Raw genomic sequence first — 72089 nt, 5'->3', positions numbered from 1 at the left:
TCAAGAAGCCACCTAAGGAGACATAAATCCTAAATACAATGTTCCGTCCTGGATGGAATCCAGGAACATAAACAGGGCATTAGGTATAACTAAGGAAATATTAAATTGTGGGTTTACTTAATAATCATGTATCAACATTGAATTATTAATTAATTATAACAAATGTTTGATATTAATGTAAGGCATTATAATAGTGGAAACTTTTTTTTTCTTTTTTTGGAGAGGTTTTTGCTATAGAGCACGTGTGCTTGCCAGAAATACAGAGAGAGACAAAGAGATAGAAGGAGAGAAATCACCCCCCAGGGGGCATGGCCATGCCACAATCCCTACTCCTCCATTCTCTCAGGATCTTGGGCACGCACGCACACACACCCGGTGTGAGTTTAAGCCACCGGGTCGGAAACTCGAACCGTGGTTGACTACGTGGGAGTCCAGCGACATAGCCATTATGCTAACTGCTGGTCCCAATAGTGGAAACTTTACGGCAGAGTATAAAAGAAACTTTACTATCCTAACTTTTTTTCTGTATCCTAAACTATATGTTAAGATTTAAAACTGTCCTAAGATAAAAAGGTTATTTAGCAGAAATGATTAAATAAGGCAATAGGAGAAGAACAATGTGTATTGGACTGTAAAACTTACATAGCACAGCTTATAAGTCACATGTGTGGAGCCCAGTTAGAACTTTCAGTTCCTCCTTAGTACAGTGTTAAGAGGGCATCCACCTCTAGTTCAAACTGGTGTTGCCTAGGATTTGCTAGGCATCTGTGTTTCTAAGCCGTGCCATACCTCAGCCTACACGGGATATATTGTTTTCTTGTGCCCATTGCCTATGATCTTTATCAGAAAATATAAAAATATAAGACTATGGTTTTTAGCTTTCTACTCTGGCCACCACATATGACTGTATACTTTGAACCTGCACAATGGTGTCTATTTAAGAGAACAAAAGGAGGTAAGAATTTGGGGTGGCATGGTGGTTAAGACACTGGATCCCACATGGCAGACTCTGCAGTTTGAGTCTTGAACCTGAAGGCTTGAAAAACACGGGGTACATGCATATGCATGCCCTAAATCCTTAGAAGAGAAGGAGGAGAAAAGATTGTGATGTGGACTTTCCCCTCAGGGGGTGATTTCTCAATTTCTCTCTCCCTCTCGCTCTCGTCTCTGTATCTCTCCTGTGAGTGCACACCCCTGTAGTAAAAGAAATCTAAGGGAGAAAAAAAGAGGAAGTGAAAATTTTGCCAAACTTTGCACTCAGTCTTGGTGCTACATCTTCCCAAGGAATGGGGTGCAAGTTGCAAATCGGCACGAAGGGCAGCGTGTTGGCTAGTGGTAGTTTTGAAGTATCTAAGAAACGGTCTGAGTCTGGGAAATGATGGTTCTGTACTTACTAAATAGCAATGATCTCTGCTTAGTGATGCAAATCAAATCTGTTCTCACACTAATCACTGTGTGCCACTCAATATTAATTTTTAAAAATATGTTAATTGTCAAGAGTTAAGATTAATAACAAAATGAACAACTCACTAACCAGCATAGGAAACAAAAATTTATCATCAGTTTTGAGAACCACTGTGTGCCACTTGCCAGTCGGATATCTTCCCTCTTTATAGAAGTCATTGTTGTCCTGAATGCCGTGGTTCTCATTCATTCGATTGTCTCCAGAGATATACTGATGTATACAGTATGTACATATGATCAATATATTGCTTTCTCTATTTGTGCATTATACATTTTTATCTTACTCTCTATATTATTTTGCAGTTAGGTTTTATTTTTATGTGATATTATGTTTCTGAGGTACCTCATTTTTAGTATGTGGAGCAGTGGATTCAGCTGTACTACTGTCATATTGCATTTTATAATTGTCCCATGAGTTTTTCATTCAATCTGCTGCCAATAAACATTTTCCCTGTGGTATTTTTCCCTTCCTAATCAAGGTTATTATAAAGTTTCTTCTCCATTTCTTGGTGTATATGTGCAAAATTTTCTATTAACCATGTACTCGTGAATGAAATTAAGATGTCCTATGCCAAACGTACTTTATTATTTTTGGAGAGGTTTTTGCTATAGGGCATGTGCGCTCGCCAGACAGACAGACAGAGACAGAGAGACAGAAAGTGAGAAATCACCCCCCCAGGGGGGATGGCCACGCCGCAATCCCTTCTCCTCCATTCTCCTCTCGGGATCTTGGGCACGCACGCACACACGCCCAGCGTGAGTTGAAGCCACCGGGTCCGGGACTCGAACTGCGGTCAACTACGTGGGAGTCCAGCGACATAGCCATTACGCTAACTGCTGGTCCCCCAAACGTACTTTTAACTTTATTAGATGATAACAAATTGTGTTCCAAAGCAGTTTTTAAAGAATATAAGAAACTCACCATTTTCATCAAGATTATTAAAATCGCACTTCCTAAATTTTGCCAGTAAAGTTTGTGTAAAATGGTGTCTCTTTATGACTTCCCTAATAACTAATGAGGCTAAGAATATTTTAGCTTAGATTATAGGACACCCAACAGTGAAATGCCTGTTCATAATTTTTATCTATTTTTCATCAGGGCTGTTGGTCTTTTTTTATATATATATATATATATACATGTATATAAATACAATAGACAAATATAAATTATAGATGCTAGTATCTTTTAATTATATGGATTAGAAATTTTTTCTTTAAATAGTCACTTGTTCTATTATCCTAATATTGTCTTTTGATTAATAGAGACATTATTGTTTTTAATGCAATATAATTTGTCAAAATTTTCCTTTATAGTTTGCTATGCTTGAGTTTTATTAAAAATATTTTCCTACCATATCATAAAACTACTGACTTACTTTTAAAAATTTACATAGTCTTCATATTTATATATAAATCTTTTATTGGACTAGAATTGTGTATTTTGTTATGATTCAATATAATCGGTTGTCCTAATACCATTTAGTAAGGGATTATTTTTCTCTGTATGTGTCATTTCTGTTAGAATTATGCTTCTGGGGTCACTATTGTGATCTAATGTTTCATATATCCATCTTTGTGCTAATATTATGTCTTAATTCACCTGTAAATAAGCCTAGATATTTAGTAGACAGGATCCTAACCTTGATACTTTTTGTCAAATGTGCCTTGACAATTCTTTTGCTTTTCTATCTATAAAATGTTAAGAATTAACATGATCAGGGAACCAGCAGTTAGCATAATGGCTATGTCGCTGGACTCCCATGTAGTCAACCGCGGTTCGCATCCCGGACCTGTTGGCTTAAAACTCACACTGGGTGTGTGTGCATACATGCCCAAGATCCCGAGAGGAGAATGGAGGAGAAGGGATTGCGGCATGACCATACCCTCTGGGGGGTGATTTCTCGCTTTCTGTCTCTAAGTCTCTCTCTGTCTGGTTGGTGAGCGCACACGCCCTATAGCGAAAACCTCTCCAAAAAAAATAAAAAATAATGAAAATTCAGTACTAAGCATTCCAAGGGTAGACGTCTGCCTTTGGTGGACATTACATGCTTGATTTGGTCTGTGTTCTTCTTTCTTATCTTTCTTCTCAGCAGTGCTTTTAAGCTCCAACAGACTGCAGTTCCTTATCTAGATTTGTGCTATCTGATGACATTCCTTTCTCTTCAACTATTTTTAGTCTCTTTTCATGGTTGGAGAATATCTAGAGTTGATTAAGTATCACTCTTTCTTATAGCTGTGACTAGAAGAAGGAAATAGCCTCCCATATTTCCACGTTCAGTTTATTTAAATTGTATGTCTTTGTTATCTATGATATATGGATGCATGCCAAGGTAGAGGCTAATCGGTGGACCTAAGCATATAAACTATATTTCATTTCAGGTGTTAAAATATACACAACCAATGAGAATGTTTTCAGTTATGAGTAGTTGACCAGATGTGTCAAAACATGTCAAAAATCTTCAAAAATCTAGAGGATGTTACGTGAGGTTGCTAAGGAAAAACACCTTCAAATTAAAACGGATAGTCATACAAGCAGCCTTTAACATCAAACTCTCCTGGAAACACATTCATTGCTAATTATGGTATACAGATTTTTTTCTGTGGCAAGAGAAAGATTAACAGAAAGAAGACCATGAAAATGTTGCTACTTAATAAAGGGCTTTATTTTTTAGGCTGCACTTAATGTATTGTATCACAAACTCATAGTACTAGAGAATATCATGAAGCCTGTTAAATATCTGGATCTTTTTTTAAAGACAGTCTTGCATCTGCTTTTACTATGTTACTAAAACCCCAGGAGGCTACAACCACCCACTAGGAGTATAGAGGAAACTACAAACCAATGATAGTATTCTAGCAATGTATAAAATATTAAATATGTGTAAATGTTTTTAAATAAAGAAAACAAAAAGAAAATTTTTCTTATTTTTCATGAATCATATTGAGATGTTTTTTCCAAGTTTGTGATGCAATGAAAGTTCTGTTTTGAAAATTAATGTTAGACTTCCATCTTCATCCTCCCGGTCTAAGGGATACTGAGGCTGGGACCCCCAGCCCCAGATCCAGATCTAGCTCTCCCAACTTCAGAGACCCTCTCTCTGTTAGTAAGAACTGCCCCCAGCTCTCCAGCAGAGCCCACTTCCATCTCCAGCCCCTGGACTAAGGGACATTGAGGCAGAGCTCCCCAGCCCCAGGTCCAGCTCCAGCTCCAGCTCTCCCAACCTGAGAGACCCTCTCTCTCTGTTAGCAAAGACAGGCTTTTTGTTTTCTCTTCTCTTCTCCTTTCTTTTGTTAATTTTCCATTCTTCCTTACCCCACAGGACTGCCCCTACCTCTCCAGCAGAGCCCACTTTCATCTCCAGCCCTTTGGTGAAAACACGCACGTGCGCACGCCACTCTACCACACAGTATGTGACTTTTTCTTTATTCTCTTTCATACTCTTTTTTTCTTCTGTCTTATATCATCATCTCCTGCTTATCTTTCACCCACCAAGAGGAGCTATACACGTCTAGAATCACAGTTTTTAAATACCCTGGTATTGTGAGGCTCCCTGAGATCCTCCATTATACTGAACCACCTGCAAAGAAAGACTGTTCTTCAGACTCCTGAATAGAAGACTCCTCCTGTGCAGACCACATTGCAAAATACAGCAGAAAAGAGACTTTGGCACATAGCAGTCCACAGCAAAAGGGAAGCACACTTGTTCCCAGTCAAAAAAAAAAAAAATTCTCCAAAAAGATATCTAAAAGTGAACACATCCTCCAATATCTAGAAGTAGAAGAAGAGCCTCAGGTCTGAATGAACCAGGAAATGTCTCCATAAAAAGAATACAATAACTTCCCCTCCATCTCTTGAAAAAACAGAAGATGCTACCAAAATGTCAGAGAAAGAATTTAGAACATTCATGGTGACAAAAGTCAATGGGTTGGAACAGAATAGAGACAACAAACTACAGGAGATTAGGAAGTCCTTTCATGATATGAAAGAAGTAATGGACACTTTAAGAAAGAATCACATGGAACTCTTAGAGAAGAAGTATATAATACAGGAAATCAGAAACTCTCTCGAAATCGAAAGGATTAAAAGTTGATTAGACCATGCTGAAGATTGAATCTCTGATGTCGAAGATAAAACCTCTGACCTAGGGGGAAAAAAAAAAAAAAACACCAAAAAGATAGAGAAGATAACAATGACAAAAAATAAATAAATAAAACAACATGAGGCTAATATACAAGAAGTACTAGACTCCAGTAAATGTCCAAACATCCAAATAATTAGTATCTCAGAAAGTGCAGAAACTAATAATAGCATGGGAAATCTATCTCATGAAATCCTGAAAGTTAATTTCCCAAGTCTAGAGAAGCACTCACACATCCAGATCCAAGAAATACAAAGGACTCCTAATAGAATCCACCTAAGAAGATCTTCCCCAAGGCACATCTTAGCCAGGCTGGCCAAGCCCACAGATAGACAAGATACCAAAATTGGCAAGAGAGGAAGGACAAGTGACAAAGGTCATCCCATCAGGCTAACTCCATACCTTCCAACAGAAACAATGCAAGCAAGAAAAGAATGGGAAGACATATTGAAAGTACTAAGAGAGAAACAATTTCAACTAGATTATTATATCCAGCAAGATTATCCTTCATATGGGAAAAAAAAAAAAGATTAAAATCTTCTCAGACAAACAAAAACCTGAAAGAATTTGCCAACACCAGATCAGCTCTTTAAGAAACTCTGAAGAGAGACCTGTGCCAGGATAACTAACAATGAATAGCCAGAAATAAGAGAATAAAAGACAATCAAGACACTGGTCAACTTAAAGGTAGGGACAAGTCTGGAAATACTGATAATAACATTGAATGTTAACGGATTAAATTCTCCCATCAAGAGACACAGACTGGCTGAATGGATGAAAAAAAAAAAAAAAAAAAGACAGAATCCCTCCATCTTTTGTCTACAAGAAACACATCTCATGGATAAAGACACACATAGACTAAAAATTAAGGGCTGGAAAAAGGTATTCCATGCAAATGACAACCAAAAAAAAGATGGAGTAGCGATACTAATTTCTAACAAGATAGGCTTTAAAACAAAAACTGTTCAAAGAGACAAGGAAGAGCACTATATTGTATTAAAAGGGTTAATTCATCAAGAAGATGTAACACTAATAAGTATCTATGCACCTAACACAGGAGCACCCAAATATGTAAAGGAATGACTGTTAGATCTAAAAGGAAGATCGACTGCAACACACTTATTGTTGGAGACCTCAACATCCCACTATCTCCTCTGGACAGATTATCTAGACAAAAAATAAGAGGTAAAGGATATAAATGATGTCATAAGTCAAATGAATTGAACAGACATCTATAGATCCTTCCACCCAAAAACCACGAGATACACTCTTTTCTCTTCCCTACATGGAACCTTCTCAAAGATTGACCACATGATAGGGCACAAAGCAAGCCTCTACAGATTCAAAGGCATAGAAACCATATTCAGCATCTTCTTGGACCATGATGGAATCAAACTTGATTTTAATTTCAAGAGAAATCCTCAGAAATACACAAATACTTGGAAATAACCTACTCCTGAATGATTTCACAACTACTGAAGAAATTAAGACTGAAATAAAATGATTCATGGAAGCCAATGGCAATGAGGACATGAGTTTCTATACTTTGGGGGGTACTGGGAAAGCAGTCATAAGAGGAAGGTTCACAGCAATTAGTGCACATAAGAAGAAGATGGAAGGAAAGCAAATGGATCACCTAACATCATGCCTCAGAGAATTGGAAAAGCAACAGCAAAAAAATCCAGAAAACTCTAGGAGAAAAGAAATAATAATGATCTGAGCAGAAATAAATAAAATAAAAACTAAATGACCTATACAAAAATAAATGAAAGTAAAAGCTGGTTCTTTGAAAAGAGAAGCAAAATTTATAGACCACTAGTGAGACTTATTAAGAAGATAAAAATGAACCAGGTAAAACAAATTTGCAATGAAGCTGGCAACATAACAAAAGACATAATAGAAATACAAAACATCATTAGAGGATACTATGAACAACTATACACCAACAAGCAAGAAAATCTGGATGAATGGACAAATTCTTGGACACATATAATCTTCCAAGATTGAGCCAGGAGGATGTAGAAAGTCTGAATAGGCCAAAAACAAGCCAGGAGTTTGAATCAGTAATAAATAATGTACCAACAAACAAAAGCCCTGGCCCTGGTGGCTTCACCTCTAAATTCTACAAACTTTTAAAGAAGTTAAAAGTTCTACTCAAGTTATTTCTAAAAATCCAAAAGGGTGATACTCTCCCAAATTCATTCTATGAATACTATATCACCCTTTTCCACAAAACAGATAAGGATAGGACAAGGAAGAAAAACTATAGACTAATATCTCTGATGAATATAGATGCAAAAATTCTCAGTAAAATACTAGCAAATTGAATCCAACAACATATAAAAAAGATTGTACATCACAACCAGGTAGGCTTTATTCCAGGGATGCAAAGTTGATTCAACATACATAAAACCATAAATGTAATACACCATATTAACAGAAAGAAAGACAAAAAAGCATATGACCATATCAACTGATGCAGAAAAAGCATTTGATAGGATACAACATTCCTTCATGATCAAGACTTTCAGAAAAATTGGCATAGAAGGGTCATTTCTCAACACAATAAAAGCTATCTATGAAAAACCCATAGCTAACATCATCCTGAATGGACAAAAGCTGAAAGCTTTTCCACTAAAAACTGGAACAACACAAGGATGCCCACTTTCTCCACTCCTTTTCAATATAGTACTTAAAGTCCCTGCCAATGCAATCAGAAATGAAAATAAACTACAAGGCACTGAAATAGGAAAATAAGAGGTGAAACTATCTCTATTTGCAGATGACGTGATGGTATACATAGAAAACCCGATAGTATCCTTGAAAAAATTCCTGGAAGTGATACATGAATACAGTAAACTTGCAGGATACAAAATCAACATACAGAAATCTAAAGCATTTTTATATATGAACAGCAGGCAGACTGAGATAGAACTGAAAAAAGTAATTCCATTTACCATAGCCACAAAATGTATAAGATATCTAGGAATAAATATAACCAAATAAGCTAAAGACCTCTACAAGGAAAACTATGAGAAGCTAAAAAAAGAAATTGAAAATGACACAAAAAAAGTGAAAGGGCATCTCATGTTCCTGAATTGGAAAAATTCATATAATCAAAATAGCAATTAATTACATATTAATTTACATATTGAATGCAATTCCAATCAAAGTGCCAGAGACATTCTTCACAGATCTAGAAAAGACAATCATAAAATTTGTCTGGAATCATAAAAGACCTCGTATTGCCAAAGCAATCCTGCATAAGAAGAGTAGAATGGGTGGCATTTCATTCTCAGAACCAAAAATATACTACAAAGTTGTGATGATCAAAACACCATGGTAGTGGCACAGAAATAGACAGGTGGACCAATGGAACAGAATAGAGTCCACAGAAATAAACTCCCAGACATACAGCCAACTGATTTTTGACGAAGGGTACCAGTCAATCCAATGGGGAAAGGGAAACCTCTTTAGCAAATGGTGCTGGAAAAACTGGGTATCCACCTGCAGAAAAATGAATCTGAACCCCTACCTCTCACCTTTGATAAAATCAACTCAGAGTGAACTAAAAATCTAAACCTAAGACCTCAAACTACAAAACTGCTGCTGGAAATCACTGGGGAAACTCTGGGAGACATTGGGGTAGGCAAAGACTTCTTAAGTAAGACCCCCAGGGCACAATCAATAATCCCATGGGATTCCAGAGACAACATGGGAGTCCAGCAACATAGCCATTACGTCAACTGCTGGTCCCACTTCATAAATTTTGAATTAGTACATAATCAGATAAATAAAACTTTAAGTTCTTGTCCCAGAGAACTTAATTATCATTGTGAAGTATTCTTGTTTATCTATAGTAATGTTTTTTGTCTTAAAAGAGTATGTTTTCTCAGATATTGATGTAACAAGACCTGCTTCTTTTGGCTAGTGTTCGTATGGTATGAAGTTTTCATCCTTTTACTTTCAAGTTGCTTTTATTTTTGATTCATAAACATGATATAAATGCTTTTTTAAATTATATTTACAAGGAGTTGAAAGAAATTACTTGGGGTAAAATAAATTTTACAAATTAATTTACATATTAATCAAATAATATTAAAAAATATTTAGATATATTATATTCCTAAAACATAATAAACTAGCTGCCACATTTATTTCTGCAACTCTGAATTTTATTTAGTATTCAGTTTTAATTTTGAGGAAAACAAATTTGCCTCATTAGCTCTATTTATAACTTTGGTAGTTCTTAAATGTTTGACTTAGTAAAACACTAATTTAGTAGATTTAAAAATTAGGTAAATGAGGGCGTGATGGCACCCGCCCTATGGCAAAAACCTATGGAGGCTGGAGGATTGTGGCATTGCATCCATCTCATCCTCTCTCTCTGTCTCTCTGGGCGAGCACACGATTTTAGAACCAGCAGTTAGCATAATGGCTATGTCGCTGGACTCCCACATAGTCGACCGCGGTTCGCGTCCTAGACCCAGTGGCTTAAAACTCACACCTGGCGCATGTGTGTGCGTGCCCAAGATCCCAATAGGAGAATGGAGGAGAAGGGATTGCGGCGTGACCATCTCCCTCAGGTATGATTTCTCGCTTTCTGTCTCTAATTCTCTCTCTGTCTGTCTGGCAAGTGCACGCACCCTATAGCAAAAATTTCTCCAAAAAGGAAAAAAATTTTTAAAAAGTTTGACTTCTGATCTATACAGGACATTAAATTCAGTACTGGGTCTATATAGCATAGAAGTGAGACTGACTTGTAAAGTTAATAAAGCAAAGATTCTGGAGTTAAGTTCTGTTTGCTCCACTTATTAATTATGTGCCATAAGACAAATTATGGGGCCCTCTAATGAACCAGCTTCCTCATCCATAAAATGAGGTAGGTAATAATGACACTTACCTTACAGGGTTGTTGCAGGGATTAAACAAGTTAATATGTAAAGTGTCTAGAATATTACCTGGCATGTAGTAAGTATTCTGTAAATATTTGCATGAAGCAACAAAATGAAACTAATATAAGAAGGAATTCTTACTATTAAGCTCAATCTCCTTTTTTAAAAAAAATTATTTCTTCCAAGAGCAAGAGAGATGGAGAGAGAGCAAGGAAGAGATAACACCCCCAATGAGATCTTGAAGCTGCGATCCACCCCTTGGAACTTCGGCCTTCAGTCAGCCCCAGATCAATGGCAAGAAAAGCCTGTCATACTCAGACATCTCTGACTTGGAAGCCTTCCTCTGTGGGATTGCCTCACAGAATATCACATCTAACTGACAGGCCAATGTCTGGCCCCAAATCCACTCATTACATATTAAAGGATAATTTAAAGGTTTTGGCCTCAAACTTTCTTGCTGGGTTTCCTGTAATATCTGCACATATGAAAGGTATGCCACCACATCAGACATTTCTGAGCCTTTGCATAATGCTGTTCTAATGGCTTTAATATCTCTTTTCTATTACATCTAGAAATCCCTTTTCAACTTCCAAGACCCAACTCATTATTAGATTGTCTGAAATTCTTTCTTTTTTTTTTCAATTTTTGCCATAGGATGCATGCAATTGCCAGAGAGAGAGAGAGGGACAGACTGAAACAGAGAGAGGGAAAGTGAAAACTCTTCTCCTGGGGGAATGGCCTCACTGCGGTCCATTCTCCTCCCTGGATTTTGTACATGCATGCACATGTGCCTGGCATGAATTTCAAGCATGAGTGTAATCCAGGTGTAAGTCCAGGACACAAACCATGGTCAGCCAGGTGGAAATCCAGCACCTTCACCACACCATCTACTGGCTCTGAAATCCCCTCTTTAAATTCCTGAACCCATGTAGTCTGATACGATAGCCACTAGATACATATTATTGAGCTTTTGAAGTGTGGCTAATATGAATTGAAGTGCACTAAAAGACTTAGTTCAAGTAGATAAAAGAAAGTAAACTATTTCATGAATCACTTTTACATTCATTAAATATTGAAATTGCAATATTTTGGATATATTGGATTACATCAGATATATTATAAAAATTATATCTGCCTACTTTTTATTTTTTGACAGAAGCTACCAGAAGATTTTAAATTAAATACACAGCTCACACTGTAATTCTATTAAATAGTGCTGGCCTCTATGAATCATCACCTTCTTATTTGTTACCACAGAGTTTAGCAGATCTACTTCTATAAACCACATCTTGTATTCTATTAGAACTTTCTTTTACTTTGATGTTCTCTGACCTACTAGCTTTTCAAAGACAGGGAATAAATTTCATTCATTTTTAGATTTCTGGCATATCATTAATATCCTGATTTATAACAGTCATTCAATAAATGTTTGTTGAGTAAGATTGACATGTTGTCCATGTTTCAGTAAAAGTTACGGTAAAGAAGTTAAGCTCATAAGGATAATCTGGCAATAAAAGCAGAATAACCATATGTAATAAATAATCCTGTATGCAAAACAGCTGCTCCACAAATATAAATATAGATACAAGTTAAGACAGAATTCTTTGGAGCCCATGAGAACCAACGAGATACAAGATACAACCATTCAGAAAGATTGGCCCATACAACCAGGAAGGAAGGAAGGAAGGAAGGAAGGAAGGAAGGAAGGAAGGAAGGAAGGAAGGGAAAAGAAGAACGAAGGAAGGAGGGAGGGAGGGAGGGAGGGAAGGAAGGAAGGAAGGAAAGAAGGAAGGAACATTATTGGCCATTCAGTCCTGAACTATAATGAAATCTCCAGAACAGGTGATAATCACTCTCTTCACTACCACTTCTCCTTTCTCCCAGTAGAGATATAATAAAGTTTATTGATTAGTAGACTCCTGGAATAGCATTTAATCTTTTGTTTAAGATAAACAATCTGTGTTCTTTTAATCTTTTCTAAAGGATCCTAGTTCCCAAAACTTGTGATCATTATCAATGTAATTCAATTTAACAAGCTGTGTCATTTCCACGAGACACTATGCTAAGTGCTGTTTGGAGGACATGCAATGAAGACAGGCATCAGATTCAACAAGCTCATGATAGGTAATGTGAAATGGAAACAAATCTTAACTCAGAGCGGAAAATTGTTCACATGCAGTGCAAGTGAATAATTATAAGGGGGCACAGGGGTGGTGTGGAGAGGCAGAGTAAAGAACAGAGAAGAGGTCTGGCCTCTATAATCTGAGGACTTCATGCAAAATAGAACTAGGTTTTAGGAAAATTTCTGTCTGCCCTACACAGATTTTCTTTCAATGGAAGATGAAAAACAGTTCTCTCTAAAGGGTGTGTCAGTAAATAAGCTGTACCCATAAATACGAGCGATCATCTCATTCTATGAATAGACTTCTATTCTAATGTATTGAACATCTACTATATAACAGCCTAGCCTATGCTAGGCACACAAATGTGAAAATGAATAAGACGCAGATTTTTAAAGACGCAAATATAGACTGAGGTTAATGCACCTATAAATAACTTCTTAGGATCTTCAGAGAATGCATTGGAACCTGTTTGGGTAACCTCTCTGTCCCGTCCATTGCCAAATATTCGGACATCCTATGAAAAAGCAATTCTTTTATTAAGAAGTCTTAGAAAATAGGACATTTAAAATATATCTAATTGCCAAAGGACACTATATTTGAAAATAGACTCACCGAAGCCCCTGTGAAAATGAGTTTTGACTTTCATAAAATAACTTAAAAGGCTTTGAGTTTCCTGAATGGATTGTTTGATAATTTTCAAAATGACAAATCCTTTAACCTCTCTGATCTCAGACTGAAAGTTTCCACCAAGAGCAGTAGCGAAGCAGCATTCAAATCACAGATTGCCACTAAGAGAGGAGGGGAACTCTATTGTAGAACAGAATTCTCTGTTGAGTATTAATTCAGGTATAAGTACCTTCTTTATTTTAATAACACATGAGAGGTTTATATTTTCAAACCAGGAAAGAAGCGGTGTGGTTTCTATAAGCATGGAAGCTTAGGAGCGTTTGTCTGCTTTTAAAGGAGATTGTTAAGGACAGAACATTTTTATCCTCCCAAAATGTAAAGGTTAAGGCCTTATCCTCCAGTGTGACAGCATTTATAGGTGGAGCTTTCGGGAGATAATTAGGTTTCAGTGAGGTCTTGAGGGTGGTGCCCATGATAGGATTAATGTCCTTCTAAGAAGAAAAAACAGTACTCTCTTTCTTTGCCATGTGAGGACTTGGAAAGAAGGTGGCTATCTGCAAGCCGAGAAGTGGCAACTTATTTACTTAATCTGCTGACACCTTCATCTTGAACTTCTTAATGTCCTGAACCATGAGAAATAGTAGGTCACTGGTAAAGTCAAGATGTATTTTTCTATGTAAAAATGCATCATGATTTTTCAAACAACCCAATAATTGTCTGTTGGTTAAGACATCGGTCTATTGCATGTTGTTATAGCAGCTCAAGCTGACTAATATAGAGATGTGCAAAGTCCTGGACTTACATTGTTCATGTAAATGAGGGCAATTTACAAAACACATTACCTAGGAGAACTTCAACATCAACTCAATGTATACGCGTTTTTCTCTCTTGTAGCAGTACAGTTTTCGGAAGCCAGGGGCCTTTCTGCCTTAATGATAATACATATTAGATTCTCTTCAATACAGAATATAGCAACATTATATATCTAAGAATTTAGTTTGTGATTTGTCCTGGGAAATTACAAGTTATATAGTTGCTTATGATAGCTTCAGCTAAAAATAAGAGTTACTAAGGGGATAGGAAGAGGCGAACTGAAGAACATTATGGCTGTATTTCTAAGAATTCATGCAAAGTACTTTGCATATTGCCAAGCAGTAAGTAAGAGGCATGTCAGGAGCCTTCAGTCAGCTCTCTTATGTCTAATGCAGTTTGGCTACACAATGGCTGCCACAGCAAGGTCAAGGCTATCTTTCTACCTTGGTTACGTACATCATGCATGTGCATGCACACATATACATACACACACATAAACTTACAACATACGTTCAGTTGTTAAGCTGGACACTGCTGTTTCAGATAAAGGAAGACAGGTGGACTGCTTATGAACAGCACAGAAGGTATGAGGATAGTAGGGAGTTATAGGGAGAAATATTAAAATACAACTTGAATGCTATAAAGCAATTATGGTAAGGAACATCATGGGAATCAGAAAATGGCCTTAGTAGTTCTGTTATCAACATGTTGCACTCTGTTTTATAGTCGAGTGTCTGTGATGGTCTGGGTTCTCCACTGTATTATGACACTCTCAAAAAGAGGCATCATACTTTATTTACGTTATTAATTCAGTGAACCTATAAGTAACACTGATCTTCCTAGGTGCTTGACATGAGTAAAACTATGACCCTATAATTGAGGGCATGCAGCTGAATGTGGAGGACAAACCGAAAGCTTTTCATTCCCGTGCAGTGCTTGAACACAGAACACTCTTTTTTTAAGAGATTTTTTTTTTTCCTTAGGGTGCATGTTCAACAGAGAAAGGGAGACAGAGTCAATGAGAGGGAAAGTGATAAATCACCCCTAAGTGGGGATGGCTATGCCGCAATCCCTTCTCCTCCATTATCCCAGGATCTTGGACACGCACGTGCATGCGCATGGAGTGATTTTCAAGCCAACAAGTCTGGGACTTGAATCACAGTTGGCCATGTGGGAGTCAGTGATGTAATTGTTATGCCATCTGCTAGTCCTCAACACAGAACACTCTTTATTTTTTAAAAAGGTTTTCTTCAGTTCACATAATGTTCACAATGCCCCATGAGGAAACTATAATTACTATCTCCATTTATCAGTAAGAATACTGAGGCACAGAGAACTTAAGTATATAGAGAGCTAACAAATAAAGAGCTGAACATTTATTTTCTAAAAAAAATTAGACCTCGTGGAAGCCATGGCCAACTACATAGTTCAAGTTCCACACCCAATCACTTGAGAAACATGTGTTGTGAATGTGTGTGAGTGCCCGCAATCCTGAAAGGAGAAATTGAAGAGCTGGGATTGTGTTGTGACCATCCCTCATGAGGGGTACTTTCTCATTTTCCCCATTTTATTCTCTATCTCTCTGGTGAGTGCACATATCCTCTGGAAATTACAAAAAGCAGGCCTCAAAAATCTTCTGTCCAAACATAAATGCACTGACTTTTGCAGCATGTTAGTTGACATTGGCCCTTAACTTGGTGACTCAGTTTTCCTATTCATAAATAAGGATACAAAGTATTATCTCTCTAGTAGAGATGTTCTAAGGATTAGTTACAAGTATGCATATAATGTTCTTAGGGCAGTGTCTACTCTATAGCATGTGTGGATAATATGCGTTAATCATTAACTGTAAATATTTGTTCAATACCTGAATAGTTATCTCGGGAAATATTTCAAAGAAGTATATTTTATCTCTTCAGGACTGCTTGTCTAAAGTGGTGGAGCTGAGCCAAATATGCTTGTAAGGTTTTATCTAGCCCAAAGAGGCTTGTTAAATTTGGGGAGCTTTGGGTGTCATGCGATAGTCCAAGCACGAGCACTCGATGTGAAAGCCCCTGGGCTTTACCTGTGCAGATTACATCAAGATTAAGTGCCATGTCTCTGCATCTGAAAAATATTATAGGTGTCCCAGCCATTATTTATAGCTTCAGAAAGTTTCCAATGTGATTACCTATGACAAATATGTCAATTCCAATGCCATGATTATGCAGGCACCGAGCAGAGACGGTGGTGCAGGGTGTAATATTAGCACCTCTCAACTCCCGTGGGGACATATTTAGAATGGTGAATTCTGTCATCTTGCAATACTTTTCCAACATCAGCTTTACTTCCTGTGCATGAATTGTAGGTTAGCAGTAGACGTTTTACTCATAGCCAATGCATATGGACAATAACCCCATTAGTCTTCAAGATGGAGAATGGAGGCCAAAAATATATTTGAGTCAGAAATTCAGTCTTTGAAGAAGTGCTCAGGACAGTTTGAACTTGGTTTATTTAATCTTAAGAAGATAAATTACCATGTTCAGATCACCCGCTTCTAAAACAAAAAAATTTCTCCTGAACTATAGTTTCATTCTCTTTTTTTGTCTCCTATCACCTTTCTTTTCAATGGATATGTTCGGTTTGTCAGAGATAAAGCAGGAGGAAGATTTCTTATAAATGGAATCACCATTAGCATTGGAAATAGCTCCAGCAGCCACAGAGGGAGATTGATAGCCCTGTAATTCCTATCTGGGTGTCAAGATGAAGACCATGTAATGAAGGGTCTCATACACACATTTGTTACCAGTTACATTTCACATGATCTTTGCTGAAATCAAGTGTGTAACTATACCTCAGTATGTTCCAATATTCTATTTGCAATAATCTGTACTACTGATCTCAGTTTGGAGAGTATTCACCTGAAGATTCAAACTGGGATGAAAATTAAATCTGTCTCACCCAGCTTTCTAAATGACTCATTGTAATAATGAAAATGTCTCTACCAACCATCTGCCTCTGAGACCCATTGGCGGACCAGTGAAAGAACTCAGATATCTTGACTTCTAGATACTGCTCTTCCCAAAGTCACAAAGCTCCTTTACTTTACACAACTTTAAAAATAAGGTTTTGAGGGGGCCAGCAGGTGTCTTGGTGGTTGAGGGTCCTGGACTCCCACATGGCCCTCTGTGATTCAAATCCTGGATCTTTCGAATTGCTCACTCTCTCTTCTCTCTTTCTCTGTCTGTCTCTGGTCTAAATTGAAAAATAATGATAATAAATAAATAATTTACAAAAATAATCTTTGATATATATAGAGAAAAATGCAAAAGTAATAAAAGATAATAATGACATGTATCAATACTGCCTTATAGCATGCTAATTAAATTTGTGAAATTAGTACAAATGATCGATAATGACATGCAAATACTTCAAGAAAGTCACAATCACAGATCTAAGACAACAATGTTTATTTAAAAGACTGACAAGTTTGCTATCAAAAAGAAAAAAGAGGAGGCAATTTTATAGACATAAAGTCTTTTAGTCAAGAATCAGTGGGAAATCTAAAATACCATTCATTTTTTTTTTGGAAATGATTTTTCTATTTAATCAACATTATAGGTAATCAGAAATACTTGACTCTCTGCTCTCATTATATAGAAGTGAAGAGAAAATAATCAGAAACACTTTAAATACTTGACAGGATATACAGATTAAAAGCAGGGGTCTAGAAGTCTATGTTTCTGAAAGCTGTTCTCATCCCCAAATTATCAGAGCTAAGAGAAAATCAGATCTTCCTAAAATGACCCACATCTTCATAATAGTATAATGTTTTTTCCCTAGAAAGATTGTGAAACACTAAAACAATCTGAATTAAAGCAATTCAAATAACTAAATAAAAGGCTGAGCTTTCTATCTGATAACTTTCACTAATAATCTCAAATATTAAAAATACAAACAAAAAGTGGGACCAGCAGTTGGCATAATGGCTATGTCACTGGACTCCCACGTAGTTGACCATGGTTCAAATCCCAGACCCAGTAGCTTAAACTCACACTAGGCACATGTATGTGCGTGCCTAAGATACCGAGAGGAGAATGGAGAAGGGATTGCAGTGTGGTCATCCTCCCGGGGGATGATTTCTCACTTTCTGTCTTTCTGTCTCTCTTTGTCTTTCTGGCAAGCACACATGCCCGATAGCAAAAACGTCTCCAAAAAAACAAAAACAAAAACAAAAAACAAAAAGTAACATTCATTCCTTTTGGTCTGACTTAAGAAATTATCCAGAAAAAGTAGGAGGAAATGGATAAAAGTGCTTATTGTAGCATTATATTATTTACTTTTTAATGAGTTATTATATGTTCACTACAAAAGGTACATATCTCAAGTGTAAAGATGAATCTATTCTTACTTATGTGTATCTATTCAAATCAAGATATAGCATATTCCCAGCAGCCCAGCAGGTTCCAGTGACCCAGTCTCACCCTCCGACACCCAGACAACCATTATTCTTATGTCTATTATCATAGATTAGATTCATTATCCTGAATTTTGCAAAGACTGAGTAGTACATAATTTTAGGACTGTTTCCTTATTTCTATGTTAGATCTATATGATACGTAAGATCTGTTATGTGTAGAAGGAGTTTTTGTTTGCTTTTCAAATGGCAATCCTTTGTACTAATTTACTATAATTTATTTATCTGCTCTTGGAGGGACATTTGGATTATTTCCAGTTTTTATATATTATTAATTAAAGTGCTGTAAAACAATTTTGTATGTCTTTTAAAGTACATACATACTCATTTCTCTTCAATGTGTATCTAGGTATGAAATTTCTGATTATGTATTATTAATAGGAAGACTATTACGGAGCAACCTATATATCAGACAATAGTGAAATTATTATGTAAATAACAATGCTATGTTCCAATAATTCTAATGACATATAATTTAAATACATAATAGATATTCTGTAGCAAGAAATCAATACTTTTGATGCAACTTTGAGTAAAGCCATCAGGAAACAAAAATACTATCTACACATCAATACTACACATAAAAGATATGTATGTGTTATATATGCTTAAGATTATGAAAAAATGGCAAAAATCACACAAGACTACAAAAGAAATTAATTATAGTCAATGAAACAAGGCAAAATGACATTGTAACATAAGGGATAATACAGAATAAAACCTTTTTTTGTTTCTTTTCTTTTTTTTTTTTTAGAGGGAGAGATGGTTACAATAGGGTGCATGTGCTCACCAGAAAGACAGAGAGAGATAGAGAGACAGAAAGCAAGAAATCATACCCCAGGGGAGATGGCCACATCTAATCCCTTCACCTCCATTCTCCTCTCTGGATTTTGGGCATGCATGCACATACACCTGGCATGAGTTTTAAGCTGCAGGGCCTGGGACTCGAACAATGATTGACTACATGGGAGTCCAGTGACTCCCCAGAATGAAATGTTTTAAGCAATGAGGAAACAATAAGTCAGATAACAGGAGCAAAAGAACTAAAAGGTAATTAGTGGAGATATGCAATTGTGATTGTCTAATTTAAAGAGCAAATTTTGATAAACTATTGATAAATTTGCAAAATGAATTGATTTCCCTTTATATAATGAGAAATGCTACTGGATTGAAACAACATAAACTTAAATCAAATGCTTTTCAGAATTGGATCAACTCAAAACAAATAATTAATACAAAAACAAAGTAAGTTTTAGTTTTGTTATGTTTATAATCTGTGTTATCTGCATAATAATCTGGGCATAATTCATGTTGAAAATGGGTGGTATTATAGGATGACATCTGGAAGCTGATCTATATAAAAGCCTGTACTAAAATATCTATAGGATATGGCTATGCTTACAAACCTAATGAGATCCCAAATTTAGTCACCATCTAGTCTCTGAGAATGTGTAGTACATTGGAAAACACTGTTTCTTGGGGGCCAGCAGATGTTGTAGTGGTTTTATCATTCAATTCCCACACAGCCAACCACGATTCAAATCTTGGACCTAGTGGCTTGAAATTCACACTGTACCATGTGTGCGTACGTGTCCAAGATTCTCGGAGGAGAATGGAGAAGAAATTGCAACGTGGCCATCCCCCCAGGGGGTGATTTCCCACTTTCCCTCTTATTTGTTCTGTCTTTCTCTGGTGAGTGCATATGCCCTTAAACAAAAAGCTCCTTTAAGAAATTGTTTCTGTTGGAAAGATATGGAGAATGATATTTAAAATTTTAACTAATGCTTGTTAATCAAAACATACCTTTTATCTCTGCTTCAACAGGGTAACATCAAAATGGGTTTGTAAGGCCATTCATGGAATTAAATGAACATAAATCGTAGGTAAACAATGCCTTGTAATATAAGAGACTATTTGATGAAACTAAAGTGGAACTCTCTATTGAGGTAATACCTATGGAATCTGGCCATAAAAGAAAGAGACTTTGCTCTTTGAAAACTAAACATTATCCATCAACATACAATAAAGTTTCAAATTACTGTGAGTAACAAAACTAAAAGCATAACAAATGATGAAAAAGATACAAGAACCCTGAAAAGATATGTACATTATTAGTATGCTTTACAGAGGCAACTTCTGTCCCCACTGTGTGGTTCATATTTCTAGTGGCCCACAGAATGTCAGTATGCAGAATCTTTTCATTAGATATTGCAAAAAAAAGTTATAGGACAGGGATTGAGACAAGATGGTGGGCTCGCAGTGACAATCAGTCAAGGGTTAAAAAGTAATTTGTCTAAAAGCAGATTTTTAAAAGCAATTTCACTTCAGAACAACTTTTTTTTTTTTTTTTGTGCCACCTAAGAAGCCTCTGAATTCATCATGGCAGTAGTAGTGATAAAATGTGTGCGACCCCCGAGTGGTCAGCATTCCCCGTGTGGTGACTCTTACACTCTTACACTGCTGTTGGGAATGTAAATTGGTCCAACCACTGTGGAGAACAATTTGGAGATTCCTCAAAAATCTACAAATAGAACTACCATATGATCCAGCAATCCCACTCCTTGGTATCTACCCAAAAGACTGAAGAATAATCAGAAAAGTGCTTCCACATCAATGTTTATTGCGGCATTTTTCACGATTGCTAAGTCATAGAAACAACCCAAATGCCCATGAACTGAAGAATGGTTAGAAAATCTGTGGCACATATACTCAATGGAATACATTCATCCATAAAAAACAACAAAATCCTGACTTTTTACAGGAAGTGGATGAATATGGAAGACTTACTGCTGAGTGAAGCAAGCCATGCTATGAAGGAGAGGTACTGTATGTTCCCATTTAATATATACTGAGTGGCTGCACTCTATGACTGAAACTAATTATCTAAAGGATATAGAAATGCAGTATATAGATGTAAATACCAGATATAGTGTGTGTGAAAGAGGAGGGTCTGAGGAAGGACATTTGGGGGAGGAACGTGGAGGCAAAGCATTAATGGCACAAAGAGGTGTGGTATTATCTATTGAAGATATTTTGTGGTTTTATCAACAGTACTAGGGGAAAATGTTCACCTGTTGAAATATCCATTTTGTAAGACTAATAATAATGTGATTGAATGTATGGAAGAAAATGAAATGAAAAATAAATAAATAAACTAATTAAAAATGTTGTGTGGTATCAAAGACAACTATCTTGAAACATTTCCTTCCAACCCCAAATGGAGCTTTATATTGTGTTTGTCATAAATCTGCATATTCTTCTGTTCCAGATGACTATAATTGCCACGTGGAGCTTGCTTTGACAGCTGATGGCACCATCAGCTACCACCCATCTGTGGACATCTTGTATGAACATACAACCTCTCCCTAGACCAGATCCTGTGCATAATAATGAAGAAACACATGATCGAGTGCTGAAATCCAGGTTAGAAGAGAAAAGTAAACACCTTGAACAAGGACCATGATGAACAACATAGCCCAATGTTCTTTACTACTAAGCACCATTGGTTTCCTCACAGACAGTATCACAGACGTCGTAAGAAACTGGACCCTCCAAAAGACAGATGACATCAAGGTTCTCAGAGGAATCAGAAATGTGCTTCTTTTGTCATTTAAGAAAATCCCATGTGGTGTATTCACTAATAGATTATGTAATAAAATAATAATTTTTTTTCATATCTTAAAAAAAGTTATAGGCCAAAAAATAAAGGAAAAAAAGAGAAATCTTAAAAATAAATGATAAGATGCCTAAAGTTAGACTTGTGTTCATGGAAATGTATATATAAGCTGTGTTTGCTATGAAAATATTTAGATTAATTAAGGTCTTTAGTAATTCAATAAAATATGGGGGGAAACAGAATAGAAAGCAAATATAGATACCAGAGACAGTGTGGGAGGAGAGTGGGAGATGGCAGAGGGGAAGAGGTAGGGAATCAAGGATGGGGGAAACAGCAAAACATACAGAAAAGAAGAAATGGAAAATTATTGGCTGACAATAACATGTTTGTTGATGTGCTTGATTGAGTCAATATACAGTGTACTCTGGATGGAAAAAATCTCATTTTGTATGCTGTAATGATGTACAGTGAATGAATGCAAATAAATAAATTTAAATTTAAAAAAAGAATCACAAAAAAAATAAAATAAATGACAAGAATTCACTGATTCTAGCTAGAAGGGGTTATAGCAATTGCCTTGGAATTTGTTTCTCTGCTAGTCATGGAGAGACATTCCTGCAGTGAAAAGGCTGGTATTCCAGAATTTCTTTGCAAACATGCTAATAACCATTATTAATCTGGCAATTGATGTGGCTAGCAGAGTAATGTTTATCTATGGAATTCTCCTCGAACAATGTCTCTAGTACAGGATTTCTTATGGTAAAGAAATCTAGACTCTAAGAAATTATAAGGCACATTCTTCTGGAATATGTCATGAAACCCTTTTACCAATCTGGGTATAAAATAGAGACATTTCATAACCTAAATTTCTCACTGTGTGAGATGATTTAGAGACCTTTTCTATGAATAAATATTACTAGAGGCCATAGCAAGTGCCTAATGAAGGAAAGAAAAACCTGGGAGCCTATGGCATGTCCAAGACCTTGTTCTGCTTTGCCTCTGCCACTAGATTGCCTGTATCCTTGACACTGGGGAAGAGCTTAGATTCGTGTGAGCATGATCTGACAATCAGATCCTACATGTTGGCTCATAGTGAGCCATTAACTCAATCATTAACTTCATAAATACCGGATTAAAAAAAATCACATCATCCCTCATAGGGGAATCAAATCCCAGTCTCCTGAGTGACAGGTGGGGATATGCACCACTATACTAACAACATCATCTTCCAACATATCAGTACTATTTTCCAATCCCAATAGCAATGAATTATAGTCCCTATTTCCTTCCCTAACCAGCATTTGGTGTTGACAGTACTTTTTTGTTTTTAATAATAACTATTCTAGTAGGTATGTGGTAGTATGTTATTGTTATTTCAATTTCCTAAAAGTGTAGGATGTTGAGAATTTTTTTCATGTTTATTTTTCCTCTAGACGTATTTTACAAAGTGTCTACTTAGATCTTTAGTCCATTTCTTAAATGAGTTGTTTATTTTCTTATTCTCAACTTTTAAGAGTTTTTTGTACATTTTGTAAATAAAAGTCTTTATTAGATATGTGCTTTGCAAATATTTTTTTCAGTCTGTGACTTGTCTTGTTACTTTCATAACAATATTTTTCACAGAGCAGAAAAATTTTAAACTTTAATAAAGACAACTTTTTCTTTTATGTAAAAAAAAAAATCATATCCTGGGAACAGCTGGTGGCATGGTGGTATTAGGGCACTGAGTCCCACACAGCCAACTGTGCAGTTCAAGTTCTAGACTCAGTGACTTGAAAAAAAAAAACTTCAGACTTGTGTGTGTCTCCAAGATCAGAAAGATAGAATGGAGGAAAAGGGACTGTGGTGTGGCCATTCCCCCTGGGCAGTGATTTCACACTGTCGCTTTCTCTCTGTCTCTCTCCAGAAAGTACACTTGTCCCATAGAAAAACACAGGGGGAAAAAAAAAAAAGACATCCCAGAATGTTAAGAAAAAAGCACAAAATTATGGCCAAATTTCTGACATCGTACTTTCCTTAATGGTGTTACAGTAATCTGGAGGATTGGTTCCAGGACGTTTTTTTTCAGACACAAAATTCCATGGACGTTCAACCCCTTATTTGAAATGGTATAGTGATTTCACCTAACTGGTGCACAATCTTCCATGACCTTTGAATCACCTCAAAATTTTTTATAACACCTAACACAATGTACATGCTATATACACAATTATACTATATTTTAAATACGCATTATTTTTATTGTTGTATTTTTATTATTTTTGGAGAGGTTTTTGCTATAGGGTGCATGTGTTAGCCAGAAAGAGAGAGACAGAGAGACAGAAAGAGAGGAATCACCCCCCCAGGGGGTATGGCCACGCTGCAATCCCTTCTCCTCTCGGGATCTTGGGGATGCACGTATGTACGCACACGTGCCAGGCATGAGTTTAAGCTACTGGGTCCAGGACTCAAACCACGACCGGCTACATGGGAGTCCAGCGACATAGCCATTATACTAACTGCTGGTCCCTGTTGTATTATTTTTTACTTGGACTATTTTCAAGTATTTTTGATCTAGGATTGGTTAAATTCTCAGGTATGAAATCTGTGGATATGGAGAGTCAACTATCTATCTATATATCCTCTATCTACCTATCTATCCATTTAGCTTGTTCTCTATTTGTCTAGTTATCTCTATCTATATTTCTATCTACCTATAGTAAAGTTATAAAGACAGTTTTGGTACAAGTCCATGAATAGCACTAAAATATTAACTAAGAAGTCAGAGAATACATGTAAATATTGATTACAGATAATGAGAGGCTTTTTCCTCGTTATCTTTTCATCTAAGTTGATTAATTAGAAGGGATTGATTGATGAAAATGGAAACATTAAAACTAGAGGCTAGAAAAAAATATAACTAGGGGCTGGCATATATGCATATGAGTATAAAGTAAGCAGTACCATTTCATTTCTCCTTTTAGGAGAGAGTTTTTGCTGAGTTGAATTCACTGAATCAATAAACACGTGGTCAGCCACATCCTTTCTGCACTAGCTACTCTTAATTCAGGGGATACGAATATGAATGACACAAGTTACTTCAATTAAGGGGATATTAATGCAATAGTAGCATAAGGTAGTTAAATCATATAATAAAAGTGTGCAGCAAACACTGTGAGAAAACCCCCCGGAGGTAATAAATACACACAAGAGAAGAATCAGATGCAGAATTGGGGTGACTAAAGAGGACAGTATGAGCAGTAGAGAAGGCACATGAAAGATATATTTCTAATTTGCATGGCACAAAATTAAAATGTAAGTTGCTTGGCCATTTATTTTTGAAAACAATATCTTTTCTTCAAAAAACAATCTGTGTCAAAGATTACTGAATATAGCAGTAAAAAAACATAATGAAGTGCTTGCTGGAGCCTACTGCCTAGGAATGCCTTAGAACTGCTTACCAGAAGAAAAACTTAAATAGAATTGAATAAACTTACCTTGTTTTTAAATATAAAAATCATACTAGTACTTAGTTGAAATGTTTTGCTGGGGGCCAGCAGGTGGCATGGTGGTTAAGGAGCTGGACACTCCCACATAGCCAACCACGGTTCAAGACCTGGACCTGGTGGCTTGCTTTCTCACTTTCCCTCTCTCTCTGTCTCTCTTTCTCTCTCTGTCTGTGTTTCTCTGGTCAAATTAAAATAAATGAATAAACAAAATCTTAAAAATTCTTTAAAAAAAAAGAAATGCTTTGCTGAATTAAAATACAAAAGTCATAACAGAATGTTGTACTTTGCTTTTTCTCATCTGCCCTAATGAATATATCAAATGAAGCTTTTCCAACCACAATGATTGGCAGGGGAGAAATGCTAACCACAAAAGGGAACCTGATATTTTTAGAAACTACATAGCTACTATTAAGAATAAAGGAGCCTGGGGCCATAAAGTGGCATGGTGGTTAAGGCACTGGACTCTGAGATGGTCGACCTCGGTTCAAGTTCTTGAAAACCACTCAGGATGTATGTGCATGGATGCCCAAAATTCCAGAAGGAAAATGGAGGAGAAAGAATTGCAATATGACGATCCTCCAGGGAAGGATCCTCACTTCCCCTCGCATTCTCACTGTCTTTCTCTAGTGAGCTTATGCATCCTATGGCAAAAAAAAAAAAAAAAAAAAAAAAAAAAACCTGAAGAAAAAAAAAGAATGGAGATAAAATATAATTTGGCAAGATTTATATATTTATAGTTGACTAACAGTGCTCTCTCTTAAAATTGCTTATTCCATGACATAATCATTCTCTTCTGAGAATTTCTAATTTTGTTGTTGATACTGACTAAAATTAGTAGCAAGACAGGTGTTTCTAGTTCTTGAAACTTCAATTTTCATATGCAAAACTATTATATGCTAACAAAATGCATTTAAATGATTTTTAGGTTCCTTTCTGATCTACCACAGCTTGTTTCCTCAATCTGTGTTCCATTATAAATAACTTCAAATGGAAGTCATAACTCTGATTTCACTACAACAATCACCAACTACCTTATTTAAATCTACAAAACTGATAGATTCAGTGGGGAAAAACATCTCGATCTCTAATGAAAGTTGGCTATTTAAAGAACTCTAGGTGAATAGTTCATCTGATAAATGCAGAGGTAACGAGTAATTCAACATCATGTTATAAACTACTACATTAGCCACTGGTTTGGCTTTTCTGTCTTCAGCCATAGTTGTCAACTCCTAAAACATAGTTTGTGAAAAGGGAAATAGACCTATTGAGTATCTACCTATGGCATGCATTGCACTATACACAACCCATGCATTATCTCATTTAATTCCTAAAAATACATGAAATGTTATTACTTCCCATTTCACAGATATAAATCAGATAGGTTTCATTACTAAGAGTGGTAGGTCTAAATCTAAAGTTGGGCCCAAATCACCACTCAAATTAGCAACAGATACCTCCCCAGAGTTTCCTGTTAATTATGCAGAGTGTCAGTTGAGAAATTTGTATGTATTTATACAACACACTTCTGATGCTGAGAAAACACTAAAAAGATTATATAGATAGGTAAAAAGTGAATAGCTAGATCATGATCAGATCTTATTTTTAAGCTTATCAAATAAATCTTTTAAATTCTAAATTCTACTTAATATAAAAATAATTGTAGAACAAGATTTTAATGCTTTTTGATGATCATGATGATGATATGACGTTCTCATAGGAAAATAGTACTACTTTCTGGCAAGTAATTGTAAATAATCAGATCTTTACCTTAAACTACTTTTAAAAGGTTTCTGAAGCACAGTTTCTCAACATAACTTTTTCCAGAAGGTAGAATGTCCATGAATCTGGAGGGAGTTTAATATGTGATACTCAAATATCAAAATCATCACAAAGTTGCAAACCAGATAGCATGAGTGAAATAAGAACAATAATTAAATCAAAGCAATAGCCAGAGTGTGATACTTTAAGTATAGAAAGATACAAATGATCAATCTCTTTTAGTAGTTACTCCAATCACCTCAAGAAAAATGATGCTGTACAATTAAATAGAGGAAAGTTTACTTTGTTCAGATCCATGGGGAGCAATAAATCTTTAACACTTACAGAATCTATGTTTATTAGATAATCGTGAAAGACACTGGTGTTATTAAAAATGGTTGTAGATTTAGAAAGGAAAAGAGAAACATATTATTCAGGTGAATTTAATATGTTTTAAGTCAAGTGTTAAAGAAAAAGAAGAGAATGCACTTGTTTCTACACCCTTACCAAAATAAGCACAAGCGGAAATAAAGATACATCAGTATCCAATAGAATTGACAGCGGGAACAGCCAAATGAGCCTATGTTCCTATTATGTGGCAGGAAAGAGGTATAAAGTACTGCCTTCACTCACCAAGAGGCACAATTTAACTATCAGAATACTTGGAATACGGAAAAGGGCAATCGTGCATTTTCTAGCATTTGGGTCATGTAGAGAATTGCTCTAAGTTATTTGTCCTTTCTAGCTTCCCTTTCCCTTTTGATAAAGAAGCAGAATAAAATATGATCTTGCAAGTTGATTGTGAGAATTACATGCAATAAGAAACATAAAAACATTGTGAAGACAATGTAGTGCTATAAAAAATAGGGTCTTTTTGTTACTTTGTAGAGTAAAATTATTCAGAGCTAATAAGAAGTATATAGCAACGGGAACACAAGAGAGGTCAGAGGGTTGGATAATTCATTTAAGAAAATCCACATTTGAAGAGAATTCCATGCTATCTCACTGATCAGATTAATACAGACATGCAGTCCTTGGCAGCATGACACAGATTATTTAAGTCCCTTCTCTATTTTATCTCACTCATCCAAAGTACAGGGCCACTCTGTAAAATGAAGACAGACACAGATAGGAAAGCTGTTTAGATGCTGCCATATTTGGCTTAGAGTCTATACAAGCTTTTAGTTCATCCTAGAAAATGGATGACCAAGATATACTTTTTCTTTTTTAGAGAGATATTTTTGTAGTCAATCACATGCACTTACCAGAGACACAGGGAGAGAGAGTGAGAAATAATCCCCCAGGAAAATGATTCCCCTTCTCCTCTATTCTCCTCTTGAGATTTGGGGCAAGCATGCATGGGCGCTCAGCATGAGTTTTAAGCTGCTGGGTCTGAAACTTGAACTGCGATCAACCATGTGGGAGTCCAGTACCACAACCACAACACCACGCGCTAGCCCCACCAAGATTTCTTAATTATGCAAAACAAAATAAGCATGGCCTTCTGTGGACAGGAGGCTCACACTGGGTAGTTTCTGTCTGGCATTACCTTGGTACCCAGTTCCAAGGAATCCTCTTAATAGGCGTGTCCCTCTCATAGCCGAACAATTGCAAAGAGTGTGACATTGATCATGATTTGCAAGTATGACACTCTGCCCTTAGCTATACATGGCACACTGAAAGAAGCCCATAAAATCTCACTCTCCTCCAATCAATCCCTAACTTAAGTCTGATACTGATTCGCATCATGTGGGAGTGTCCAGCACCTTTAACCACCACGCCACCTGCTGGTCCTCTGTCCCTCTCCGAAGCTCAGAATATCACCACTTCACCAAGTTAAGGTGGTATTTCTCTGGAAGTTGCTCTTGGTAGGGGCAGATGGAAGTGCAGAGGGAGTAGCACTGTATGAGGCTCCCAAAAGTAAGAGGACAGTCATAGAAAGGAGACAAAAATGAGGCCACAAATTTAATTTGTCTACCTCATAATTCAGCTTACAATTAGCCCTGACTATAATACATTCAATGTCATTTACATTAATGATTTGAAAGCAAATTTATTTTGATCAGCATTTTCTCAGATTATGAATCATATATTTTCCTAGTCACACCTTACATTAAAGAAATGTCTGACTTATAATTGCTTCATTTGTCCTTAAAAAAGAAAGATGAATAAATGCATTTTGAAGGCATCATTAATGAGTTAAACAGCATTTTAACTAATGTGCCTTTAATTAAACAAAATAAATTTTCTTCACCAGATCCTAATTCTTTTTCACCCCCTCTAGGAGAAAGAACAGCATCAAATGTTTCAGCTCATTAGGTTTTAAAGTTTTCAGTGACTAAAAGTTGGAGTCCTGAATCATGTTATAATTCATTCACAATAGGAAATTAGTAGCTCATATATGAAACTTCTCTTCAGAGCAAAAAATATCAAACATTTTCCTTAGAAAACTATTTTTTAAAGAATTACTCAATTTCATTTATTATTATTATTATTATTTAATTAACTATAGGGCATGTTCACAAACCAGAGTGAGAGAGAGAGAAAGAGAGAGAAAGTGAGAAAGCAAGCTGCCAAGTCCAGGGCTTGAACCGTAGTGGACATGTGGGAGTCCAGCGCCTTAATGATAATGCCACCTGCTGGCCCCCTGAAATGCATTTTCAGAAACAGAACTTACTTTAACTTCTTTCTTCTGCCTCAGGTGGGCACCAATCAACAAAGGCAAGGCAGACAGCAGCTACAGTGAACCAGAGTAAGCAAAGTACACACAGTGCAGCTTCGATTTCTCATTCACCATTTATTTTTTCTCCTACTCTAGGACAGAGATCGTTTTAAATTATTGTTGGCTTTTATTTACAGACAAACACACAGCCTAAGTGTATGTTACATAAGAGTACACAAAATCGAGGGAGAAAAATCCCCTTTAAAAAAAATAAACAACTGATAGCTTCACAAAAGATAACCTACTCTAAAATAAAGACGAAGTCAAGTTTGTCCTTCTGAAGGTTCAAAACATACACTGTATAGAACTGTAATGATATAGAAAATCAGATTTAATGTTGATGCCCCTAAAACAAGTTCCAAGATGACATTTGTCTTCTTAAGACTCAAGTTTGAGATGTTAGCAAAGTTGTACCAAATCTTAAAACATCAAGAAAACACAATGAAGGGACCAGCAGTTGGCGTAATAGCTATGTCGCTGGACTCCCATATAGTCGACCACGGTTCAAGTCTCGGACCTGGTGTCTTAAACTCACGCTGGGTCACCAAGGTCCTGAGAGGAGAATGGAGGAGAAAGGATTGTGATGTGGCCATCACCCCTAGGGAGTGATTTCTCGCTTTCTTGTCTCTCTGTCTCTCTCCTTCTGGTGAATGCACACACCCTATATCAAAAATCTTTCCAGTAAATAAATAATAAAAAAAAAGAAAGAAAGAAAACACAATGAAAATGCAAATCTCTGATCTACCACCCTAATGCATTAGTGACAGAAGTCTTTGCTTTTTATCTCAGTTAGTAGTTCTTAAACTTTTATGTATGTAAGTATCACTGAAGGGTGCAGATTTTTTTTTTTTTTTTTTTGGAGAGGTTTTTGCTATAGGGCGCGTGCGCTCGCCAGACAGAGAGAGACATAGAGACAGAAAGCGAGAAATCACCCCCCAGGGGGGATGGTCATGCCGCAATCCCTTCTCCTCCATTCTCCTCTCGGGATCTTGGGCACGCACACACAAGCGCCCAGTGTGAGTTTTAAGTCACCGAGTCTGGGACGCAAACCGCTGTCGACTACATGGGAGTCCAGCGACATAGCCATTATGCTAACTGCTGGTTCCCAAGGGTGCTGATTTGAAGTGCAAGATTCCTAGCCCTGTGTTCAAAGTTTCTAATTCGATGAGCTTGGGACAGAGCTTCAACAATCCTATTTATTACATGTGATTCTGAAACATACAGTCTGATTACTACAGAGGAACACAGACCCAACTGTTTTTTGCTAAATATACACTTTGTAGAAAATTAGAAAATATGAACAAAAAGATGGCTGAAAAGGAAACATAATCACTCACGGTTCCATCTCCAACATAGCTACTACTGAGTCAGACTAATGACTTCTAGGCATATATATGATTATTCATAGTTTTCTTCATACTATATATATTATCTGTAATAGTGCATGTTTAATTTAATGTTATATTACAAAACCTCTCCTCAATTCATTAAAAACTATATAAATATAAAATTCTGTGTTAAATATAATTTTTTCTCAAGGTTTTGAATGCACTGGTCTTCTACTGCATAGAGTCACTAATGACAGTCTAATAGATTTCCAGTTGCTCTACAGGTGGCTTTTTTTAAATCTCTGAAAACTTAGTGATTGTTATTTCTATTATTATTATTTTCTTATGGACAGGTTTTTTTGTGCTACAGGGCATATGCACTCTCTGGAGAGACAGAAAGACAGAAAGCAAGAAATCACCCCCGGACGGAATGGCCATGCCACAATCCCCTCTCTCCCATTCTCATCTCAGGATCATGGGCATGCACACACACATGCCCCGCATGAGTTTCAAGCTGCTAGGTCTGGGACTCAAGCCACGGCCAACTACCATTTCACCATCTGCTGGTCCCATTATTTCCATTTTTAGTACTCTGAAATTTCATCGAACTGTGTTATATAAATAAAAATGGACCTAGAAAATTAGAGAGTTTAAACAAATGCAGTTTTACTAAATAACATTTTATTTTCTTTTATTCACTTAAAGAGTTAAAGATTTATTTCTTTAGAGTTTTTTTCATGTCAGTATTTTAAGATTTTTCTTTCAATGATCAAGTAGCATTCAGTTTTAAGGATATATCATAATTGTTTAAACACTCCCCAAATGATGGACATTTAAATATTTCATATTTTATCTTGCTACAATTAGTGCTGCAGTGAGCACTAATGAACTTTTTTTTTTTTTTTTGGAAAGATTGTTGCTATAAGGGTGCATGTGCTCACCAGAAAGACAGAGACAGAGAGACAGAAAGTGAGAAATCACCCCCATAGGGGGGATGGCTACACCGCAATCCCTTCTCTTCCATTCTCTTCTCGGGATCTTGGGCACGCACATACACGCATCCAGCATGAGTTTAAGTTTTAAGTCACCAGGTCCAGGACTCGAACCACAGTCAACTGCATGGTAGCCCACTGACATAGTCATTACGCCAACTGCTGGTCCCAACGTTTAAGACTTTCTGATACATGAATTCCTGAGAATCAAATTGTCCAAGAAATGTGTGTGTGTGTGTTTAACACTATTAGGCTACTATACAAATCTGGCAATCAGATACTGATGTATGTAAGAAATTTGTTACAGGAAAATATAGTGATTAATATCTATGAGTAAGTGACAAAAAAAGATGAATTTGCAATAATATTTCATCAAAGGTTTCACCTAAGTCCAACAAGGAGCTCTGGAGCTGAGACACCCTTTAGAGATGTCTCCTGTAGTACTATTGGGATCAGCCTTTATAGCCTTATGTCACCCAGTCACTGACTACCCCCTGAGAAAGAACATAGTCTTAGGACTATGCCTCCTTTCAACTCTCAGAGCATCCAGCTGAAAGTCATTGGCTGCTGGCTCTCAGCAGCTGAGATAATTAGTTTTCAGTACTTGGAGTACAGGGATCTGGCCAGCAAACCAAAGCATTCACTACCATCCACCATTTTATGCTGATTATATTTATGTGCCATATATAAAGTCTGGCAGCAATTCCTAACTTGGTACTCCTTTTTCATTCAGGAAAATTTACAAAGTAAAGATTAGTAGAATTGACTATAGCCCCTTCTAGACCAGATATTCCACATTATCTCACTCTTCTATTTTATTAGAAATAATCCTCACCTTTCATGATGACCTCCTCTGGATAAGATGACTTATTTGGGAGAATGACTCACAACTTCCTCTCTGAGGCATCAAAGGACCCAATCCTCTAAGATAAAATAAAATCATTCAGTACAATACAACACAACACAGTAAAAGCATATCTTCTCTAAACTTCTAAATAAGACTTTTAAACATTCAGAGCCAAGGGAACCAGCAGTTAGTGTAATGGCTATGTTGTTGGACTCCCACGTAGTCGACCGCGGTTCGTGTCCTGGACCCGGTGGCTTAAAACTCACGCTGGGCATGTGTGCGTGCGTGCCCAAGATCCCGAGAGGAGAATGGAGGAGAAGGGATTGCGGCGTGACCATCCCCCCTGGGGGGTGATTTCTCGCTTTCTGTCTCTATGTCTCTCTCTGTCTGGCGAGCGCACGCGCCCTATAGTGAAAAAGCTCGCCAAAAAATACGTTCAGAGCCAAGAACAACGTGAATGGAAGCACATTATTTCATGAAGGGGTCACAGGGAATGATAGTAAGTGGAATTACTTTTTATCTACCCCTCTGTTTCTGGACTCATTTTTTCTACCTATTAGAGGTACAGTACTATTTGTTGGATATTGACTTGGAGTATACATAGCATCCTGGAAAATGGCACCCCGTGTTCTCAGGGTATTACCTCTGAACTCATACCTTGGCCACACTCAGAGCAGAACTTTGTAAGACCAGTAGTTTCTGAGTAGTATAGATATGATTAAACTAGTGGATCCCATATTCATGTACTTTCTCTCAAATCTCCTTTTCTCTTACATAGAATTTCAGGATAGGCCACTAAACATTCCATAAGCTCTCAAATAGCAGGACTAGCTGCTGTCCTACAGACAGAGAAAGCAAAAGACTCATGCTGAAAATGTATGTCAACTCTAGAAAAAATAATCTGCCACTTCTAAAATGGAAAACATGATAAAATCAAGTAGTTGGTTGGTAATTTTGAAGAATAGTGCTATATTAATGGTTAGATTGGCTTTTCTGTTAAAATTTAAGCCAAGGCTTGATGAACCATGGTGAATGGGTGGCCCTATTTTGCAGCATATCCATACCTTTCATCCAAATCCCAGTGACTGTTTAATTCATTTATCTATTGTGCCAACATTTAAGAGGCCAATGACAAAGGCTGACCAAAGTCAACTGACTGAATCTGTAAATACCTATACTTTAAGAGTTCTTTCATGGTAGATGTGAACTGAAGAATATTAACATACAATACAAATATCTTCGCATTTCATGTTCTCTCTGATAGGTCGGTCTTCATGCCTCTTCATCAGACCTCCTTGACTCAAATCTTCTGATCTTTTTCTTTTCATGCCACTGACCAATCAAATTGTCTACACTTTTCTGTACACTACTCCATATTCCAGCCTCAGGTTACATCTTTTTCCATGCTGGTTGACAAAGTGCAATGAAGAGTGCAGCTCCGGGTAAAAATCCTGTGTTATCTTTCAGACTCTACTATGTTGATCGGGTTCATGGAAGAAAAGCTGTCCACCCTATGCCAGATTTTGTGCTGAGCCAGTCCATTACAGTTTCTGGGGAAAGTTGCAGTGAGGCAAGAATCCAGGTCAGCCATGATTATATGCAGATCTTCATTCTTATTTTCAGAGGGCCTCATCGGAAATATTTTTCACATGCCTTCACCAGGACCTTCTTGTGTAGGGACCTGGAAGACATTTGCCCCCACTTAGACTTATAACTTTCCATTTCTAGTCTTTCTATTTCTCTCCTCATTCTCCAGGCCCATGAAATGTTGGAAAACTTGTTTTTCTCAGTGAGACAATCTTTTCATTTCTACTCATTCACCCAACCCTTGAGGGTCTATTCCTTGGGGAAAAATTTGGGGAGAAATATGGAAAGCCTGTGGAGAACTGATACCCTTCTCTCTTTGGACTCTACTTATAATTTCACCATTAAATGAATAAAAGCTTAATTGTAGCTTGCTGTTTGACCTATTGTCCTGACTGACCCCATTTATGCCTGATAGAGCTTGATACATTGGCACAGTAAGTAGAAAGATCAATTGGTCACAATGCCATTCTGGAAGAGCAATGACTGAAAATCCCAGTGGTCACTTTTGTGAAATGTTAGTAGAGTTCACAGGGCATTCTCAGGTAGTGCTAACAGATCATTTTGTAAAAGCCAGAGGTTTCTGAAGGTCACTTTACTCACCATGTCAATCAATTTCAGGAAGTAATAACAAACATCACAGACACTCTTAGATAGTGATGGTGGGTGGCTTATAGAAGCTTCATGGTTCCAAAGAATGAACCTTTATCTTTAGCGCTCAACACTTGATCAAGCTTAGCTAGTCAGTCAAATCAGAGGTCCAACAGAAGAGCTCTGAAAATGCAAAAGAAGCAATTGCCAGACTACTTCTTACAGCCCTCAGGCAATGAGAGGAAAAATCATCTAAGACTCTTTAAGCCAAGTTGCAACCAATGGCAATTGTTAGCTCTATGTAGGTCAATGGCACAGATAGCAACTGATTGAGATTTGAGCTTGTAAGGATAAAAGTTTAGAGTCCTTTAAGATCACTTCACCAACCAACCCAAAAACACCTTAGAGACTTGGTTCATTCACCTCTACAATGAAATATCTTGCTAAACTTCATGTATGTTCCTCACTGGAACATAAAAAACAGGTCCTTTTCTTCAGACTGCCCCTCACAATGGCTATTTTGCTTAAAGAAGAGGAGAAAGAGGGTGGGGGAATGAGTACAAAAACCTAAGACTGCATTCTTCCTCTGTTGGGTACTGTTTGGGCTATGACAGATCTGGCCTACTGTGGAGAATTCCTTGCCACTTGGAAATGCATTTGGGCTACTCTCAGAGAGCTGGCCCTGACAGCTATTTGGATCTGCAATGAGAGTAGAAACAATACATAATGTGATCATTACCAAACTCCAATTCCTTGGTTTGTTTATGCATCTGCTGCTTGTGATTGAGCCAAACTAAACAACTTCACAATGTCAGGATACTTGTTTCACAACGCAAATTTCTAGAAACAGAAAAAGGGGTGACTGTCAAGATAACAGACTGCCCAGGTGAAAGAACGGTATGAGAGTGGTGCCCTCTGCTGGAAAACCTTGGAAAGGGCCTTTGAGAAAAGATCACTGAATTTGGTTAATTAATAATAGAGTCTCGCAAAGATTTATGCTCTCCCCACAAAGGACATATAAATTGACAATAAAATTGACATATAAAAGTTTTTCTGCAGTACACCTTAATGTCTTTCTACAAGGGTACCTAATTCTGTGACTATGTATGTATATCATCAATAAATAGGCCATGACCTAGAGAAAGTTTCACTCCCACAGAGAACTCTGTTCTTCCACTAGATCAAGGAGCTATCCTGTGGGCCCAACAGGGACCAAATGGCCTCTTGACCCATATATGACAATATGACTGGACGATTGCTATAGACAAAGTACAAAGATCTAGAACTCAAGTCAAATTCCTGAGCATGATCCAGAAATGGGCACAATACTTCATTCCAGAGGAGACAATTATTAAGAATTTGGCCCTTTCTACTCCAAAAGATGAATAAAGGAGAGAGACACCACCCAAGAGAATGTCTTTAGAGGACCTTTCCAATGAGCCACACAAATCATTCTTCCTACTACCAGTCCACCACGTTTGCTGTTAGAGTTACAGGTTTCAGCAACCTTTCAGTTTGCCAATTAGAACCTATGGTAGAAAGATACTACCACAAATCAGGGGTGCCCATTGGGCTTTTGGATCTATAGGCTTCCTGAGTTGGCACAAAGGCATTCACCACTTGAGAGACCATAACGGGGCTGTCGTTGTGACTTGGATATTGAGTATAGGCCAATGATGATGAAATAGTCTTGCAACTATGAATTCCAATCATGTCATAGGTCTAAATAGAGCCCTCAAATCACCTGGTGGGGCACCTCATAAATCCTGTCTAGTGACCTGGAACTAATACACATAGGAGTGGGTGGATCTGGCCAGATTAGAATCTTACGACACCATGAAAAGGTCTCAATAGTACCCCTCCCTCCTCCAATCATACCATTTAAAGAGCCACTGCCTCCACTAGCCCAGTAAAAAAAAAAAACAGGTATTAAAATCTCTAGGGCCATGCCTAGCCCTGGTTCACTGATGATGTCTCTTTCTGGTTAACCTCTACTAGCATAGAAAGAGGTGCAGGTGTCATCCAATGTGAGAGAGACCTGTCTGTTACGAAGCACAATAAAGGATGCTTAGCACAATGGCCAGTGCCTCATATGATATAGATGGACACCCAGACTACCCTAGCAAATAAAATGTGCTATATTCTCACTGATTCACAGGTTCTAGCCAATAACCTGGCCACTTTATTAAGTCACAGACAAGCCTGAGATTGCCATAAAAAATAACTCTCCTGTGGGAATGAGAAATTTAGATACTAAATTAGTTCTGCTTTTAAGAAGCTTTTTATTATCCATAAAGATGATCATCAGAAAGGATATGACACTGACAAAGGGAAATACAACCAAAGAGTAGACCATGTTTGTCAGCTAAACTCAGACTGAATTGTCCTCTAATCCTGAACAAGTAGATGCTCAACTTATTGCTTCCTAGATCCATGAGAAAGTTAACCTTAACCTTTATTTCAAACACAGAATGCCATCATGACCTGAACTTAATAAAACAGCATGAAAACATTTTTTCATCTGTCAGACCATGATCAAAGCTAAAAACACCACCCAGAGATGAATCTGTCAAGCCAATATGCTAAAGAGTGATTGACTCAAATAAAAAAGAGTGATTGACAAACAGATTGCATTGGGCCTCTCATCCCTTCAAGAGCATCCCACCATTTACACTTCTCTAGGTTTGCCTGGCTATCCTCTGCATTCTACTTATTTAAGACATACTGCTCAGGACCAGCAGATAGTGTAATGGTTATGTCACTAGACTCCCATGAAGTAGACTGTGTTTCAAGTCCCAGATCAGGGGGCTTAAAACTCACACTGGTAGTGTGTGTGCGTGCCTAAGATCCTGAAAGGAGAACGGAGGAGAAGGGATTGTAGCACGGCCATCCTGCCGTGATTTCTTGCTTTCTGTCTCTCTGGTGAGCACACATGCCCTATAGCAAAAATCTCTTTCAGGAAAAAAAAAAAAAAAAAAAAAAAGGCATAATACTCACGTCAGGCCAGATCATATTATATTATTTCTCATTCTAGTTTTCTGAGTGCATTTTTTTTTAAAATAATGGCTCTGGATTGTGGCACAGCTATATGTCAGTGGAACTAATCATAAGACATACAATGGAGTTTTCATGTTCCATATCATTCCCAAGCTGCTAGGGTGATTGAGTGTTCTAATGGACAATTAAAAGACAGGCTTAAGTGGCTAATGACAGAGGTAAAGATAACTCCAGCCTGGATATCTCAGGAGAGCAGTCTGGGGGTCTTAATGCAGCAATTCCCTGAAAGGGTACTTCTCGTTTGTGTTCCATGTTTTACCAGGCTGTCTGACCTTTACCTTCAATTGTACACCCTTCTTTTACAATTATTGACAACTCACTCTCTGTAGGGAACATTGCAAGGACCTTCAATCCTGTTTAGCCCTTCTCTTAATACTATAATAGATGGGAGATTAGAACAGCTTTTAAACAAGGAGTGGGAGACAGTAACTTTCTTCTCCATTTACCAATTGGGTGCAGACAATAGATTTTTGCTTACAAAGACTTCAAAAATAATAACTATCAATTTGAGTCTCTACTTCAACATTTTCCTTAGAGTGGTCCTGCTGCTTTGTTCCATGTAGCCCTATGGTAGCAATATCCTTACATAAAATAGAAACATTTACTGAACCACAAAAAGATAAAACCAGAAGACTTGCATGCTTCATCCCAGGGAATATATTAAACATGCTATCCTTACACATGATGAAGGACAGCCTTCCCACATTGCAGTTAATGGATAAAGATTTCCTTAACTATAGCATGAGAGCAGCTTCAAACTCAGAGGCTGAGCACATAGGAGGGATAGTGGGATCTAATTTCTCTTCTCTCTATAGCATTACCTTTGTGACTCTGTCTTGCTACATTTGTTGATACATCTGCTCCAGAAAGTTGCCACTGCTCTGAATTTGACATGATGCTACATGTGTCACCTACCGCTTGGCCCCACAGATAAGCTTCTGACTAGCCTGCCACTGAATACAATGAACATCTCTTTAACAATGGACCTTTATGATACATCAAGTACCCCAACCTTATTCACTTGAACCAATGCTTTGCCACAACTAGACTTTGACACCACAGAAGAACTCCTTAGAATATCAACTCACTCCTATTAGTGGTAATAGCAAATGTGACATCTGGGGAGGTGGTGTCATAGGATTTCCTACTGGGACAATTTTGGTATCCACAGTGGCATTATTTCCAGTTCTACACAGACTCTTTGTTTCTGCTTAAGGATTCCACCCACCAGGATGAACTTTTAACTGGTGGACCCCCACAAGCCACGTCCAGAATTTTACCTCTCAGTGCTGTGTGTATCCACCTGAACATTATTTGTTGTACAAAGTCAGCCTTCACCTGTCATACTTATCATTGTAATAAGCACATGGGGTATCAATAAGGTGCATCAAGAATCCAAAACAACCATTTTTTAGACTATGTTGCACTATGCTGAGTCTGGAGGAACCTCCAAAAGCAGGCAGACCGAAGTTTCTTAAGGGAAATTGACAAGTGACATTATTGACTGCTCAGAAGTGTATTCGCTGTAGGGTTATCCCCACTATCAGATTCTTTTACTATGAAAATGTCATGCAAGGACATCTTTCTGACATTTACTGAGGTCATGAATGATAATACCTCAGCAAGGGGGACACTAGACCAGCCTCATTTTGCAGGCCTGAGTAACTTAGATAACCACACAGTCTAGTCATCAGTTTGCTTTCTGGACAGCCATGGATGGTTGTGAGTAATTTCCCATACCTCATTTTTCACTTGGATCAATGAAACTGGCAAAGTATAACAGTCCATTACGAGGCACTGAAAGAAGACCTCCTGACTCTCAAATAGGCCCAATGGGCTGTAGGACATCTTTTTCTGCTTTGGGACTGCTTAGAGTACATGCCTACATTCACTCCTCCAGGAAAGTCTGATCATCCTGCTTCAAGTGATTTGCTTTATAATAAACTATCATTGAAGTAGTAATGACCTGGCAAATGCTTCTCCTACCTATAAATGAAATATTAAAAAGATATCTTCTGATACACTGGATTTTTTTCCTTAAATCATTTTTTCAGAGTTAAAAAATATGAATATAGGTCTAAAAGATTACAAATAATATTTTGACCTAGAGTTGAACTTTTCAACTCTATCCCTTGATCTTTCGAGGTCAGAGTAAGAAACATGGGCCATTTCATTATAGACCCAAGTGGGTTGGACTTTAGGGACCTATGAAAAGAGCTGATTAATTCATCTGATGCGACAGAAGACCAGGGGCATGCTTTCTTCCCTCATCTACCAGAGGTCTAGATCCATATGGGCAGGACATCAGCAGATGTCATCCTTAACATCGGCTGTTGTGAAGGCTCTGTTTGGGAGAGTACAGTCAAAAGGGGAAAGTTGTAGTGAAAGGAAATTGCAAGAAAATTAATAGAATCATATGAGTTATAGACTACCTTGTAAATTGGCTGATTTATCAAAAGAATTGAGGAAAAAAGACAGCTGAAAAGGGCCCTCCTGGGGTCAGAACAAACCTCAAAAACTGACCTCAAAAGCCAGTTCAATTGGATTGTCTGGGCTACAGGACAGAAACAGCTTCTACTTTAAAACTCCAAGCAGTGGCTCACTGGGTCAAATAATAATAATAATAATAATAATAATAATAATAATAATAATAACAAGATGGAATTAGGGAGTGTTGTGGTACCAATACCCATAGTTGGTACATTATGTTTTCTAAAATGTCCAGTTTCCAGTTTATAAATAACAAGAGTGCCAAGAAATAGGAAAGTGTGACCCATACGTGGTACACAGGTAGTGGAGGAAAGGCGGGAGAGTACGCAAAAGAAAGTGCTTGTTAGAGTGACCGGATGGAGTATTTGACAGACAAAATTTGAAGAAGGCATTATAAATATGTTTAAAGGAAAATGTGATTAAAGAAAAATGATATGACAATGCTGTACCAAATAGAGAATCTCAATAAAAAAAAAACATTTAAAAGACATAAATCATACACACACACAAACACACACACACACATACACACACACCCAAATGGAAATTCTGAAGTTAAAAAGTAGCATACTTGAAATGAAAAACTTACTAGATATTTGAACTGGCATAAGAAAGAATTAGCAACCTTGAACCTTGAAGATAAAGCAATAAAGAGTATGCAGTCGGAACAATTTAGAGAAAAAAAGAATGAAGAAAACTTAACAAAGCCTGAGAAAAATATAGGTCACCAGCAGGCACACCAACATATATATAATGGGTCCCAAAAGAGAGGAGACAGAGAAGAAATAGAGAAAAATATTTTTAAAAAAATAATGTTTGAATACATCTCAAATCTATTGAACACCTACATGTATAGGAAGCTCAGCAAACTCATCAAACTCATTTTTTATAAATCATTTTTATATCATAGTAAAATATTAAAAGAAAGAAGAAAACTTGAATATAGCAAGCAAAATATGATTCACATCTTACAAGGGAACCCTAATGAAGTTAACAACTAAATTCTCATTACAACAATGAAGGGCAAAAGAAAGAAAATAACATATTCAAAGTGCTCAAAAAAAAAGTTGTCAAACAATAATCCTACATTCTCTATAGCTGTCTTTCACAAATGAAGAAAAAATAATTAAAATCATACAGAAACAAAAACAAAGAGAATATTATTTGTTGAATATCACAGCATATCTACCTTAAAAGAAATACTAAAGTCATCATGTTCAGGCTGAAAGCAAGTGACCCAGATAGTGATTTCTATCCATACACGGTAAAATCATAGCATCAGTAAAGACAATTATGTAATTAGAAGTACAGTGTAATGCCTATGTCTTGTTTTTGTTGTATGTTTTCTATACTAATTTTAAAAACAATTGTAGGGGCCACCAGGTGACATGGTGGTTAAGGTGCTAGACTCCCATATGACCAACTGGTGTGCAAGTCCCAAACCTGGCATCTTGCTTTCTCACTTTCCCTCTTTCTCTGTCTCTTTCTAGTGAGTTCACATGCCCTAAAGCAAATTAAAAGATAATAATAACAAATATTTTTAAAATAAAAAGCAATTATACAGAGTAATTTGCATATGATGTATCATTGAATCTGTAATAAATGGAAATTTATTGTATTTCCCAATAACAGTACAAAAGAGGTGAGTGAGAGCGAAGCTGCATTGGGTTAAAAAAATGAATCCAGATGGTAACTTGAATCCATGGAAACAAATGACAAGAGCCAGAAATGATAAATAAGAATGTTGGACCAGCAGTTAGCATAATGACTATGTCACTGGACTCCCATGTAGTCGATCACGGTTTACATCCCGGACCTGGTGGCTTAAGACTCACGCTAGGCGTTTGTGGCCAACAATATGTGTGTGAGTGTGTATGTGTGTATCTATCTATTGATCTATCTATGGATATATGAAGAGAATTATTATGAGAAATGGCTCACATAATTATGGAAACTGGGTCCTTATTATCTACTATCTGCAAGCTGGTTATCCAGGAAAGCCAGTGGTGTAATTCAGTCAGAGTCCCAAAGCTGAAGACCAGGGGAGCCAATTAGATACCTCCCAGTCAACGTGGGAAGGCTAAGAACTGGGGAGATGGTGGTGGTGCTGCTGTTGATGTAAGGCCTGGGATCTGAAGGCCTGAGAACCAGGAACTCTGATATTTGAGGGCAAGAGAAGATGGTTGTCCTGGCTGGAGCTGAAACTGTAAACTTTCCTTTCAGGAACACAAAAGATTACATAATGCCCACTCATATTGGTAAAGACAATATTCTTTACTCATTCTATCAACTCAAATGATAATCTTTACTGGAAATACCCTCACAGTCACACCTTGAAATAAAGCTTTAACAGCAATCTGGGCAGCCCTCAGCCAAGTCAGGTTGATACATGAATTAACAAACACATACATATACCCATAATACACACATACACACACACAGATGTAAATTCTGAAGTTAAAAAGTAGCATACTTGAAATGAAAAACTTACTAGATATTTGAACTGGCATAAGAAAGAATTAGCAACCTTGAACCTTGAAGATAAAGCAATAAAGAGTATGCAGTCGGAACAATTTAGAGAAAAAAAGAATGAAGAAAACTTAACAAAGCCTGAGAAAAATATAGGTCACCAGCAGGCACACCAACATATATATAATGGGTCCCAAAAGAGAGGAGACAGAGAAGAAATAGAGAAAAATATTTTTAAAAAAATAATGTTTGAATACATCTCAAATCTATTGAACACCTACATGTATAGGAAGCTCAGCAAACTCATCAAACTCATTTTTTATAAATCATTTTTATATCATAGTAAAATATTAAAAGAAAGAAGAAAACTTGAATATAGCAAGCAAAATATGATTCACATCTTACAAGGGAACCCTAATGAAGTTAACAACTAAATTCTCATTACAACAATGAAGGGCAAAAGAAAGAAAATAACATATTCAAAGTGCTCAAAAAAAAAGTTGTCAAACAATAATCCTACATTCTCTATAGCTGTCTTTCACAAATGAAGAAAAAATAATTAAAATCATACAGAAACAAAAACAAAGAGAATATTATTTGTTGAATATCACAGCATATCTACCTTAAAAGAAATACTAAAGTCATCATGTTCAGGCTGAAAGCAAGTGACCCAGATAGTGATTTCTATCCATACACGGTAAAATCATAGCATCAGTAAAGACAATTATGTAATTAGAAGTACAGTGTAATGCCTATGTCTTGTTTTTGTTGTATGTTTTCTATACTAATTTTAAAAACAATTGTAGGGGCCACCAGGTGACATGGTGGTTAAGGTGCTAGACTCCCATATGACCAACTGGTGTGCAAGTCCCAAACCTGGCATCTTGCTTTCTCACTTTCCCTCTTTCTCTGTCTCTTTCTAGTGAGTTCACATGCCCTAAAGCAAATTAAAAGATAATAATAACAAATATTTTTAAAATAAAAAGCAATTATACAGAGTAATTTGCATATGATGTATCATTGAATCTGTAATAAATGGAAATTTATTGTATTTCCCAATAACAGTACAAAAGAGGTGAGTGAGAGCGAAGCTGCATTGGGTTAAAAAAATGAATCCAGATGGTAACTTGAATCCATGGAAACAAATGACAAGAGCCAGAAATGATAAATAAGAATGTTGGACCAGCAGTTAGCATAATGACTATGTCACTGGACTCCCATGTAGTCGATCACGGTTTACATCCCGGACCTGGTGGCTTAAGACTCACGCTAGGCGTTTGTGGCTGCATGCCCAAGAAGCCAAGAGGAGAACAGAGGAGAGGAGATTGCGGTGTGGCCATGTCCCCTGGGGGGTGATTTCTCGCTTTCTGTCTCTCTGTCTGTCTTCTGTCTGGCGAGCGCATGCGCCCTATAGCAAAAACCTCTTCAAAAAAAAAAAAAAAAGAAAGAAAGAAGAACATTAGTATATTAAAATAAAAGCTTCTCATACTTGTTCTCTTTTGTCTGCTCAAACGTCTATCCCTTGCCCAGTCTAAGATAATGTCTACTATCTACTTCATTGTTTCTTGAAGGCACTAATTTTCTTATCTATACACCCACTGTATTTTCTTTAATGGCTTAGGCTTTACTTAAATAAAGAAAAACCCAACATAGGAAATATTTTACTGGCAACTTCTGCTTTTAGGCCCAAACTTTTTCAGGGGAAATGGTTTACAAACAAAATTGGGTAATTGTAAGCAATAGAGAAGAGTAAAATACACAAGGAATATATATATTTCAACCATTTTACCTACTCAATCTCATAAAATGTGGTCTTCATAATATTTGTATTTTTCCTTTCATTTTCTATCCAATCTATCAAACGAGGTGTGTCAAAATATAGTATGATTGCTACTTCAGCAATTACTTTTGCATTTTATTAAGATATGATCCTATGATGATATTTTTGTCACATAAATGTTCATGATCCTTACTTATTGAGATATTGAAACTTTTATTATATTTCTTTATCCCATTTAATAGTTTAGTCTTAAAATTCTATTTTGTCTGACAATAGCGTTTCTCATATCTTATTTTGTTAGCATTTATTTATTCTATATTATTCATGCATTACATATTTTTATTACTTTTCGTTTTCTTTTCTCTCCCAGGCATATTCTATTAAATAGCAAATGTCGTCTAGGAGGGATAATTTTTGAAAGTTTACTCAGAAGAATGGCTCCTGTCTGTATTTGTTTTTGTGTCTTCTGGTTGCTTGATCAATCTAATCTCTCTGGCTAAGATCTCTTAAAATTTATTAATATGCTCTGGTCCTTTAATGATACCATATCTGCTTCGGCTCCCCATATAGGTTTATTATAGAAAGAAAGACACACAGGCAGATGTAAGTGTATGTGTGTGTGTGTGTATCTATATATACACACACATACATATATACACACACATATATATATCAATAAGATATGATATATAGGTGTATGTGTGTGTGTATATATATATATATTATGATATGATATATATGTATATATACACATATATATTATTAAGATATGTTATATATATAGGTATATATGATATATAGGTGTATATGATACATGTATATGATATATAGGTATACACACACATACATATACACATACCTTTAATATAGGTATGTAGAAACATAGATATCTTCTTTGCTATTTCAAAATAATTTAAGAAAGAAAGAAAATAAATAAACATAGTCTGCCCTTTTCCTTTCAAACATGATGAACTTAAATTCAGAGAATAAGTGATTTGTCCAAACTCAGAAAGCTAATTAATAGGAGAAAGAAAACTAAGACACTGGGCCTTTAATTTTAATTCAAGAGCCTTTTTTAATATAAAGTCTTCAAAATATACATTTTAAGAACTTTATAGCATATAAAAATTAAATGAAAACATAATGGCCTTGAAAAAGCACTTCTAAATGACTTATATAAGTAATGCTCACAATTGAAATGTAGTGATTGTTATGGAAGCTCTCCACTTATAAAACTGGAAATGGCCTCCTTTTCTTAATAAAACCAATGCATTAGAAAGTCAATGTATAGCCTATTGATGTGCTCATTAGCAGTGGAGACTGGGTTACAGAGATCTATCAGTGGCTATTCAATGCAGGATTTCAAGTGGACATCATTGGCCCAGCCTCAGCACACCAATCTGTAGGTGTTTTACTTCTCAGTCACCCACAGTGCTCAGACTTTTATTTCTTCCAGAATTAGCTAACCTTTCCTCAGCATTTCATATTATTTTTAATCAAAAATTTCTCTTCTGTTTATCTCTAACCTGTTTATTGACCCTGATTTTATAGGCAAGACTCAGATATGACTGAAATTGAAAGCTGTGGGAGGCTGCAAAGTTGGATCGTTTTTATTGAAGTATTCAGAAGATTAACCACATGACCCTGTGATTTATAATAGCAGTTAGAAGCCAAGGAGTTTCATACAAATGGATAGATTTCACCAATACCCTCCACACAAAACTCACAAAGGCAGCCTTTTTCTACTAATCATTTTTACTAGCATTGTTATTGTTAATGGACAAATAAAAGAAAAATTACATTGAGATTAACGTGCCAGATTTTAATTCTAAACTTTTTATGTCCCAGGAGAATAAACTCGCATTATAAAAATAGGTCCAACTTTGAATAGGAAAGAGAGTACACAGTGAATAAACAAATAAGCAGTGTAATCTTCCAAAGAAGGATTTGAAATAGGAATAAAATTAAAATGACATTGGAAGATTTTAAAATGTCCTGCAAAAAAAGGATGTATGTTAGAAGAGATTACATATATTATGTATATGTATATTTGAGATTATGCTTCTCCATAAAGTAATATCACAAGTGGTCCTATGTCCCCAAGTCAGTTTATAAAGACATGGCATTTTTTTTTTTTTGAGAGGTTTTTGCCATAGGGCGCGTGCGCTCGCCAGACAGACGGAGAGAGAGACAGAGAGACAGAAAGCGAGAAATCTCTCCCCAGGGGGGATAGCCCCGCCGCAATCCCTTCTCCTCCATTCTCCTCTCAGGATCTTGGGCATGCATGCACATGCGCCTGGCGTGAGTTTTAAGCCACCAGGTCCTGGACACAAACCGTGGTCGACTACAAGGGAGTCCAGCGACATAGCCATTACGCTAACTGCTGGTCCCCAAGACATGGTACTCTTAATAAACCCAAAATTGCTTTATACAGTTATAAATTGCTTAATGATGGCGATACAGTCTGAGAAATGCATTGTTAGGTGATTTAATCATTATGTGGACATGAGAAATTGTAATTACACAAACCTAGACAGTGTAGGTACTAAACACCTAGGCTATATGGCATAGCCCATATGCTCCTTATAGGACCATCATTATATATACTTTTTGTCACATTTTGAAATGTTGTTAGGCAGAGTATGACTGTGTAAAGAAAAGACAGGAAACTACTAAAAATTAATTTATTTTCTTTTAAACATTAATGAACTATTAAGTTTATACTACATACAAAAATGAACTGAAATAGGAAGTTTTGTTTGAGCATTAATTGATGCTTAATTTTTTCTTACTTTTTGTCAATTAATATCCAGCCTACTTTCAAAAGAATCATAACAGTTTATAAGCCATATGTTTAAAAAGGATGAAATACTAATGGAATCATTTCTTGCTCAATTCTCTTCCTCTCCCACTTCTCCCAGAGAAACACATCCTGTGGAGCCCGGATTTCATTGTTCCTGTGCCATGTAGTGGTGAGACAGCAAACTGTCTAGAACTAAGTGATTACATTCCCCGTGACATTGTTCAAGGACATTCACTTATTTCTGTGAGACACCAAGTATGTCTCTGGGTTCCCTAGAGGCTGAAGAGATTTCTTTTTAATTGTGATGAGATATAAAATAAGAGGGAAATAAGAAGGGACTCTGAGAAGAAAACATATGGGCTAGATATTTAGCTCCTTGCCCTCCCTTACCTTTCTTCCATCTCTCTGGAGAATGAGGGAACAATATCAAATATATGTTTCCTGATGGATGGGGTGAACTTGAATATAGAAAGTGAGATTTGCTTTCCTTCTGGTGATTTCCAAAGCCTGATAATTCAGTATTCCATGGGATGTACCATAGAACCATAACACTTGCTTGGGTTACTATTCAGCCAAGCAGCGGAAGAACAACCCAAAAAGCCTTGGGGTGTATGTTGCTGGCAGGGTCCAAGCAGAGACGCAGCCATCCTACCATCTTTCTGCAGTGGGCAGGGCCAAGTTAAAGCTCCCCAAAAGAAACATGCAAAAAGGCCTATGATAAGATCAAACCCATCTGCCCAAACCAGGCTGAGCAGGACCATCTCTTTCCATGCCCACTGCTCATCACATGAGCAGACATTTTTTGCATCCTGCCACCCTACTTACAAGATAGGATGAGAATGAGACCCATGAGTATACAGATTCCAAATGGAGTAGTATAGTGGAAGGAAGTTCAGAAAGGAAATACCCTAAACTCTGAAAAGTGATTGCAATTATGATTATATCAAATGTCTTACTAACTATTCACTCAAGAGAAACAAACTTTAATAACTATATTAATTATGGATACTATTGGGATAGATGAAGATTTAATCAAGAATGGCATAAAAATTAAAATTTCTGCTCTCAGAAAATCTGGCAATCTAGAGCCCAGAATCAGATTCCCTTTTGAAAATAAAGCACACTTTACAAGTGAACACATCTGTATGTGAGAGTTGTCAGGCAAACAGGACACAAGTGGTAGATAAGCACACAGTTGACTGACCTAGAAGCATGCACTTTACCTGTTTTGGGACCATTGAAGTCCGTACCCAGAAACAAAGACTTGGAACTGGACTGGATTAAAGAAATTCTATCTTAAACTGGCATGTCTCTTAGTCTGCCATCTTTTTGCTCCTGCTCTTGTCATATATTTTGGTATTTAAATAGTTGGTTAGTTGAGTTTGACATCAGTTCCATTAAGCCTTGTTGTAGAGGGTATAGAACTAACCAGCTCGGGAACCAGCAGTTAGCGTAATGGCTATGCCGCTGGACTCCCACATAGACGACAGCGGTTCACGTCCCGGATTCGGTGGCTTAAAACTTACGCCGGGCACGTGTGTGTGCGTGCCCAAGATCCCGAGAGGAGAATGGAGGAGAAGGGATTGCGGCATGACCATCCCCTCTGGGGGATGATTTCTCGCTTTCTGTCTCTATGTCTTTCTCTGTCTGTCTGGTGAGCGCACGCACCCTATAGCGAAAACCTCTCAAAAAAAAAGAACTAACCAGCTCAACCTAAGTCACATGACAATTCCTATGACAAAACAGAACAGGGAACTGCAGTTGAATAGTTCTCACAGAACCATCTGTGGCAGGGTGTATCCCTGATCCATACTATCTGAGACTATGGAGTGGATCACGTTATAAAGATCCTGTTTGGGGGTGTCTGTCTGTGTGTCCATCTCTCTCTCTTTGTCTCTTTCACTTATGTAAGAAATAAGTAAACTAAAAAAAATTAATAAGTAAATTGAAATCAAAGGTAATTCTAATTATTTATATGGCAATATCAGGATGTTATTTTATAATTTTCATTTCCATTTTGTTAAAGTTTTGTCTTTATAGTGAATACATATTAAACATATTAGTTAATACAATGTAACTGATATTGGGGGATGGAGTAGGTATTTTCTCTCTTCTAATTTTTAATGTCTCACTGCAGAAAACTATGTCTTAAAACTTGGTACTTAAAGATTATTATTTATCCAAAACTTTACACTCAAAATTTAAAGCTCAAAAACTTATTCACTATGTCTCTATTACCATTTCAGTGACTGCACTCACCCATTTTATATGGATACACCTTACCGACTAGATCGTGATTTTTGAGAGCATAGTTTCTTTTTTTTTTTTTTTTTTTGAGAGGTTTTCGCTAGAGGGCCCGTGTGCTCGCCAGACAGACAGAGAGAGACAGAGAGATAGAAAGCAAGAAATCACCCCACAGTGGGGATGGCCACATCGCAATCCCATCTCCTCCATTCTCCTCTTGGGATCTTGGGCACGCACACACACACGTCCGGCGTGAGTTTAAGCCGCCGGGTCCAAGATTTGGACTGCGGTCAACCGCGTGGGAGTCCAGCGACATAGCCATTAGGCTAACTGCTGGTCCCAAGAGCATAGTTTCTTGAGAACAAGAACTAAATTCTATCAGTATTTGCATCCCCAGTGGCTAGTACAGTATCTGACACACAGTTTATCTAACATATTTTGAATAAATGAGTGAACAAAACATTTGACCACTCTCTGACTTCTGCCAGGTATCTTTTCTAGTTATTATAGCTATCTAACAAATTATTACAAAATTTAGTAGCTAAAAGCAAAGTGGTATTTAGTATGTTTTATTGTTTCTGTGGTTCAGAAATTAATGAGCAACTTACTGATTCTTTTGTAGCTTAGGATTTCCCATGATACTAGAGTCAGATGGTGGCTAAGGCTGAGCTCATCTCAACGTTTCTATGTTCCTTTGTCTGGTACATCATTGGGAATACTCAAACAGCTACGGATGGAATACTTGGGATTCCGTGAGCATCATGTTCTGAAAGAAAGACAGGTGGAAGCTGTATTGCCTTCAGTGATCTAGTTCAGGAGTCATGGGGCATGGTATCATCTCCACCCCTTTCTAGTCATTAAAAGTGAGTCCCTGGCCAACAGATGGCTTAACAGTTACATCACTGGACTTCCACATGGATAAACAAGATTCAAGTCTCAGATCTGAAAACTTGAAACTCACGCTGGGCATGTGTGCTCAAGAACCCAGGAGGAGAAAGGATGAAAAGGAATTGTGGTGTGGCCACCCCCTGGGGGAGATTTCTCCTTTCCCTCTCACTGTCTCTGTCTCTCTCTTTGGCAAGCGTGCATGCCCTAAGGCAAAAAAAAATGAGTAACAAAGATCAATGTATGTTAAGGTAAGAATTAGGCACTGCCTTCTATGGGAAGAATGTCAAAGAATTTGAACCTTTTGTGGGATTTCTTCCCAGAATTTTTTGGTCGTTCTCTATTTTATTATTATTATTATTATTTTAGTTTGCTAATTTTTCAGTTTACTTATTTCATGAGAGAGAGAAAAACATAAGCTCCCTAAATAGGTTCTCATGGTTTTACTCCTCTCAGCAGCCTTTCCTAGCCAGTCAAGATCATGGTACACATGGGTACCCAGTATATATAGACTGACCCAGGAACTGAACCCTGATCTTCATGTGGCTCCACATCACTGAGCCGCTTGCTATTGTTCTCATGGTTTTACTCCTCTCAGCAGCCTTTCCTGCCAAGTCAAGATCATGGTACACATGGGTACCCAGTATATATAGACTGACCCAGGAACTGAACCCTGATCTTCATGTGGCTCCACATGAAGCCACTTGCTATTGATGTACCACCATGGCTGGACCTGTTATAATTTTTAATTGACAGAAAATAACTGTACACATTTAAGAAGCACTACTGTGAGCAAAATGTAAAATAGAGTAGAGTAAGCATGATTGACATGAGAGAGGAAAGATAAGTTGCATACCAAAAGTTTTGTTTTCAAAACTGTATAGATAGAGGGACCAGTTATTAGCATAATGGCTATGTTGCTGAACTCCCATGTGCCGACCACGGTTCGAGTCCTGGACCCAGTGGCTTAAACTCACTCCGGGCGCATGTGTGTGCGTGCCCAATATCCTGAGAGGAGAATGGAGGAGAAGGGATTGCGGCGTGACCATCCCCCCTGGGGGGCGATTTCTCACTTTCTATCTCTCTCTCTCCCTCTGTCTTTCTGGCGAGCACATGTGCCTTATAGCAAAAACCTCTCCAAAAAAAAAAAAAAAAACTAGATAGATAGATATAGATATAAATATGTTTCAAGGCAAGAATATTTCATAAATAAAAATACTAAACTTTTGCCTTTCTTATTCCTGCACCTCCTCTAATGTTCCTCAAGGCAATGTGTTATCTCTGTCTGCTATAGGCAAGAGTATTTTGCAGAGGTGTGGAAAAGAGAGGCACCCAGATTAATATTTCAGCATGTTCTCTAACTATACAAATAGTACAGCCTACAAATGCCAAAGTCAAGGATTTTCTTACACCTATCACATTCATCGCTCATACTCACAAAGATACAACTATTATTTTTAAATAAGTCTATTTGAGAAAGATTTTAAAAATCATAAACATATAGATAATGATCATTAGCCATTTATGAATTAAAAGCTGCTTTAATAATAAAGTGGCTACATGTTCATCTTAGCACAATCACTTAAAATGTAATATTGCTTTATATTGTTATAGACTATTAAAAACAGTCTGTAAAGAATACTTGGAACCTGCTCTGACCTTCTGTCATAAAATCAATCTGAAAAATAAGCAAAACAAAACTAAAATCACAGAACCTTTAGCAATATCAGAAATCAAAGACTGATTTATAACAATTAAGTACTTTTTTTTCTTGCTTGCAGAGTGTTATAAACTACAGAGCCATCGTAGAAAAATATATTGAAATAATAGTTTTTCCCCAACTCTCACACTCCACCCTACTTCATACTTTGTAAGTTCTTGTCTTGGACACGTGAGGTACTTTAAAAGCATAAAGAACCTAAATTCAAAGGTGCTTGTGTCTTAAAAAATCTTTAGTCTTCAGACTAGATAAAACTAAGAGAATGAAAGTGAATGAACCTGTGTGCTTTCCAGCCTGCAAATAGGTAACAAGAGAAAAGGGGAAGGGTTTGAAGCAAAGAGAACTGAAAATGAATACTCCAAGTTGGAAAGGGAAAGAAGGTCTGTGGGTAGGGTTATGAGAGTGACAAGGGGGCCTCCCAGATGGCACCTTGTTTTGATAACACATTGATAAGGGAACAGAAAATAGAGAGAATGGCTATTTCATATACACTGGAGTCAGGTTCCTTGGATAGTGTTTCAATATCATCAAATATTTTATACCACTCATGTAGAATGTGTCAAAATGTAATATATTTTTTAAATAATTATTTTGAAAAAAATAATTCTCATACAAATAAATAGGGAGAATATGCCAAAGTTTATATCTTAACTCATTAACGAAGTATCATCAGGATGACAAAGCAGGTTCAAAAAGAAAGAAAAATAACAAAACTCATAAATACATAATCAATTAAAAAGAAATATAGGACTGATTCCAGGCCCTGGGGGTTAAGGCAACTGGATCTCACAAGGCAATCATGCAGTTTGAGTCCCAGACATAGTAGCCTAAGAAACACATTGAGGACACATGTGTATATGCCGAAAACCCCAAAGTGAGTAAAAGATGGGAGAAAAGAGATTGTTCTCTCTCCATTGTAGTTATAAGGCAAGAGGAGGCAAGAAGTGAGGCAGCCTGATCACCTTTCAATATTCTTGACTGCAAAGGTCTTCTGTAAGCATCAAAAGAAAAGCTTTCATAGCATTTGGCAAAACATAACCAATGAAGCTCAGACTTCTTGTCTTTTTTTTTTTTTTTTTAAGAGAGATTTTTGCTATAGGGTGAATGCAATCTGAGGAGAAACAGAGAGACAGAAAGTGAGAAATCACCCCCTAAGGAGAAGACCATACCACAATCCCTTTTCCATTATCTTCTCAGGATTTAGGGCACGCATACACGCACCCCCGGTGTGAGTTTTAAGTCACCAGGTCTGTAACTTGAACTGCAGTCAACTATGTGGAAATCCAGCAAAGTAACCATTATGCCATCTGCTGGTCTCTCAGACTTCTTGTTCTTTTTAGAAGTGCTTCTTCAGGTTTTATGTTAATTTGTTTGTTTTCGCTATAAGGGCACATGCACACACTGACGAGAGACAGAAAAGAGAGAAAAAGTGAGAAATTGGCCTGCCTCTCCTCCCCGCAAGAAGAATGGTCACATTGCAATCGCTTTTCCTCCATTCTCTTCTTGGGATTTTTGAGTACACACACATGCCCAGCGTGTATTTCAAACCACTGGGTTCAGGACTCACAGTAGGCCATGTGGGACCCAGTCACTTTAACCACCATGCCACTGACTTGCCCCTCATCTGCTCATTTTAAAAATTAGGTTACTTAATTGTGGCTAAGTTGTTTGAGTGTCTGTATATTCTTGTTATTAATTCCTTGTCACATGTATACTATGCAAATATTTTTCTGCAATTTTAGGGTTGTCTCTTCACTCTGTTGATAGTTTTCTTTGCTATGCAGAAGCTTCTTAGTTTGACATAGTCCCATTTGTCTATTTTTGGTTTTGTTACCTGTGTTTTTGACATTTTATTAATGAACTCTATGCAGATATCAATGTCCTGAAGTGTTTTTTCTATGTGTTTTCCTAATAGTTTCATAATTTCAGGTTTTATGTGTAAAAGCAAACCCATTTGGAAGTTTTTGTCTTTGTACTTTTTAATATACAGTGAGAGATAAGGGTCTAGCTTCATTCTTTTACATATGGTTCTCCAATATTCCCAGCACCATCTATTAAAGAGAACATCCCTAGTGGAAGTTCTCAACATTTTTGCTGAACAATTTATTTCTGAACACTCTGTTCTGTTTCATTGGTCTGTGTGTCTGCTTTCTTGGTCACTACTATGCTGTTTTTGTTACAATAGCTTTGTAGGATAATTTGAAATTCAGTAGTACAATACCTCTAACTACATCCTTTCCACTCAGGATTGCTTTATCTATTTGGGGTGGTTTATGATTCCACACAGATTTTATTATTGTTGTTTCTATTTCTCGAAGTCATTGGTATTTGGGTACTATATTGACTATTTCAGTTACTTTAGGCTATATAGATATTTGAACAATATTGATTCCTCCAATCTATTAATATAGGATTTCTTTCTATTTTTTGTATTGCTCTTTTCAATTTCCTTCATCAGTGTTTTAAAGTATTCATTGTAGACATTTTTTTATGTCTTTGCTTAAATTTATTCATAGTTATTTTATTTTCTTTGATTATAAATAGGATTGCTTTTTATTAAATTTCCTTTTTTGCTACTTTTTTATTAGTGTATAAGAATGCTATGAATTTTGGAGATTGCTACTGAACTTAAGCAGTGAAATATTACTTTCAGGGATGAAAAAATGAAGATTTTCTACTGAGCTTTTATCTTCCAGCTTCACTTCTAGAGTAGTAGGGCAAACTCTGGCGAGAAACAGGAAGGACGAGAGATTGCAGATCACCTCCTCCTGCATGCCTCTGAATGCTCAGATTGTAATTCAAGAACTAGGAAGAAATGTACAACCCATCAGTTGATCAGAAATCACCATAGGGGCACAAGAAACTTAAGATTAAGAAAGCAAGAAAACACCTCTCTTAAAATAATTATTAAAAAAAAAAAAGTTGGGGAATGGCAGGTGGCATAGTGATTATGGCATTGGACTCCCACTTGGCCAACAGCAGTTCAAGTTTCAGACCTAGTGGCTTGCTTTCTCTTTTTCCCTCTCTCTCTCTCACTCTGTCCCTCTCTGGTGAAATTAAAATAAATAAATAAATAAAGTTGCATAAAATAATTATTTTAAAAAATATTTTTAACAAAGAAAATAAGTCTCCTCTGAGGGAAAAAAATAACTCCTCCTCATCGACAGACAGTACACTGGAACTCACGTAAATGTCAAATAAAGAATTTAGAATATTCATAGTGACAAAGCTAACAGAGATGCAAGAGAAGGAAGACAATGAACTCCAACAGTTGCAGGATAAAAGAGTCCACGAGCTCTAAAAAATATTTTTAACAAAGAAAATAAGTCTCCTCTGAGGGAAAAAAATAACTCCTCCTCATCGACAGACAGTACACTGGAACTCACGTAAATGTCAAATAAAGAATTTAGAATATTCATAGTGACAAAGCTAACAGAGATGCAAGAGAAGGAAGACAATGAACTCCAACAGTTGCAGGATAAAAGAGTCCACGAGCTCTAGAAGGTGAGGAAGTTCTTGCACAATGTGAAAGAGGAAATACATACCATAAAAAAAGAATCAAATGAAACTATTAGACATGAAGGCTGTAATACAAGAAGTCAAAACCTCCCTTGAAAGTATTAAAAGCAGACTGGATCATACGAAAGACTGAATCTCAGATGTAGAAGAAAGAATCACTAGACTAGAAAAATCCACCACAAAGACTGAGAAAATAGCACAAAGATATGAGAATAATACATGAGAAATACTAGATACCATGAAATATCCAAACATCCAGATAATTGGTATCCCAGAAGGTGAAGAGACTAATAAGGGTATTGATAATCTATTTCATGAAATCCTGGAAGAAAACTTTCCAAACCTAGAGCAGCATTCAAAGATCGAGTCTCAATAAATACAAAAGACCCCCAATAGAATCCCAAGATCTTCTCCAAGACACATTATAACCAGATTGACCAAAACCACAGACAAAGACAAGATACTAAGATTAGCAAGAGAGAAATGTCAAGTTACCTACAAAGGATATCCCATCAGGCTAGTAGCAGACCTTTCATCCGAAACAATGTAAGGAAAGAATGGGAGATATACTCAAAGTGTTAAGGGAAAAACAAGTTCAACCCAAAATACTGTACCTGGCAAGAATATCCTTCATATGGGAAGAGAAGACAAGAATATTCTCAGATAAACAAAACCTGAAAGAATTTACCAATACCAGACCAGTTCTCCAAGAAGTTCTGAAGAGAGTACTATACCAGGAAAACTAAGTAAAGACACACAGAAATAAGAGTTCAAAAATAGCTAAGAAAATGGCCAACTTCATGGTAGGGACAATTCTGGAGATTAATGCTATCTTCCAGAATTTAAACAGGAAGATTGCACCACAACAGAAGATAGATTAAGTATATGAGACTGAACTGGGGAAATAAAATCTTATGACTTTTGTCTAAAACATTGCTGATTTTCTTCTATGCTTTGTTTTCCAAATTTAAGGATTTTTGTCTTGTCTTGAGCTGTCAATAGGTTCATATACCTACTATTTGAACAGAATCCTAACCTGTTTCCTGGCTTTAAGGTTTAAACTAAGCTCTATTATTAGCTTTTTTTAATTTGAATTTATTGAAGCTAAAACTCCTTTTCTTGAAATGAAAAAAATCTATTAAAAAAATACCGATTTAATGACTGCAGTAAACTATATAGTACCAGCTAGGTGCTACTTCATAGTATATTCATTCTACTCAGAATTTCACACCTAAAGTCAGATATGTGTTCACAGGTATATGTATACCAGCTAAACTTGCAATCGAAAGTAGCTGGATCAATTTAGATACTTTGTGAATTAATAAAATATGTGTGGGGAGAAGGAATGGAAAGCAAATGCAGATACCAGAGACAGTGTGGGAGGGTGGGGAATGGCAGAGGGTGAGAAATGGGGGAAAGGCATATATATATATATATGAAACAAGAAATGGAAAGTTATTTGTCTATGTAACATGATTAAGCCAGTATACAGTGTATTCTGCATGAGAAATCAATTTTGTAAGCCGTGATGATGCTCAGTGAATGAATGTAAAAAAATTAAATAAATAATTTTTTTAAAAACTAGAAAAGTCATCATAAATACATTTTGGAGGCTAATTCTCTCAAATGGTTAAAACAGGAGCAAGTCAAGTGCTATTTAGAGGTTCCAGAGCATAAAGAAAATAAGCAATGTTTGCACCACAGCATCCGGACATAAAGCGGAACAAGAAGATTTTTAAGAAACTCTAATTACAGTAGACTTTGTGAAGACCAGTGTAAGCATTGCTGAGGAAATACATTTCTAATGATCTCATCACAGAGAATGTTAAATATATGAGGTGATGTATGTCAATTACCTGACTCACTTCACCTTGCATTTAAACATCCTAAAATGACTTCAAATTTATGAAATATATTTATGTATAATATACCTGTATATAATTTTTAAAATCAATTTTAAATAACTAAAAAGAGTGTTATGGATTTTTATGTGTTGATTTTGTATCCTGCATCTTAAAGAAATTCAGTGGTGGAAAAAAGACATTATAGAGGTAGAGAAACGAATAATGAATGCTAGACATTTGGAAGGACAGGAAGTAGATAGAGACATATTGGCTAATGAAAACAAAATTTCAGATAGCTAGAAGGAAAGATTTGTAGTGTTAAAGAGTTTAGTGGGGAGAATATATATGGCAATAATTTTCTGTGTATTTCAAACCTCTAGTAAGGATTTTTAATGTTCCCAACACAAATAATGCAAATGATACACTTATCACCCTGTATTAATCATTACACATTGTATTCCTATACTAAAAACTCCTACTGTACTGCTACAAATATCTACAGTTACATGCTAACAAAAATATTTTTAAAAGAGAGTAATCTTTAATTATATAAAATGAAATTAAATTCACACATTCTAAAGCATACCACTGAAGAAACCAAAAGTGGGTTGCAAAAAAGAAAAGAAAATTATGTCAACAGTCTCAAAAAATTCACTAGATTCAAGGGGGAGTTCCCCAAACAAACATACAAATAAAAATCTCATATATTCACTAGTTTAAAGACAAATGCATCAAGTAGACAAAAAAAAAATTTTTAAGCAAAAGTAAAAGACACATTTGGATGCACCTCAGAAAATTCCAGATAAACGCAAATATGTAAATGGGGGAATTCAATTTTCCTTCATCCAGCCTGACTTGAGCTTCTCTTTATAAGTCCCTTGTGTTGTGTATACATCATAGAATCCTGGACACCTTATTTATAGACACAGACTTCTGCAGGGGATACTTTTTCCCTCAATATTCCATTTACAATAAATATAAATTCTCTTTCCATTGGAGTTAGGAGGCAAGAGGTGAAACAGCTCACCTTTCAATATTCCCGATTGCAAAGGATCTTCTGTAAACATCAGAAGAAAAGCTTTTATGGCATTCAGCAAAACATAAACAACGAAGCTCGTATTTATTGTACAACCTCTGGAGAGTTTCCAAGAACCAAGTGTTCTCAGTCATCAGACACTAGAGACATATGGAACTGAGCCTCAGGGGTACAGACCTTCCTTGAAGGAATCTAAGATTAAATTATAGCTTTCCATAGACAGAGAAACTCTGAAAAAACCTTTCCAGTACAAAAACATATTTTCTCTCCAGGGTATATTTTCAATGTAGTGTGCAAGCAGATTAGCTGCCTGACTACCACTGGTGTTGATGGTGCCTGTGCAGTTAAACCTTAATCTGCCACTTTTGACTTGGGCCCTGTAGCTTTTGGAAGTTTCTTGCTACCAGAGAGTTCATTTTGTTGCTGAAGGAGGCGGGGCGTAGAAAAGGAACCATTTGGCTTATAGCATCAAGCATCAGTATTTCCAACTGGTACCCATTTTAAAACTTGGAAGTGCCAGTTGTTCGTGAATTTTCACCAAAGTCAAGCAGTGTTACAGAATTTACACGGTTTTGTTAGATCGATGAACAAAGTGCTTACTTATTTTCTTAGTTTACAGAATTTTAGAAACATATATTTAAAATATTTAATCCACTCGTTGTTATGGCGACCTCTGTATCAATACATTCCATTAATCCTTTTAGGTTGATTGTTTCTGTGTCTACTAAGAGCAGTAAACTATCTTCCCAGAGTCAACTTTGTTAACACAATTCCAAAGTGCTTGCAGATTCCCTGAAACCCACCCATGGATATATAACCCCTATTTAATAATCCCTAATCTAACGGATAAACCTAAATATTATAAACCACTACCTGTAGCTGCAATTTAAGAGCAGTAAATATTAATAGAGGTCTATAAAAGAAAGATGCTAAGTAAAGCTACTATATGCCCATTTCTGTTGCTTTTTCATATAGTGAAGAGGACCACCCAATATTATAATGTTGCCTATGATGTGCAATACAATATATTCAAATACCTGAAAATGGGCCACATTAGCAAAACTGAGCAAACTTTCTGTGAATTCAGTAAAAACAACCAGTAACCAGATAGTTAGCAACTATTTACTTTATCCAATGAGTTATCTGTTTGGTACACCTTAGATCTGGTGAAGCTAATTCATAATTTTTGCCAGCTCACTGCCAAAATCACCCTCAGTATTTTCATCTCTTATAAAACTATAAATAAGTTGTGCTCCCCTTCAACATCACTAGTAACAAACTGTTTACTGAGCTGACATTAGCAATAAATTATACACTTCCCAGCTTGTACACTATACCAAAGGCAAGGCTTTAATAACTGGCTAACATTTGCCTTTGATTGAATTCCCACCATGTTCAGGGCACTCTGTGGAGTTAGAAATGGAAGTAGAAAACTAGATTTCTGCCTTCAAGGGTCTTTACAATCTGGTTAGCAGCTGGGGAAGGGATGGACAGAACCAGTAAAAATTATAAATATACATCCACACATGTAGTAAAACAGTCACATCCAATCTACCACCACTGTTCAGAGTATTACACAAAAGTTATGGAACAGGGTATCTGGGAATGATAACAGTAAAATGAAGCCATTCTGAAGAAGTATCAAGTGCTTTAGAGGCGGTGATAGGCACGATCTGAAGAGGAGTGATTTGGAAACATTCCATTTATAATTTACCTGAAATTCCTCAAAGTTAGAAGAGGAAAGTACTTGGGTAACATCTGTATTTGAATAGAATTGAAAATATAACTGAGGATTCTACTAGTAAATAAGACATTTAAAGTTTATCAATATGAAAGAGTCCTTAACTGAATAGGAACTGTCCTGTCCTAGTCCCATTTTGGGATTCTGTCTATCCACATTGAGCACTAAGATACTGAGAAGCAATATTGACTAGACATATTAGAACAAACAATCCTACTAAAATCAGTTTTTACTTGAAAATTTATCTAAGTAGCTAAATGACTAATAAATCAGAACTTAGCCTAAATTACTGACTCTATACATTATTTTATTTTAGTTTATATGGCTAATGACCAACATAGAGACGTAGATAAAGATCTAGAAAAAGAGACAGTTGTATGAGGAGTCCTCAAAAAAGTTCATGGAAATGGTTTTTGTAAAAAAAAATTATGCATAGATTTTACCTTTTTTTCCACTATGCTTACCTCATATTTTTCCCATGAATTTGGAAGTCCTCTCATGTTTAGTCATTGACTCTCATTAATCTGTTGATAATACTTTATATTCATTAGACTGTTGGTGATAGCCTTAATTAGATGGGGGAGGAAATGGTTTGTTTTAATCCTGAAAAGAAAAAGAAAAAAGAAAACAACAACAACAACAAAAGAAAAAACACATTAATTCCAGGCTCAAAGATATCAGGTTCTCAAATTGGAAAGATTCTAGTAAAGAAACTCTAGGAACTCTTGCTCTCTCTTTTTCCTAAACTCCCAGAATATTTTATTGATGCTTACCTTGTTTGATTCATTCATCCCAGTACTACCTCCTGCTCTGAATATCATATAAGTTTCTTTCCCTCTGTCTTTTTGGCGAGTGCACGTGCCCCATAGCAAAAACTTCTCCAAAAAAAAAAAAAAAAAAAAAGACCAAGGAAGCCTGTCCAAATGCATGGAATAGGATCCTGGGGAAGAGGTTCTACGTAATAAAAGCAGTATTTGAACAAACTAGTTGGGATATTTCATTCAAAGTTGCATGCACAGTGAGTGATACCACTACATAAACAAAAGGACTTCTACCAAAAGGTATAAAATATAGGTAGTTAGATATTTGCAAAAGAACTGCTTAAAGTAAGGACATGCTTTTTCATTACCAAACCCTAAGTGTGATATGTTCTTTGTTGTGCGAAGAAGTATTAATTCTTGGCTCTAAGAAGAACCTTAATGTGAATTCAAACACCATCAATACCAAAGGTATGTATTAATAATGTCATTACATTAAGCTGATGAAATAGCCACAATAATTTTTCAAAGGTAATTAATTCAGTTTTTTACTATTAATAATAAAATGTTTCATGTTACTTCAGATTTATATTACAGAGGCTGAAGCACAATCTTTATTACTGATTAGGAAGCAATGTACAGTTCATTCTCTCTATAGGAAAATGTCCTGCTCTGGTCTTTATTCAACAGAAGTAAGACATACAGAAATTTGACATATCAAATTCATTTATCAGAATATAAATTGCCTCATAAATGCTCTCAGTGATCTTTTGATTGGCAAATAGTATCATGCAAGATGGGAGGAACTGATGGCCATCAAATGTCAAGAAATTGAATGATATTTAATGAAGACTAGATTATGTAATTTTATTAAATTCCCAGAAGGTAGGGACCATATCTATTCACTTCCTAAGAAAGCCATCTCTGTGCCCTGTCCTTTAAATATTTCTCAAGAAAGACTTATAAGATTATCCACTTTTTAAAACCACATTTCTAATGAAAGTAGTGTTACTTCTTTCCAAGAGAGAAATGAAGTCAGCTAATCACTGTAAAACAAGTACAATAAAAGAATCATTAGGGTGATCACTTAAAATTATAGTAATGATAAAATAGCCACCATGTAGTCAAAATGTATTTGGCTGTACATAAGTTAGAATCACAGAACAATTTGAAACAAAAAAGTAAGAATGCAATCAGTAATCTGCTGATCATTAATAGAAACAAAATGTTAAGTTTTAGCCCTTGACCCAAATTTTTTATCTATCTTTTTCCCACTGGAATTAGAGGATTAAGCATTATTAAAACCTAATTAAAATTTTTATCCTCTTCTGACCTACGTTTTAATGCTTCCTTCCTGATGGACTATTGACTAAAGCTAATTGGCAAGTATCTTGATAAAAGGTAAATCTTTTACAAACCCTAGTATCCATAAAAATCAACAAAGTGTCTGTTAAGAATATAGTTTTACAATTTGCTATGTGCCACTGTCAAAGAGTCTAATTTGGTCATCTGAGGTACAGGTCTGTAAAATTTTTAAAGCAATTTCTTCTAAATAGATGTGAGTATAAGACACACTGAGGAACATCTTATGAAGAACAGATCGTAGACACTGGCTATGTGTAAATATAGAACTTAATATAAATGGCCCAGCTTAGTGGTATAAGCTGCTAAGACGCTTGGACTGTATGGGATGCCCAAATTCCATCATACCCTTTCTAACCCGAGGACCAGCTGGGTGGCAAAGCCTGTATTTCCAGTAACTGGAGGGTTGAGGCAAGAAGATTGTGACAAGTAAAAAAGTAACACTGCCTTAAACACACACACACACACACACACAATACAAGTAACTGCAGTTGTCATTTTTCAGGACATCCTAGACTTAGACTGTCTCCAAAACTCTCCAAACTCTCCAATGTTCAGAGCTCAGAGACTGAAGAACAATTTATTCCAACCTGCGAAGGATTCATATATAATTCTATTTATTTAACTTCATGAAAAAAATTCTATTCTGAATTTGTAGTATCCAAAACATAGCCTTTGATAGATGGCATCATAAAAACAAACTCTAAAAAAACAGCTGCAGTCCTGTATATTGTACATACATACATCTCGTTGCTTTGAGGAAGATTTTCATTGTTCTGTATTCATTGTCAAAAGGAACAATAATATTATTTGGAAAAAGAGTAAAGCTGTGGACTATAAAAGATGTTTGACAATGAAATTTCTCCATGATGTCTATTATCCACATGTTTTCTAATAGATTATTAAAACATTTTTAAAAAGAAGTGTTATATTTAAAGTAGCATAAAATGGTAAGTAGGCAATAACAGCCTTAAAAGATCCAAAATAAAGGCTGTAAGAATTTAAATGGACCTGCAAACGATGAGAACCATAAATACTACTGGATTGTCAGAAAAGTCGTGACATGTTTTTCCATGCAAAAATGCATCATGACTTTTCCGACAACCCAATATTTGTACAATGGGTCTTATTATCCATGACCCTATTTGAATCTCACAATAATTCTGTAAGGATAAAAATACTTGTATTCTAGGCCAGTAGGTGGCATGGAGGTTAAGATGGCTGGATCCCACATGGCCTATTCCATGGTTTGAGTCCTGGATCCACCAGGTCATGTCTATCTGCTGACCCTAACATAACTGCATATACATCTTTTCTTCTTTCAATAAAGAAAATATAGCGATGTATGAAATTAAGACTACTATAATAATGGAAATAACAGTGACTTTTACACACTTTATTTAAAAGGTCAATTGTTAACAAATTACTTGTGAAAGACATTATTACTGGAAAATTGCATGGCTGAACTTAAGAACTATTATGTTAGGAGTTTTGAAAATTTCAGACCTGTAAGTGGACCCTTGTAGTAAAATCTGAAACTAGAGAATCTAGGTGCAATACCTGGTTCTTATGTTTATTAATTATATTCTAATTAGCAAAGATTTCGATCTCTGTGAGATTCGCTTTTTTTTCTTCTTTTTTTTTTTGGAGAGATTTTTGCTATAGGGTGTGTGCGCTCACCAGACAGAGAGAGACAGAGAGACAGAAAGCGAGAAATCACCCCCCAGAGGGGATGGTCACGCCGCAATCCCTTCTCCTCCATTCTTCTCTCAGGATCTTGGGCACGCATGCACACGTGCCCGGCTTGAGTTTTAAGCCACTGGGTCCGGGACGCGAACCGTGGTCGACTACATGGGAGTCCAGCGACATAGCCATTATGCTAACTGCTGGTTCCCGAGATTCGCTTTTTTTAAAAAAAATATTTTTTATTTAATTGTATTTACTTGTTTGTTTATTAATTTACTTACTTATTTTAATTTGACCAGAAAGGTACAGAGACAGAGAGAGAGAGAGAGAAACAGAGGGAGGGAGGGAGAGAGAAAGTGAGAAAGCAAGCTACCAGGTCTGGGACTTGAACCGCAGTCGGCCTTGTGGGAGTCCAGTGCCTTTAACCACCACTCCACCTGCCAGCCCTGAGGTTCACTTTATGGATAGTATAAAATATATATTTTTTAAAATTTTTTCTATAGAGTGCATGCACTCACCAGAAAAAGAGACAGAGAGAGAGAGAAAGTGAGACATTACCTCCCAGAGAGGATGGGCATGCCACAATCCATTCTCCATTCTTTTCTCAGGAATTTAGGCATGCACACACATGCACCCTTCCAGTTCAGGACTTGAACCATGATGGCCATGTAGGAATCCATCACCTTTATTACTATACCACCTGCTGCTGGCCATTAAAGCTTTGTTTTACCCTGCAATAAAGCTTAATTGTAGGGATTGTGGTGTGGCCATCCTCCTTGGGGGGTGATTTCTCACTTTCTGTCTCTCTGTCTCTCTGTCTGTCGAGTGCATGCGCCCTATAGCAAAAATCTCTCAAAAAAAAGGCTTGATTGTTTCACTACATTTTTGTCTCTCAGCTGAATTCTTTTTTCCAAGACTAAAACTGAGGTCCTCATCTCCACACTAAAAGACCGCAGAGAATTGTATATACCCCAGATCTAAGCTATCCTCAAGAATCTCCTATTGTATGTATGTCACAGTAAGGTGGAGAATGGTTGCCCTTATATGTCCATTTAATGTTCAGACTCTAGCACTTAAAAAATTACCTCTAGAATATCTCAGAGCTACACATTTTGGTATAAGCAATGATACATAATAGTAGTAATAACAATAATTAGCCTGGTTAAAAAGAAAAAGCTCTCTCTTTCTAATTGTAGGTTATCTGTTGCCCTCAGAAACTTGGGCCTGACCTTGGCAGCATTTTACCTCTTCAAACTTTTCTCCCCTAGACTTCTAGTAGGAAAATTAAGTATCTAGAAGAATGTCTTCCACACAATAGGTATTCAGTCAACAGGGGTTGAGTTCTTGAGGAAAAGATTTGGTTGGCATCTTAAGGGGTAAGAAGAGGAGAAAGGAAGAGGAAGGTGTTATTATTATCATCAATTTATAATAAGACCTTGAGGCTTGAGAAAGTTAGAGAAGGTCACATAGCTCTAAGGGCTGAAGTAGCAACTTGAATCCAGGTGGCCAGATCCCTGAGTCCATGCCCTTAACCACTGTACTTTTTCATCTTGTTTACTTTGCTCTGGCTTGTCTACATTGTTTCAGATGGTATGATAATTCACAAGGAAAAATATGAGGGATAATTCTACAGGGCTTCAAGTTATTCTTAAAGAGCAAAGTCTAGCCAGATAATTATAAAAGGTTAAAAAAAATCTTGGATATCATTTAGTGCAGTCCATCTGATAGTCATTTCGGAGCTCTTATATGAAAGAGCCAGTACCCTCAGAGAAATTAAGCTGTTTGTTCACTATCATAGACCAAGCCAGTGGCTCTACTGGCACTCAAAAATCAGGTCTTCTGATAATGACTTCAAATTAGTATCCTCAGTTCTCCATGGGCCTTGATTTATATTCTAACAGCAATGGATCTAGTCAAGTGTTTACATAACCTAGGGACCAACAGATGGTTACGTTGCTGGACTTCCACATAGTCAACTATGGTTCGAGTCCTGGTCTGGTGACTTGAAACTCACACCAGAAACATGCACATGCTTGCCCAAGATCACAGGAGGAGAACAGAAGAGAAGGAATTGCACCTCCATCCCCCCTGGGGTGGGGGGGGATGATGTCTCACTTTCTGCCTCTGTCTCTCTCTGGCAAGCTCACACACAGTATGGTAAAAATCTTTCTTTAAAAAAGTGTTTCTAACTTGATCCTTTGCTGCTCCTATTAGTTGTGGTGTTGGGGGATGTGTTTGCAATATAAAATCATGGTCTCCATCCACAGTTTAGAGATCTCAGTATCTGTTTTTCTACTGCTAATAATCAAGACAAAGTTGAAAAACACACCCTCCAGTATGTAGTACACAAATGGAGGGACCCCAAACATATAACTCACTAAACTTTAATGATGGACGAAAATACAGTGTTTTGATTTCTCACTAATTTATCTGGTCTTTTTCTCAAGCCTTGCATACAATGCAGTAGGGAGATAGGATGGAGAATTGAACTTACATTGCTAAACAAACTATCTCAATCTGCCCAGGTTTAAATCATCTCTATTCTGTCACTTTCTGGTAAAGTATTAGTCTTTCAGTTTTCTCCTCCTCCTTCATTCCTCTCAGAAATGATATATGATGATATCCAGGGCTATAAGACACTCTGTGCCATCATAAATTGGGGAGTTAAGTGGCCATTTAGTGTAAGTTGTGTTTTCTGAACCCCTGACAGTTTTAGTGACAGAGTGACTGCTCTGTTCTGACCTTTCGAAGCTGTGCTTCTGGCAGTCTCCACCTAAAGTTGAAGAGCCTGCAATGCGTTGACCTCGTTTTGCTGATGCCGAGCAGTACTGAACTGCAGACACTCCCGGCTCTCCTGCATGGCCTTACCAGGTCACAAGGAAACTTCTGAATTCACGGTTACACACCAGGATCCTGCTCAGGGCTCATTTATCCCCAGTTCTGAAGTACCTTCTTCTCTCATGCTGTATTTCCATTCTTGTACTTTCTGTAATTTTCATCCTTATGATTCTCTTCTAAAAACCTCAATTCTATTGCCAACTACACTCAATGTGCCTTCGCCTTTCATCCTGAGAAGAAAGCAGAGATATTAACTCCTGACTATTCAGCATACCATCCTGCCCTCCTGCCTCCCTAGGACCAAACTAGATGGGCTTCTCACCTACTCCATGAAGCTATAAGTTCCTAACACATATTCTCAATTTTCTCTACCCTTGATTTAATGTAGAATTTTAAAAGGTATCTCACAGGGATAGTTCTTGGTATATTTGTGGAAGCTAAATGAATTGAGAAAATCCTATTCTCTCCCCAACTCAGCTGATTTTTATTATTATGACATTGAGGACTCAAAATGTTACTATGAATGTTAAGAGCTGAACATTAACTTTATTTATAATAGTATCCCTACTGATACAAAACCAATCAGGCTCCAAGTTAAACAGATGATTCTGGCCAAAGAGAACAAAATAAAGGACAAAGAAAATTAAATAGCACATTAAGGTATTTCAGAAATATTGGATTGTCAGACAAATTGTAGAAAAAAATAAGTCACAACTCTTCTGACAACCCAGTAATATCATTCTCACATAAGACATAAGCTCAAATGACAAGCTCTAGCCTTTCAGTATGAGGAGAAATCCGGGTTCACTCTGTACTTCATGCAGCTTTCTCTAAAAAGCAATGAATTGTCCTCTCAGCTACTATTAATAATCATTTCCACGGTCCAAGAAAGTGAGTGTCAATTTACAGGCCAGCTGGGCGCTTCCTTGCCCCCTGACCTCATTGGCCCCACAAGTAAAGAGGATGAAATCCTCATTTTGAATCTTCAAATCTCCTAGGCCTGGAGGAGACTATTAAAGCAAGATCCCAGAAATTAATAACCTATAGAGAGGATATTTGTTATTCTTCAGATCTTAAGATGAAATGTAAAATTTCTACTCTTATTTTGTAAAAGGCAAAAATATATGTCTCTATGACAGGTCCCCATTATCCAGACCATCCTTGCTCTCCATTAGCAGTTTTCAAACAAGGCAATTATACTGGGTGGTCCAGAAAGTCATCAAGTATTTTTCTATTTTTCTATGCAATAATATGTCATGACTTTTTGGACAACCTAATAGTTTAAGTGAATCAGAGTATCAAAAATTTCCATCATCTGTTTTATTTTTATTTTCTTTATGAATTTCATGTGACAGAGAAATGAAGACTTCCCAAAGAGTCCTGTCACTCTTCAACATATGTGGAAGTAAATGATAAGTTTTTGTTGAACTCAAAATAGAATGTTGAGCTCGGCCTATTTACATTACGTATTATTTTGAAATCTTATTTTTTTCCAGTTAACATTATGTTATGACACCCTGTATCGATAAGAATAACCCTTGTCATTTTTTAAAAAGGTTGTATAGTATTCTACTAGGAACAGACCCATGATTATTTTGACAAATGTTAAATCTTTCCGATTTTTAAAACATTTATACAATGTATAATTGAATAATTTGAATAATTTTATATACAAAATTGCCGTTTTCCCATGATTCAATTAGAGTTAGTTCCTAGAAGTAAAATTAATAGGTCAAAAGGTAATATACTTTGATCTTTTGATAGTACATAACTAATTATCTTCCAGAAAGATTGTGCATCCCTAGATTTTAACATTCCAATAAACCAGTAGTGAGAAAGTCTGAGACTATTAAAGCAAGATCCCAGAAATTAATAACCTATAGAGAGGATATTTGTTATTCTTCAGATCTTAAGATGAAATGTAAAATTTCTACTCTTATTTTGTAAAAGGCAAAAATATATGTCTCTATGACAGGTCCCCATTATCCAGACCATCCTTGCTCTCCATTAGCAGTTTTCAAACAAGGCAATTATACTGGGTGGTCCAGAAAGTCATCAAGTATTTTTCTATTTTTCTATGCAATAATATGTCATGACTTTTTGGACAACCTAATAGTTTAAGTGAATCAGAGTATCAAAAATTTCCATCATCTGTTTTATTTTTATTTTCTTTATGAATTTCATGTGACAGAGAAATGAAGACTTCCCAAAGAGTCCTGTCACTCTTCAACATATGTGGAAGTAAATGATAAGTTTTTGTTGAACTCAAAATAGAATGTTGAGCTCGGCCTATTTACATTACGTATTATTTTGAAATCTTATTTTTTTCCAGTTAACATTATGTTATGACACCCTGTATCGATAAGAATAACCCTTGTCATTTTTTAAAAAGGTTGTATAGTATTCTACTAGGAACAGACCCATGATTATTTTGACAAATGTTAAATCTTTCCGATTTTTAAAACATTTATACAATGTATAATTGAATAATTTGAATAATTTTATATACAAAATTGCCGTTTTCCCATGATTCAATTAGAGTTAGTTCCTAGAAGTAAAATTAATAGGTCAAAAGGTAATATACTTTGATCTTTTGATAGTACATAACTAATTATCTTCCAGAAAGATTGTGCATCCCTAGATTTTAACATTCCAATAAACCAGTAGTGAGAAAGTCTCTCTCTCTTACACACACACACACACATACACCAGTCCTCTTTTCTTTTTAATTTGCTTGTAGAACTACAGGGCAACAGAAATTACAGATATTTTAAAATGTCATTGCTTGATAATGACAGAGGTCATTTATTTTTTTTTGAGAGGTTTTCGCTATAGGGCGCATGCGCTCACCAGACAGACAGAGAGAGACATAGAGACAGAAAGCGAGAAATCACCTCCCAGAGGGGATGGTCACGTCTCAATCCCTTCTTCTCCATTCCCCTCCCGGGATCTTGGGCACGTACGCACACGCGCCCGGCGTGAGTTTTAAGCCACCGGGTCTGGGATGCGAACCACGGTCGACTACGTGGGAATCCAGCAACATAGCCATTACACTAACTGCTGGTTCCCAATGACAGAGGTCATTTTATCATAAGTTTATTGATCAAGAAACATCATTGATATTATGATGCTCTGAAGAGGTCAGTTATTCTCATTGCAAAACCAGAAATTATTCTTATCTTTTGCTTAAATTGTTTAAAGGAAAACTTGGTTAAAGTAATGTAGTTAAAAGGATATACCAAGGAACATGATAAAATCTAATAGAATGCTAGCCCTTCCAGATGAATAGCTCTATTCAGAGAATGTTCTTTTTTTTAATATACTAAATCAATTTTATCAGAATAATAAAAACCTTTTAAGTGAATGGCAATGAAAAATAAATAGTATAGTAATCAGTACTAAACTAGATTCTTTTGAAGGTCAGATAACTATGTTTTGAAAAGAACCTACTTTTTTTTCCATAAGCACATAAAATAAATGCTTCCAATATATCCTTCTAGAAAACAGCTCTATTTTATAGTTTATTTTAAGTCCACTATTTTTTAACATGGCCATTACACAAAAGTAAATACCTTTTATGGTTTTATCTATAAAACCAATTCATCTAATCTTCCCTTCGCTAGAAGTTTCAGGCCTTCATCTGGCTTTGACAAGGATGAGGACCACACATTTAGACAATACTGTCTATGTATTATATCCTCCAGGGTATTATTATCCTGGAGGAAAAAAAAACATATTTCTATTGTTTCAAAAGCTTTATTATTTGTTCTACTATTTTTCCTTTTAGAAGAAATAACCTATCAATTTTCTAGAAATTAAAATATATAACTTTGAACAACTACAGTTGTCCCTTAAATGTTGTTATTCAGGTTCCATTTTTGGCCTTCTGTTTCTCTTACTCTGAAGTGACCTTATTTAAAAGTCTATCTGGCACAAACTCATATATGTCTAAAATGAACTCATAACCTTTTTACCCCTTCCCCTTCTATACACACACAAATCTGCTCTTCTCCCAATATTGTTTCCTTGAACGGTTGCCCTGCTGTAAACAATAAGGTCATTCTAGACTTTCTTTCTCTCAACATTGAATCAGTTGCCTCATCCTATTGATTTACTCCCTAAATATCCCTTTCCCCTCATTCCCATTGACACACCCTTTAGATCTTGATTGCTATAATGACATTTTAAGTTTTTTCTCTGCTTCTAATCTTCTGATCTAAACTCTAGCCCTCCCCTAATCAATTCTCCCAAGGCTATCAGAGAAATCATTCTAAAATTCATCACCAACCTTCCAAAAAATCCTAACCATAGATTTTCAAAACACTTCAGCTTCACACACAAGTCTCCATATATTCTGACACCTGCCTACTTTGTAGTTTTATCGCCAACCAGTCACCCACACACATACTCTATG

At 36.5% G+C, this 72089-nt stretch overlaps 1 long non-coding RNA gene across 1 annotated transcript; it reads right to left on the bottom strand.

The window, feature by feature from the left end:
• Positions 1 to 50977: 50977 nt before the first annotated feature.
• Positions 50978 to 67782, bottom strand: LOC102494575 (uncharacterized). Its single transcript, XR_336453.1, has 3 exons — positions 67706 to 67782; positions 61496 to 61634; positions 50978 to 51052 (listed from the first exon to the last, which is right to left on the bottom strand). It is a non-coding gene; the product is annotated as an uncharacterized LOC102494575 (long non-coding RNA).
• Positions 67783 to 72089: the final 4307 nt, after the last annotated feature.

This window comes from Tupaia chinensis, unplaced genomic scaffold, assembly GCF_000334495.1.
Source record: "Tupaia chinensis unplaced genomic scaffold, TupChi_1.0 Scaffold138791_1, whole genome shotgun sequence".
NCBI lineage: Eukaryota > Metazoa > Chordata > Mammalia > Scandentia > Tupaiidae > Tupaia > Tupaia belangeri.
Note: the sequence above shows the minus strand (reverse complement) of the source record. Positions and strands in the feature narration are given on the sequence as shown.